This window comes from Papaver somniferum, chromosome 7, assembly GCF_003573695.1.
Source record: "Papaver somniferum cultivar HN1 chromosome 7, ASM357369v1, whole genome shotgun sequence".
NCBI lineage: Eukaryota > Viridiplantae > Streptophyta > Magnoliopsida > Ranunculales > Papaveraceae > Papaver > Papaver somniferum.
The window spans coordinates 24,861,405-24,933,493 of NC_039364.1; the positions used below are offsets into that span (position 1 = coordinate 24,861,405).

The following is a 72,089-nucleotide window of genomic DNA, read 5'->3' on the forward strand; positions in this document are numbered from 1 at the left end:
AAAAACTCATAGACTCTATAGCAGAGAGTAGAGCTGAGAATTGAGCAGCTGCTGATAAAAATCACACCATAATGATGTAGAGTAATGAGAATATACCTAAACTGGTGAATGCCTTCGATGAAAGAGTTTCTCTTGAGCATAACTTCATGGGTTCTTATTCAAGGAAGCAATAGAAGTCACCAGAAGTAATAGATCTACCTGATCAAAACATTGAGAGAGCTGAATCTAACTTCAACAAGAATCCAGAGTTAGATTTCCCCATATTTGATGGAGAAATCCCAGAGGATGGATCCGGAAGTGTGAACATTATTTCCAGATCCACAACACAGATGAGACTCAGAAGGTGAGTATTGCATCTTTATATCTAGAAGGTAAAGTTGATTCTTGGTTTTTAGATTACATCAGTTGGAGAGAGTTAATAGAGGAAGTTTGTTTACGTTTTGAGGATCTTGCAAATAACGATTATGTGGGATGTATCAATTGTCTATTTCAAATCACCGCAGTAGAAGAGTATTATTCAGAGTTTGAAACATTAAAAGATTTATTTCTCAGTAAGAATCAGTATATGAATGAGGATTCCTTTATTCTTAGCTTCATTAGTGGACTCAAATCATAAATCAAGAGTGGCATACAAATGCTCAAACCTACCATACTCTCACAAGCTTTTTATCTATCCAAAATGCAAGAGCATACAGTGGGTACTCAACAAAGAAAATTAAAAACACAATCTCAAAATTAACCCAACAACCTCATACCCTTCCAGATCTATCACCACACCCTCAAACCCAATATCACCAAGAAATCTTGCATCAAATTTCAGTACCCAAAATCCCACTTTCACTGCTAGACCAAATCCTTCAACTTCAAATTTCAGGAGTCCAAATTACCCCATATTAAAATACTTACACCATAACAAATGGACCGGAGGCGTGTTAAGGGACTCTGCTACAACTGTGATGACCAGTACAAGCCTGGACATAGATGCAAAACTCAGCAATTTTTCATGTTGATAGATGATGATATGGGGGAGGAATAGACAAATGAGGAAGAGACAGAGGAAGACTTAACAAATGAAGAAGAGACATCAAGTCTTGTGGAGTCAGATATGGAAATATCACCACATGCTCTAACAGGAGGAGAAAATGGCGACACAATAAGGATTTCAGGGCTTTTGGAGAAACGGTCCATAACACAAATCGTTAATACTGGAATCACTCACAGGTTCACTGATAGTGATCTAGCACAGAGGATGTCATGCATAGCACAACCCACAACCCATCTCTTGGTGCCAGTAGCTAATGAAAAAAATAATAAGCATTGGAGCGTGCACCACCTTCAAATGGGAAATGCAGGTGTTTTGGGGCAAAAACTGATTCTGCTGGAATTGGTAAATTTGGGTGACGCCGAAAAACGAATCTAAACCCTAAACAAATGCATTGCACATGAGTACTTTAGATTCGAGAGATCAATCTGTACAAATCTGTCCTAAACCAAGAAATGGCCGTTCCAGTCTTGCTTCGGTCACAAAATGAAGGAGAAGGGTTAATCTTAGGGAGGGAAGCGAAGAAGGTGTTGAGATCAGAATGGTTAACTCTGAAGGTGTGGCTGTTTATGACTTGTATCAGAACGTGGAACTTGCTTGCGGAATGTAAGCTATAAGTTATTGGTGTTTTCTGGATACTTGTGTTGATAACATTTGTCGGCTGAAATAGGTTGAAAACCTATTTATATAAGTCATAGTTGAACGTACCCTGATCTCATAGGAAGTGGAAGTAGTTGAGTGATGAAGAAGTCGGGATCGTGTAAAAATGTTGAAAACCACGTCTTACTATGAGGGAAGACGGGTCGGTTACACCCACTACTTCTCTGTTGTAACTAACTGTCCGCCTTAGTGTTGCACGCCGCACGCTGTAAACCGCCAGACCAATACCCTGATGAACGTCCCCCAGTTTGTGACATGTTTGATGTCTCGAGTATTTTCGTGGAAAATATATAACAAGTTGCCGAGTGGGTCTTGCTTGCAACATTGTAGATGGAGGATTTTCGACAAAGGCTAAAATCGTAAACCCATAATTATATGAACTCCTGATCCAGTAATCAGATGTGAGTATTGAGTCTCTCATCAAATCTATGACTGAGAATACTTTCTCTCATAGTACATGCGGATATGTAATCTCTCGGCTGGACAACGACATATCTCAATGAATACTGAACACTTCAGTAACTATTTCTATATAGAATCACGAGATTGACGGCTCCTAGACAGCTTGTTCTGCTAGTGTAGAGCGGTAACATCTTCAGGATACAAACAACAAGTTTTCCCTGACTATATAAAGGATATGAAGCTCTAGCAAGCTCATGTCTGAATAATTAATGCTCCTAGACAGCTTGCTCTGCTAGTATAGAGCCATCAGTTAATTATTCTTAAATTCTTGGATTCATCCACTGAATTTCCGAAAATATTCAAATATTTTCGCAATATTTCATTATTTTAATCTATGGTTCTTCTCAGCATAATTCCATGGGTTAGTAATAAATATTCAACGCACGGGCATCTGAACTACCTCTGAGTAAGCCCCGGCTCAAAAGGTGCAAGTGTACTCAACGATGATACACTAACAATCACCGCACGAACGAATATTTCAAAATACGACGAAACGATGAACCTATGCAAAATAGGAAAGAAAATAATAAATAATTAAAATATTGACCAAGGCGCCAAGGGATTGGGCTCACCGACAGGCCGTCCGTGTCGTGGCCAATCCCAAGCCAGTTTTATATTTTATCATATTTTTTGTTATTTTCTTTGATCTTATGAAAATCCTTTCATTTGAACAAATATCCTTCGTTTTAAGGAAACTCCTCAGTTTCATGGTGTTCCCTTCGCACCAAGGAAATAATATAAAATTGGGAAAAACATTGTGGGGCGATGATTATTGGTCAACCGTCCATGCCTTGATCCCGACCGGCCCCACACCTCATGGTTCCTCATTACTTTATTATTATTTTCCTAATCTCATGAAAACTCCTTAATCTCATGGTATTTTCACAAAACCATGAAAATATATTATAAAATTAGGGAAACTCGTGGGACCAGGCCCAGCCGTCCGGCCATGCCTCAGCCGGTCCCACACGCCTCTTATTTTATTATTATTATTTTAAGGTTTCCTTGATCCCATGAAATTCCTTGATTTCATGGTATTTCTTTCAAATTATGAAAATTCCTTCAAATCATGGAAAATAATACACAAAAATTACATAAAATTAGGGAAACTTGTGGGACCGGGCCCAAGCCTCCCGGCCATGCCCTAGCCGGCCCCACACGCCCTTATTTTATTATTTTAATATTATTTGCTTCCTTGATCCCATGGAAACTCTTTCACTTCAAGGAAACTCGTTAATTTCAACAAAATTCCTTGATTTCAAGCTATTTTCATAAAATCATGAAAAATATTATAAAATTAGGAAAAGGCACCATGGGACCGTGGTCACTGGACGTCCGTCCATGCCTTGGCTCCAGCGGTACACGCCTCATATTCCTTCATTTTATAATTATTTTCCTTCATCTCATGAAGTTTCCTCAGTTTCAGCAAAAATCCTGATTTTGTCATATTTTCTCAAATGGTTGCTCAAACGCATGCCTGAAAATATCAAAATTCTCAGGACTGAGACACAGACGTGTTTACGACGTGAGAATCTTACCTTGACCGACCAGGGTTGGCTCTTTGGATCGTAATGATCCAGTCCCGCATATTTTCATGATTTGACCTAATTTGCGCAATTGCACATATTAGGTTCAAAACTCTTCCAAATAATTTTGGAATTTCATGAAGTGATCATCATTAGATCCCACGACCATCCAGTGTCGGTTTCATGACCCCTTGGTTGGTCTCTCACTTCTCCATAATTAATTAGGTTTTATCACCTAAGGCTCGGACAAGCATTTTTCGAATAAATGATTAAACCAGCATTTAATCATTCTTTCATCAACAAATCACCAATTGTTCAAGAGATCTTGGTATTTTGCCCACGCGGGCATATGGACGCTACATAATCGACCCACAGTCTCATGTAGCCGGTCCTCCTTCATTCCGTGGTTAATTCTCAAATAAACCATCAATTGGTCATCAATTGATCAAATTAGGGTTTCTGAGTCCAAGGATCATAATTCTTGACTCAAACACTAATAACTTTACGACGATCTCATGATCACTATTCTTATTTATTATGCTCGGTTCAACTACCAGTATACTAATTAATGTTTTACTTTGGTCATGTTATCAATAATTCATCAGACGAGCAACACTTGCTCAGATGAGCAATATTTGCTCAAACCAAAGAATATTGGTTCAACTATCAATATTCAACAATTCATCAGATGAGAAATACTTGCTCACCTCAACGTGAGAATTATACCTCTGTCTCAACAGGTACGTTCAATTCATGAGTCTCAGAACATTTTACAGAATCATATTCAACTTAGCAAATACATGGACTCATCGTCCCATAAAGTCATGAAGTCAACAACTGACTAATTAACCACGAGATATCAATTGTGTCACATGGGGGATATTAACTAGGGTTTTGGTTTGGCGGTCTACGACACCTGTGTTCATACACACGATGAAATGTTAGCAAGTCGTGCAATCAGTTGAAGGAGTTAACAAAGTAGTGGATGGAAAATCGACCAAGTCTCCGCACGATGAGCAACTGGTTTAAAACACGATTTCCACCTCCCCACTCTTTGATTCCATCAACTGTCACACTTCATGGGATCATGGTGTCTACAATTCCAGCAATATAAATAAATCTCTGAAATCATGATTGAAGATACACGAACAACGATCTCACGTCTCACAGACAACACGAGATTAACTCAACATCTGAGTAATTACTCTCAACAGAGATTCAATCATTCAGAACTTATCTTATTCATAATTCACAACACACCCACAATCTTTGATTACCATTGATTCCACACATTTCTCAGCTTCCCTCCTACAGATCAACCCATCCTCGCTTGTGACCGAATTTACTCTGGAACGACCATTGTCTTGGTTTAGGCCGTAGTACTACAGATTGATCTCTCGAATTCAAAGAACTCCCTTCTTGCAGTGCATCTGTGTGAGGTTGAACATTTCACTCGGTTTAAGGAGTCTCCTCCATACGGTCAAAACCAGCAAATCGTTTTGCCCCATCTACAAAGACCTAATTATTTTGACCAATCACGCGCAAGCTAGGCGGCGGGCGGTCATATGTTACAGGTAAAGCTATGAGACTTGACGCAAAAAATAGCATGTAATGCTTCTTAGGTCAAATAATTAAATTATTTGTGAAATAGATATTTATAAAACATCGTTTGTAATCGATGCATATAAAACATCGCTTTTAAGCAAGCAGCTCAAAATAATTGATGTTCATAAAGCATCGTTGTATAAAGCTTGTTTAAATTACTGGCGGAGCTTAATGTCTTAAAAGGGGCATGACCGGCCATTTTCCGGAAGCCGCCAGAGCTAATCCTGCGCGCCAAAGATGAGCTGGTCGGTCTTTGTAGGAGAGTGATGGCTGGTAGACATTTTGACATCCTATTGGTCGGACCAAGTTAGATCTAGACCGGTTAAATCGGCTAGCCAAATTAAGTGGCTGAGATGATTTGCGGCAGTTGTTGGCTGTCGTTGAATTTATTTAAGACCCTTGTAGGCAGCGCGACTAGCCGCGTTTGGGCAGCCGTTCAGGTAGGCTGTGGCTTGGCCGATCGGTCCTCATGAAAGAGGGACGACCGGTAATCACGACGACATCTTATTGGTCGCCTAAAATTAGATCTAAGCCGATCGATTCGGCTAGCGAAGTTGGACGACCGAGATCGTTTTACGACAATAATGTGATGTCGTTGGCCGTAATAAGGCTGTTATGGCCGTGTGGCCAACCTCTTTTGAGCTAACGGTTTTAGGTGTTAGCTACGGGATGGGGGAAAAGCGACCGGTCAGAGCTACAGCCGGCTCGCTGGTGAGCACATACGTACCTCGCCTGATGATTAAAATTGAATCTAGGCTGGTCAATGCGGCCGACGAAGTTGGATGGACACGATTGATTTAAGACCGCCATTTGCGGTCTTAATTCCTTTGAAGCCTTTTTTTATCCGCGCGGCTGGCCTACTTTTGGATTAGTTTTAGGGTTGTTGCCGGCGTGCTATAAGGAGTGGGCCCGCCAGTGAGTATCATGGATGTTGTCTGGCCGCGCTGGGAGAAGGCCAGGCTCGTCGAATTGGATGGCCAAAACGTATGGTCTTGGTCGTTTTGAGACTGACATGGGCAACCTATGTTCAATTCCTTAAGGAATTAAGTGTGTCGACCAACCCATTTCCACTTTTAATCAAAAGTGTGTGCTGCACATATAAAGTGATCTGATTGGTTGATGAGAAAGATAGGCCAACAGGCAGTAATATGGGTCGTGGAAGGTCGGCCATGGGCAGCGCCGTTAAGACAAACTGGTCGGCCAAGTGATGTGTCCACGCCTCCTTTTGATGTTGCCTTATTTTCCGCAGTTTCTCTTTGTTTCTTGTTTTCTACTTTTGGTAGGATTTTGCTCCTACTAGTCCATGGCGGATCAATTTCCTAGCTTGCCTAGGTTTAGTTTCGACCAATGGGGTTCGAGATATTGCGCAGGACGCAAAAGACCTAATTTTTGTAAATTAATAAAATTAGGTTAAAAAGATTAAATTTTGTGAGCTGACACAAAATCAGTCAATTTCTGGTGAATTTTATGTGTTCATACAAAATCACTAATTATGTTTCAGAGAGCAGCATAATTTTGCGTGCTTCTGATTGAGTACTTCTGTGCACATCTTAATCCTGACACTTCGAGAAATTCATGCTACTCAGTTGAGAGCGAACATTAATTATCATGTCATGTCAACATTAAGAGTTCTGCTGGGGAATATGGCGTAGAATAAGTACTCGACAGGCCATGCAATAGTGAGTAATGCAGGCAAGAGATAAAATTTATATAATATTTGGGATTGTTGCTGCATGCACCATTCTGGATAAATTTTATATATAAATATACTGAACTTCTCAATACATAGTTGCGAGCGAACATTAATTATCATGTCATGTCAACATTAAGAGTTCTGCTGGGGAACATGGCGTAGAATAAGTACTCGACAAGCCATGCATTAGTGAGTAATGCAGGCAGGAGATAAAATTTATAGAATATTTGGGATTGTTGTTGCATACACCATTCTGGTAAATTCTATATATAAATATACTGAACTGCTCAATACATATATGAGTAAAGAGGTTTATGCACTCATTACTTTTAAATGGCTATGTTTCTTTGCATAACGATGGCACATTAAATACAGGGTTTCACAATTTTATCCCTGAACTAAAAACCACCATCAATAGCAGGGACATACATTTGTAGAAGATTTGAGGTTACTACCTCTTGGAAGATGTTATACGGTGTTGGGAGCTGACTAGATCATGAAATTGGGACATGTGATGTTTAACTTACCAAAGCTTAGTATAACATTCAAGGATATAAAGAGGAAAACCACTCTAACTGGAAACTCAGAAAAGGCTACACTGATGCCGATGAGTTCCAATACAGTGAAGAAATTCTTTAAGAAAATACTCATGGGGATAGTGGGGCACTTATTCTCTGTTTCATCTACCCAATCCATTACCACTAACATACCAGCAAATATTCAAACTATAGTAACCACCTTTGTTGATGTATTCAAGGAACCAACTAAACTACCCTCTACCAAAGTTTTGGACCATAAAGTACCTTCTAAACCCAACTTTCAGTCCACAAATAAAAGACCCTATAAGTACCCCTACATATAAAAAGATGTAGTGGAGAAACTAATACAAGAAAGGCCGATAAATGGTGTCATACAACCAAGTCATAGCCTTTTGCATCTCCAATACTATTAGTAAAGAAGAATGATGGGTCCTGGAGGTTTTGTGTGGACTATAAACAACTAAATGAGCTTACGATCAACGATAAATATCATACTCCAGTCATTGATGAACTACTTGATGAGCTACATGGAGCTAAGGTGTTCACTAAGATTGATCTTAGGTCAGGTTACCATCAGATCAATGTCTTTGAGAAAGACATATTCAAAACTGCTTTTAGAACACCTCAAGGGCACTTTGATTTCAGGGTCATGCCTTTTGGACTCACACATTCACTAGCAACTTTCCAGGCCTTGATGAATTGAGTATTTAGACCTTATCTAAGGCAGATAATATTGGCCTCTGATAATATTCTGGTATACATCCCAAGCCATAAAGAACATGAGAAGCACTTGCAGATACTTCTAAAGTTAATGAGGCATCACAAACTGTTTCCTAAGCAATCAAAGTGTTGCTTTGCTCAAGAAAAATTGGAGTACATAGGACACTTGATCACTTCTCAAGGTGTAGCTACATATCCTAACAAGATTACTAGCATGAAGAATTGTCCTACACCTAAGATTATCAAAGAACTGAGAGGATTTTTGGGTTTCACTGGCTACTATAGGTAGCTTGTGAAGGGTTATGGGAACATCAACAAGCCACTGACAGAGTTATTGAAGAAGAATAACTTCAAATGGTCAATAGCTGCAACATGAACTTTTTGTGCTCTCAAAGAAGCGATGTACAATACCCCAGTTTAGGCTTACCCGATTTCAACAAAACCTTCATCCTAAAGATTGATGCTCGTGCAACAGGGATTGGGGCAGTATTGATGCAAGAAGATATACCTATATCTTTCTATAACAAAGCATTGGGTCCTAAGTCCTTAGGATTTTCCACCTATGAAAATGAGTTGTTATCCATAGTCTCAACTGTTACTAGATGGGGGGATATCTAGCTGACACAAGTTTATTATTCACACTAATCAACAAAGTATAAAGTACTCCATCGAGCATATAATTACTACAGTTCATCAACATAGATGGCTTATGAAACTACTTGGATTAGATTAAGAAATCAAATATAAAAAGGGAATGGAAAATAAAGTCACGGATGCAATTTCTAGGGTACCTGTTATATCCACTTATAGTACCATTTCTGTGACACAACCAACATGGGCTCAAGACTTGATAAGTAGCTACAAGGAAGATAAGGTGGATGAGGAGATCATTCCAAAATTGATGACGACCTCAAATGTTGTACAAAATTATACTTATGAAGAAATGGTTTTAAGGTACAAGAACGTGTTATATGTTGGAAGTGGGAATAATATGAGAAGCACTATCATGGACTCAATACGCTCATTAGCAATATGAGGGAATTTTGGTATGCAAGTGAGCTATGCTAGAGCCAAAAACTACTTCTACTGGAAAGGTATGAAGAAGGATATTGCACTATTTGTGGTTGCTTGTGATGTATGCCAAAGAAACAAAGGGGAACACACTCATCCAGATGGGTTACTACAACCACTACCCAGAGCATGCTTGGCGGAATATCACCATGGATTTTGTTGAAGAATTACCAAATCTGACAGAAAGAATGTGATTCTAGTGGTGGTTGATAGACTCACTAAGTACAACCATTTTGTAGCTCTCAGTCACCCCTATACTACAACATCAGTAGCAAAAACTTTTCTCAACAATGTCTACATGTTACATGGGCTGCCCACATCAATCATTTCTGACATAAACAAGGTATTTGTGAGCAACTTCTGGCAAGACTTATTCAAGAGTTTGGGTACCTCTCTCTACTTGAGCATAATCTATCACCCCCAAACAGATGGCCAGACTGAAAGACTCAACAGTTGTCTAAAAAATTATCTAAGATGCACGATAGGACATAATCCAAAAGGAAGGAGTCAGTGGCTACTATTAGCAGAGTGGTGGTATGATACCAATCATCATACTAGCCTGAAGATGTCTCCTTTCAAAACCCTGTATGGCTATATACCCCCACATCTTGATTTTCCGATTGAAATCACTACTTCAATTGGAGTTGTGGAAAAATATTTGACTCGTAGGAATGACATGTTAGCTGTACTCAAAGAATCTCTATGCAAGGCTCAGGAGGGGATGAAAAAGGACAAACAGGTCTTTCAAAGTGGGAGACCATGTATATCTCAAGCTCCAACCCTAGTGAAGAGGGGCCACACCAGTAACATCTAGACAAGTGTCGCGGCCTTTATCCCAATTACAAACTAAAATTTCTATCGGCCTCAAAGCACTTCCATTACTAGAGGCAAAACACAAAGCCCTTCGTTCCTTTCTGGAACCGCGACCCGAAAGCATATATTAGCTTTGTATCCCGAACTAAATCATGACGAAACTTGAACTCCGCATCATGTGCACAATACAGTGCATGATCACCATAAATGTCAAGTTCCTTGTCGCAGCTAGAAACATTGGATACCCTCTTCATATAAGGGGATACCCAATCCGTAACACAAAACACAAAATGCCCTGTTTTTAGATTTAGCCCATCGATAGGAATGGTTAAGAGGCAATCTTGAGCATGTCTCAATTTGTTGCATTGCCGCAAAGCCGCATCACGGTCAGACATTAGGTATTTATTAGGCAACTCTTTTGCAACCGCGTCAAAGTATTTTTCTGCCAAGAAATTCACGAGATAGGGGCAGAGTTGTTGATGCCTAGCGAAGAAGAATCAATACCACATACCTGACCAAATAGATCCACGGCGTGTTGCTAACATGGTCTACAAAGTTGCAATGCCTGAATTTGGCCTACACAATTATATATTGTACTGCAAAATGACCACAAAACTCAAATGAAGTTTTTGTTTTATTAAATTTGTGGATGCAGTTGCCGTATTCCATATCTCGTACAGTTCTCATCAAATCTGCTGAAATTGGAATTTATGAATGAGTTCGTGCGGTTCAAATTCTTTGACACGTTGATCAAATGTGCAATTTTTCCAGGAAAACTATGTGTAATTCAAAATGCAAGATTCATTCTGCATAATAAGAGAACATAGTCTGGTAACCATGTAAGGCTTACTAAAACTAACGGCGACTGAAACTGCACTCGGAACCCTATCATAGGACTGAATCGAGCAAAATAAATTCCAAACATGTTCTTTAGGTATATCATACACGTCATATTCATTCTATCATGTTATTTTGTTTTTTCACCTTAATTTGCTTGGTAGAGTGACTGGACCGGAGTAAGTTGCTCTTTGTCAAGTTTGGGTCCAGGTCTATTATCGGACGATTTTAGTACCTTATTAGGCAAAATGTCTATTCGTGTTTGTACGACGGCTTCTACCTTACAAGAATATAACTTGTTCTTTTCATCACACGTGAAATTTGATACTGTTTAAATGGACGAAAATGTAAAAATTGTCAGGATGTAAACAGTTTTAATTCACAACAGGATGCATCTAGTTTCATCCTCGCTATTTTTTAAGTTTAAGTCAGGATGAATCCAATTTCATTCTTGCTATTTTTTTGGTGTCCATTTCACCCATACTAATTTTTACTCGTCCATTAGAACCATGTTTTAAATATATTCAGGCAATTGACCCATTTTCCGATAATTATATGAGGTCTTGGACATTCTATAAACTTGAAGCGTAAATTGAATGCATATTTTCCATGTGAACGTTACTTAACTAGCAACCATGCATATCGATCGGGTTTATAGGTACATTTCTACCGTTACATTCGTATCTAAGTAGGCGACCCGGTGTTCGAAATTACGGTTTAACCATTTTTACTGGTTTTCTTCTTGGAAAAGATATGCTGGTACGAGATGATTTGCCCGGGCACTCTTCCAGTGATACTCCTATACATTTTGAATAATAATGGAGTATATCCTAAGCTGATTTGGCTAAAACTTCACGTCACCTTGGTTTATAGCCGCTCAATTAATTAAAGTTTAACGTGAACATTTCTTAATTAGATGACATAATCAATTTCAAAGTAGATTATCGGTTCCAATTAAAATGGGGTGATATGTCATTCCTACAGATGGTTGGACCACCATTGTCTTGCAAATTGACTTGCGCCAGCATCAGAATAGTAGCATGCTTAATCAACTCATGGTGGCATGATAATGTCGATGTTATCGTTAAAGTCTTGGTTTTCCAATTATCCTTGAAGGCGTATTTTTTTCTTTTTTGGTGATTATGTCATCTAAAGCTGGTATAATTTTATTGTGACAGATCATTGAGTGATTAATGGTTTGGAAAATATCAACCTCTTATTAAACCTTTAATTTGGCCTACGCAATTATTGTGTACTATAAAAATTACCACAAAACTCAAATGAAATAATTCACAAAATTGATCAATTAACCCAATAACGACAATATCCGGTGAAAAAGACATGTAAAATATTGATACTGTTCAAATTGACGAGAATGTAAAAATAACAAGGATGTAAACAGTTTCATCCTACCCCTTTTCAAATACTTTTTTTTATTTTTAATTTACATACATCAGGATGCATCCAGTTTCATCCTCGCTCTTTTTTAAGTTTAAGACAGGATGAATCCGATTTCATTCTTGCTATGTTTTTTGTGCCAATTTCAACCATACTAATTTTTACTCGTCCATTAGAACCATGTTTAAAAATATTTAGACAAATGACCAATTTTTCGAATGAAATTTTTATTTTATTAAATTTGTGGACACAGTTACTGCATTCCACACCAGTAGGCAGCAGCATATTGCATCTTGTAGTGGGAAAATGATGCATCATCCAATTTCCTAACTTTGGGGAGAAGATAGGGGAGTGATGTTGTTAATGGTGCTGCTGATGTCGGGCACTAAAAGCTTATTCTTTAAGATTTTGTCCGGTTTACAAAAGCCAGCCAGAATCTTGTCCGTGACCATGATGTTGGAGAATTTTTCCAACTATTCCTTTAATAGATATTGCACTACAATACTACATACATAGTTTGACAATCCATGGAATCCAGTGGTTCAATTCACTATACCTTATCACCATTTTTCTTAAATTCTTTTCTTGTTAGCATAGGAATTATTATTATTCTTGGGTAAGCCTAATTAAATTCCCCTCCTTCTTGTAGAGGGAAATTTCATTTGGTGGCTAGGAATCTGAAAATCCACTAGTGATTGAGAATCTACCGAATTTTTTATCCTCTTTTTTGTGTGTTAATGGATTACTTTGATAGCCAAATGGAATTCGGAAAGCATCATATAATTCGTAACTAATTAAGGAAAAATTCGTATCTCAATTGATTGATTCATGGTCGAGGAAAATGATTCATTTCATGTTGGGCATAAAGATTATAATACTAGAAGATTGATTGTCGAATACGGCGGTGGCCACCTTGAAATCTAACCTCAGTAGAACCAACTTATTAGATATCCAGTCAGCTGAACATTTCACCAACTCTGTCGTATACCACAAGTACAGAATACCTAATGCAGGCAGGGGGACATATTAGAAACACAAAATTGGTTAAAAAGATCAAAATCAACAATTCCTAGGTGAAATGGACAGTTAGATTTTGATACTGTTTAAATGGACAAAAATGTAAAAATATGCAGGATGTAACCAGTTTCATCGTGCCCATTTTCAAATATTTTTTCTTATTTTTAATTTACACAGGATGTATCCAGTTTCATCCTTGCTATTTTTTAAATTTAAGCTATGATGAAACCATTTTCATCCTTACTATTATTTTTTTTGGGCATTTCACCCAAACTATTTTTTACTCGTCCATTTGAATCGTGATTTAAAAATATTTGGACAAATGACCCATTTTCCGTATTAAAAAAACACAAGTTAATCACTAATCCAAATTAATAATACGCCACTAGAATAAAGAACTTCTATAATTTTTCTGATGGATAATCACATGGTGTGGTACACGTCGTCTGAGAGGTGATTAAATTAGTGGTGTCCTATTTAACAAACATCCACATCATCCGTATCAGCATATCATCATTCCTACGGAGGGTTTTGGGGACTGGTATAGTAGTATATAAGGAAATCCCAAGCTCTTTTTCGTTTCATTTTCATTGTATCCTAAAACCAATCTCTTAAGAATTGGTGAGAACTTCCATCTCCAAAACCAGCAAAGAGCCTTTCATCTCTCACTTTGTCTTTCATCAGTAATGACGCTTCAAAGAGCTTTAACTCACCGTCGTTTATTCCCCACCACCACCGCCAACAAAGTCTCCACCCTCTCGTTTCGTAACCCATTTTCATCCTCATTTTTAGAGGGAACTTTCATCCCGCTCGAGTCATCCAAAACAACGTTTGATCGTCAATATGTCTCATTACCGGATTCAACTGATCACGGATTTTTCAGAAAGTTTCTTCAGAAGAGAACTTTTTATCAGTCAGAGGTTCAGTCATTACCAAACGGAGAAAAATTTATGGAGAAGTTAAAATCTATGGGTATTAAAAGAGATCGTATTCGACTAGAAGGATTAACCCCTCCGATGCTTCCTCCATTGGAGAAGAGGAATTCTCCATCAAGGACATCACGAACTACTGTTGCTACTACCCTAGATGGAATTGTAATCTCAGTTAATGATGCCAAGAAATTACTTAAGCTATCTCAGCTGGAAACGTTGAAATCTACTCTTGGAAGAATTCCTCAGGATTCCATTACTTACCCGGAGTTTCTCAAGATGTGTGTTGATTCTGCGGGATCTAACCAAGGTTCAGAGCTCGCCAAAATATTAGATGAATCTGGCTCGGTTATTGTTCTAGGAAACATTGTTTTCCTCCGTCCCGAACAGGTAATTTTTAAATCCTCGATAACTAAATTCTCAATCGTGTCCAAAAATTATGAAGGGAGTTGGCGTAATTATTCAAAGTACCCGTTAAGTCGACTTATTTTAGTGTTTTCTTTGTGTTTTGTGCAGTTGACAAAGGCAATACAGAGTGTAATCCCTTTACCAATATGCGATAAAAATGACGCAAGAAAGACTGAATTCGAAAACATGGAAAAAGAGAAAGAAATAATTGATGCAAAAGCAGAAGTATTGGTGAAGAGAGAATTGTGGAGTGGATTAGGACTGTTAGTTCTACAAACAGCCGGATTCATGAGATTAACATTTTGGGAGTTATCATGGGATGTGATGGAACCCATTTGTTTCTTTGTCACATCCGTGTATTTCATGACTGGTTATGCATTTTTCCTAAAGACGTCCAAAGATCCATCTTTCGAAGGGTTTTTTCAAAATCGATTTGGCGCCAAACAGAAGAAACTAATGAAGTCTTCTAATTTTAATGTGGAGAGGTATAATGAATTGAAGCGAGCTTATTATCCATCTCCAGCGGCATCAAAAGCAGTTTCATCGTCATCATTTGGTCATACTAATGCACCGTCGTCCACTTATGCTCTCCCTTACATATAAATGAAAAATATATATACAGACATATATTTATTGGATAACCATGAGTGGTACACGTCTTAGAGCTGATTAATTTAGCGGTAGCCAAACTAACATCCACATCATCATATTTATATAACAAAAAAAAAAAAAAAAAAAAAAAAAAAAAAAGAAAAAAAAAAAAAAACATATCATCATATGTATCATCCAAATTATATTTCATTATCAATTGAAGGTTACGGTGACGACTTGTGCCACCGATTTAACAATGATGCAAGTTTATTCGTGAATTTAGTAGTTATATAATGAAAGAACGGAAATATCTTACTATAATAAAGAAACAATCATGTTAAAGGGGCGGCATGATTCATTAGAGGGAACGGCAACCTAATAAGACAAAAAGGTCATTACATGGTAATTCATGCCATTTCTTATCAAAAAAATATGAAAACGACCAATTAACCCTTATCATTAATAATCAAGATTAGTGATGATAATCAAAATTAGTGTTGATAATCAAAATTAGTGTTGATAATTAATTTTCACTTATAATAACTCTAAAATCAGATTTTTAGAGTTGAGAAAAAAAAGTTGTGAGGAGAAGAAAAAAGACATTTTTGTGAAACCCTAGATTTTGATTCACTCAACCAAAATGAGTGATTCCAGTGACAAATTTGAGATGGGTGAATTTCTAAATTAGTTCCCATTAGCTTTTTGTCGCTCAAAATTATCTAAAGTACGTAAAAAAATTGAAACTTTTAAAATTTCAGAAGAACTGACGGTTGGAATTTAGCTCGTTACCAACTATAAATCTCAGTTACGGTTCCAAAAGTATCGAATACCAACCGTAACTGGTTCAATTTGGTGAAAACCCAATCGTAATACCAGTTACGGTTGGTAGAATGACAACATATAGCAACTGTAACAAATTACGGTTGTTAACTAATGAATCGAGATCAACCGTAATTAACCTACGGTTGGTAAGGTTATTTGAGTTAAAAGTCGTAACTCAAATACGGTTGGTAACAGTGATGCAATTACAAACCGTACGTAAAAAGAAAATGAAACATCCAGGACAACTTACGGTTCGTAACTTAAATAACGAGACCAACCGTAAGTAATTTACGGTTGGAAAAAAAATTCGTAACTGAATATTTTATTTCAAAATGAAGAACTTACTGTTGGCATTTGAGTTAAATGAACCGTAACATCAACCAAATCTATAGTTACGGTTCCAATTGGAGTTATTACCAACCGTAACTCACATGCAACACAGAAATTTCAATTTTGATTCAAAACCCTAATTTTTGATACAAAACTAACTTAAATCAAACACAATAAACAAAACCCTAACTGAGTCTTTTGGAAATATATTTTTCAATCAACGATTATCAATTTTTCAAATCACTGATTAATCGAGGACGATGAAATTTTCAATTTCAATGGAGGAGGAGAAGAGAAGAGAAGATGAAAAAAAATCAAAAAAAACTGTTTTGATTTTTCTGATTCCATTAGGTCAAAAATAGGAGTAGGGTAATCTGTTCAATTTACACCGCCTATAAGATATCCCCTAACCAATAAGAGGGACATTGTTATCACCCTTACCGCCCCTCCAATGGAACATGCCGCCCCTTTAACAGGATTGTAAAGAAAAGGGGGACTTTTCAAGCGTGGCCCCCCTTTTTTTATTAAACTATCCTTATTACATCTGTATATTTACTCAACCAACCTAACATTCATACTATCTTTAAAATCTGAAAATCCGTCCATTTTTAGATCAAATCTCACGAATCACGATCATATTTACTCGAGTTGTCGTGGCGATGAATCGACGGTGGTGGTTGTCAGAAAGAGTAAGATTAACTTGGAGATCAGAGATTGGTGGTGCTAGGTATCCTATCAATTCGATCCTATAACAATTCAATCAATTTAATCTTTCTTCTCAAGATTAAAACCGCCGACAAAAATCCCATTTTGCTGTAAATGGCGATTCCAATGTTTATCAATACTTACCAAAGGGAAGAAAACCAGTAGAACATGAGTTAACTGTGAGAGTTCAGCAAAATTAGAACTAGGTTCTAATAGATATTCAAAAATGAGAAATTTGGAGAATGGTTAAGTGGTTCTCCTTCTCCATTGGAACATCATAATCGACGGTGATAAAAAAGAAAAGAAAAGAAATTGGTCGGTTAGACGATGGAACCAATTTAGTGACACGCATATTTTAAAGAGTGAGCGAGTAGCGTGACAGGTGTTAGATATTGCAACCATCACTAACCAGGTGGAAAAACCTTGCTTCAAACAAATGTGAATGCGTTAATTAACCATATATATATATATATGGGTTTTTGTTAACACAAATTTGGTTAAAAAGACCAAAATCAACAGTTTCTGGGTGGAAAAGACTTGTGCATTTTGATACTGTTTAAATGGACAAAAATTAAAAAGATATTGTTCAAATGGACAAAAATATAAAAATAGTCAGGATATAACCAGTTTCATCCTACTCATTTTCAAATATTTTTTCTTATTTTTAATTTATATCAGGATGCATCCACTTTCATCCTTGCTATTTTTTAAGTTTAAGCCGCGATGAATCCAGTTTCATCCTTGCTATTTTCTTTGTGTCAATTTCACCCATACTAATTTTTACTCGTCCATTTGAATCATGTTTTAAAATTATTTGAACAAATAACCTATTTTTCGTTTTGTTAACTTATACTCTATATGCCCGTCAAAAAAAAAAGTTAATCTACATGGGTTAAAGATTAACGACCATTTTATTTTTGCGAACTGTTTGGGCTAGACAAATTTTTTTTTTATGTGAGTAGCTTCTGTGCGCAATTGATAACGAGCTTCAGATTCTTCGTTTAAAGAATTCTTTTGCTATTCAATGAGAATCAATTAATTGACTTTACCAACGTTATTGGTTTGTAATGACTTAACACCATTATTTATCTTACGATTGAGGCATTTCTCTTTAGCGTAGTCAAACTCTAAAGAGAGTTCCTTTACTATGGTATGCGTCAATCTTTGAGGCTTAAATATAAAGTTCCCACTGGTGCAGTTTTGGTCAAGGGTCGGGCTCTCCATATTGCACCCAATCATGCATTTAATTATTTTATCTTATAAGGTGTAACATAATCTTACCCAAAGGTTCGATTAATTTGAGAACAAAACGGCAGGCGCATCGCGAATGCGACTAAACTAGTGATAAATAATTTGGATTAGGCATCAGGCATCTGGAGTTGGTTCCATTAGCACGAAAGAAAATGGTATGATACTATTTCGAACTCCCTTTAGTTAGGGCCGAATACATGATTGCTCGATGATGATTTTGACATCTGAATTTAATTTGACCACAAACAAAATCAACATGGGTTGGAATCTTCTTAGACTACCTATGGGCTAGATTGAACTGCTAGATTAGCAGTTAAGTGTTGCAGTTCAAAAAAAAAGTGTTGTCTATTTGTTAACACTAGTTCTTTCTCCTAGCATTTGCTCGCAATCGAACTAGCAGCGAGATTAAAACCCTGTTCAGTTCAGTGCTGAAAAAATCACATTTTCACTAAATGGTTCAGCGCTGGAAGAATATTCCAGGGTATATGCGCTGAACTATTCAACGCCAAAAGTTTGTGTTGTTCAGTTCAGCCCTGCTCTGTGGCGCTGAACTAAACAACGCTTGACCTTTTTTTCACGTACACCCCTTTACACCACCAACGACTATTCTTTTTCAAATCTCAAATTTTGAAATGTTCATTTTTTTCCTACACTTAGTTTACACCACCAACGATTATGTTTTCAAATATTTATTTATGAAATGTTTGACAATTCGTTTCAATAGTGGTTTGTTTCAAAATTTGAAAATTTACGAAACTAAGGAACTCTTTCATTACATTGCAAAACAAGGTTACAATGTTTTTTGAAGAAATTAAAATTCTACTTCTAAAAAATTAAAAAAGTACATTGAAATTGAAATTCTACTTCTAAAAATTAAAAAAGTGCATTGAAATTAAAATTATACTTAGGATAGGTGGTAATCCATTACTGACCAAAATCTCGTTCTTCCATAGTTTGTAGAGCGGTTTCTCCCAATCCTCTACCTCATTCATGTTTTGGCGTAGGATCTTCAAGTCGGCTTCTCTTTGTTGTGTTTGTACCAAGATTGTAGAGTTTTCCATGTGCTTCTTAAGGTACTCTTCATCTGTTTCATACTTGGCAACCCTTTGTACTTGCGATTTTTCAATAAGTTCGATGAACTTATCCATTTTGTCTTCTGCTCTCTGCGATGCTTTAGCGTTACCAGCCCTTTTCTTTGAATTATCTCTCCCTGCACTTCTAACATCATCTGTTTGTCCAAAATAACGTCTTCTGCGAGATATGTCTGAGGTTTTAAAAATTTTGAGTAGATGATGAGCTACCAAACATTTCTGTATCCTCCAAATCTTCATCCATAGTTATTGGAGCGGAAGTATCAGCTTCATTGTCTTGAGTATGTTGAGTTTGTTGAGTAGGTTGGGCGGAAGTACCAGCTCCATCATCATTATTAACCTCTGGATTGTAGTCGGGTTGATAGGTCTTCAGGAGCTGGAAAACCGATTCATGTTTCCAAAGTCTCTTAAAACTATAAGCACCACATGAGTGTGGTTGTGGGTGCGAATCGTGCCATACACAATACACATTGGAGCGTGCCATGTAGTGTTGTACAAAATAAAATAAAATAAAATAAAATAAGTGTGCCGTTTTATATACTGTCAGCAAATTATATATGACGTGTTGCTGCTTTAAAAATGACCATGATGAGACTGTGCATAAATACTTATTTTATGTTTTTCAAAATAAAAATTTCTCATATATTTGTATAATGAACCAAAATTTCAAAGATAATTATATAAATCTAGCAAATTAACTAAAAACTTGGATAACCATAAATTGATAAATAGATTTGGAGACAATGTTATAACCCTTGTTTGTCATAATGAAGATTCTTCCTCCTTTTTTCATCAACCTCCTTGCTACTTTCTTCTTTGCCAATTGACTTGTGACCAGTTTATTCTTCATTAATTTCTTCTTCATTAGGTATATCAGAATCAGATTCATCTTGTGGTGGCATCTCCACTTGAGGTCGTGGTTTATTAATGCGGATTCCTTTGGAATTACTCGCTCAACCCCTACGATGTTTAACATCCAAGTTTTTACCGCTCTTTCGACGAGTTTCCAAATTCTAAGGAAAAGCAAGATCATGTTTCTTCTTATTTGGATTTCCTTTGTTTTTCCTTGTTGTCCCTGGAGAGTATGGGGATAAACGTTAAACAACAATCAGATCAAAGTAATTCCAAGTATAGAATCGGTTTACTCGATACACACACAAAGACCGATTCCTAACATGGCACAAAAATAACCGATTCATATACGTGCTCATGTAATCTGATTCTATGTTAAAAAGTATATAGAAAAACTAGATATTGTTTCCACCAAGAAATGGTCTATGTGGACACTTACATAAACCGATTATGGGCTTAACAACTAAGATATCGAAGACTATATAATTGGCTTATGTAGACGTTCTTGTAATCCGATTTTAACAAAAAAAACATACAGAAAAACAGTTTTCTCTTCCATATATGCCAGAATCGGGCAATGTGAGCAGGAAGATGGACTGATTCTGGTTAAATATTCTTTAACCAGATAACATATCGAGGACAATCGGTTATTATAGGAAAGAACAAAGACCATTTCTTAAGGAAATCGGTTCACAAGTACATTGACGTAGACCTTCTGGTATACGTAGAAAATTTTGACTTCAAAAATTCAAATTTTGAGTGATTGCATGTTGCTAAAACCTAATGTAGAGGATTGAGTTGATAGAAAAGTGTCTGATTCGAGCCATTTCCACTGCTTGTATTGCGTTAATATTTTGATCGTCTTCCGTAACCGTTCGCGAGGATGATTTTTTATTTCGAGTCGCTCTCCCAGTTCCTGGATTTTCCGAACTAGGATAAGTAATCTAGTGACTTGTTTCATTCGTGGCTGATTAGTAATTTTATATAAGAAGAAAAAATCGTTTTTTTCGAGGGAGAAGAAGAGAATAAGAATTTGTTGATGGAGGAGTAGAGATGAAATGGAAATGAAAAGATTAGAGTTTTACGTTTTATTATAGGATTTAATGGGGATAAATTGGTAGTATTAATATTTAATGAAGGGTAAAATGGTAATTTCATCAAATTTAGAACCCCTTATCCTTCTTCTAGTTGGGAACAAAATTTGTGTAGGCCTCAGATAGGCCTCAAACTAGCCAGGTTTTTAATACCTAAGCGACTTTGTTTTTTTGGTTTGCAAAAACACTCCACGTGAGAAATATAAATTTCGTCAACCTTGTTTCACATCTCATAAAAAGTCTCTCATAACTTTTACAAGCTTATTTGAGAAAGATTTTGGGATATCAAAAAGAGACATGTAATTGAAAAGACGAGGGTACCCAAATATACTTCAATCTAAAACTTTTCCACCTATAAGTCCTTTCTCCGAAAGTGATTGTCTATGGACTGAGTCAAGACAATACAACTAATCGGTTCACACTCCGTGTGATCGTCTATGGATACGAGATTGAGACAATACGACAACAAGATAACTTGTGTGATTGACTATGGATACAAGATCGAGAGAATACAACAACGAAGTATGATTACTTGATAATAGGTTCGGACTTAACCAAACACAATAGGATTGCTATCAAGTAACTAGGAATTAATGTTTGTGTATTTTACTTCTAATTATAATAAAAACAATTATAATTGCAGAAATAGAAAAGTAAAAGACACAACAAGATTTTGTTAACGAGGAAACCGCAAATGCAGAAAAACCCTGGGACCTTGTACAGAATTGAATACTCTCAAGATTAATCCGTTATACAAAATGTAAACCAACTTCGTATAGTTGAGACCAGGCAACTAAACCTATAGTTCACCTAGTTCCGTTTGTATCCCTGCGCCTCCAACTTGCAATAAGGCACGCACTTGGAACAATTCCTTTGGTTCGTATTCCAAAGTGTAAAGGAACACCAAATCTGTTCGGTAATAACTCCTTTCAAACAAGTGATATGAGTTGGTGAAAGGCTCTTCTGTTTATCCCAATAAACTCCTTTGTCAAGTTCTTAGATCTATTTAAAAATACAACTACCAAAGTAGTTGGGTCTAGATTTTGCAATCAATACTCTTAATCACAAAGACAGTATATTGATGCCGATCTACTCAACTAATCAATCAAGGTTATCACAAAGATAAACCGATTATAGTTGGATCCCCAACCGATCAAGTTTTTTGCACACCAAAGATTATGAACTTAAACAAGCAATCTTCTTTGTCTTCAAATCTTCTTAGATCTTCAATAAACACCTGCACACAATCAACTTGAATCTCTTGTGATCAATCACACACAGAACGAAGTCTGCTAACAATGGATTATCACAAGACGTCTTCAGATCTACAAATAGTCTAAAGATCCCCGTCGAAACTTCGATCTAGTTTGAGTGAATCTTATACCAGAAGAGAAGATTCTCAAGCATAAACAAACTAGGCGCAATCAAATTTCAACAACCGTTAGTCAATCGAAAACTAATAATAAACTGCAATTATCTAGTTTCCCACCAACGATACTCGTAGATCTTCCCAATCCCAAAGAAGTATTTAAAACGAGCGGTCGTAAGGGATTTCTCCTAATTAGGGTACTTTCCTCTCCGAATACACGACTCCACCAATAATAACACAACTAGGTAGTTTTGCTGGCTCTGAGGATTAGTTTGCTCGAAATGTTGACTTCAAAATTTATAGACCAAGGAAGTTCAGACACCAAGGAATTTCCAAAATCGAAAATATTCTCAAGATATGCAATATATTTCCAAATTCGGTTTCATAATTCCTGGAAATGCTATATCCAAATATTGACCGAAATCTCAGTAGAAAATCTCCAATTAGTGAATGCACATTACCAATTTTTATTTTCTAAAGATCTGCATTTTAATTGCTGAAAATTAAAAGCATATAAAACTAAAAACCTTAATTAAAAGATTCTCATTTTATTTTGATCCGGGATTCTCCTTTAGTTATTAAGGAATATCTTTGAACAATAAAAGATAAGAATTAATGCACGTGTTTAAAGTATGTCGACATCTTTACTTGGTAAATCCTTTTTCATATTTACCATCTTGGAACCGATTTGCCACACTTCCAAACGAGTTTAGAATTGGTTCATCTGATTTCCAAGAACTATGTGATTGATCAAAAACATTCAATCACCATTCATGGGTTTAACAGTTCTACCAAAACAAATTTCGGTTCTACCTCCAAGTGGCTACTAGGATCGGTCACATTAGTTTCCACAACATTGTTAACTAAGTACCAGGATCGGTTACCACTTATTTATGGTACTTACTTGTGATCGGTTGCACAAGTTATAGAATCGGTTACACCAATTACTAAAACTTGTTAACCTACTACAAGGACTGACTACACATCTTGTGATTAGTCCCAACCAAGTTCTAGGATCGGTTACCCAATGACTAGGAATGGTCACCAATTACAAATATCGATCATACCATCTCAGGTGATTACTTAAGATTGGTTTCACTAATTAAAGTCATTCCAATACAAAAGTCAGGCATTGTGAATAATTTTACCAACATACATAAACAAGTTATGAGTGGTTATACTAAACACACATATTGGTAATCCAATTGCAATGAATAACAATACCAATAAGCCTAGAGATTTCCCTTTCGATTCATAAAATAAGTTTATGAATTGTACTTCCTTTAAACGAATGTAAAAAATTGTTTCCTAGGACGACATCTTCACCCATACACATACATAATCACAATAGCATTCATACGATTATGTCGATGTCTTATATACGAAGTTCAAAAGATAGACGTTATACTTCGTATTGTAATTCCTTAATACTATGTCTAACTAGAGTATAATCATTCACAGCTTCGCAGTTATGTTTTCAATATGCACGACTTCAAAGATACGTTAGGAATGAAACAGTTCAAGTCAAATATTACTAACCTCAAGAGGAAGGATGATGTCGTCGTTGTAGCTCTTTACTTCTTCACATTCTTCAAGTCTTCACGTAATACTTGTAAGTCTCATATCCTAGTAACTTTCTAGATAACCTATACGAAGTTGACTCTAGTAAATAATCAAGAGACTCTTTAAATGAGTTTTGATTCACTAAAACATGACAACCAAACTTGACATACCAACGCTTGGTGGGTTCAACCCAGCTATGCTCCAACAGTAATAAATTGCTAAAATTAATTACCTTATTCTATTTGGAAACCTTTTTGGCTTATATCCTAAAGGGAGACCAAAGTAATTAGTAGGAAGAACATTGTTATAACATCCAATAATATAAGAAAACCCATTCAAATCTCCTTTATAAGGAATGAATAATTGGAGGATATTTTACTGTAGCTGCCGGCACGGAAAAAACTTGGAAAACATGCCGATTTGAACTGTCGGCATTAAAAAACCATGCCGACAGCTACAGTAAAATATCCCTCAATTAATTCGTGTATTCCCCAATTGCTCGTTCTTTATAAGCGACACCATAAGTATAAATCTTGGAAAAATTGATCTTCAAACTTATTCAAAGTTCCAAACATAAAAGTTTAAGCATCAAGGGTTTAACCTACTCAACATCATTGCCAAAAAAAAAATCATAATATCATCTATAAATTGAATACGAGTAATTAGGGTTCCAGTTGACGAAACATAAAACCACTTAATAAAATAATTGTTGAGCAATGTTTATCATGTTAGTTAATACTTCATATAATATTAGAAACAAAATGGAGATTGAATGATCTCCTTGAAGAAACTGAATATGTAACATGTTCAATGCAGCATTATATCCATCTTCTCCAATTAACTCCAAAGTTCAATTTATTTAAAGCTTCCTAAAAAAATCTCAATTTGCATTATCAAAAGTTTTTTAAAATTAACTCATTCTACATAATAGACATGGTGTTCTATTTCTTCTTTCAGAATTATAAGCTCGTTTGTTCATTAACATTCAAACGTCGTTTAATCATATTCAATAGAAGGAGGGTTGTATTAAAGCTTTCAGCATGAACCTTTGATATTATTTTATAAGAACCTTTAATCAAGCTACGTGGTCTAAGATCTCTAATTTTTCCAACCTAATATATATATATATATATTAAATAAATTACCAAATTGAGTGTTATGATCGTTTTCTTTCCGGGCATTTTGGTGAAAAAATTGGGTGTTATGATCGTTTTACTTTATCCATTTCTCTTTAACATATTGACCCCAATATATTTTTTCAATAGAATACCAGGAACTTAACTCATTTTGTAAAAATTCGAGCCTATTTTCGGACTCTAAACTGTGTGATTTTCTATTTTCGGGTTCTATTTCATTAAGGATATTAGTGATAATATTTCTGAAAATATTACCAAATTCAGACTTGTTCCAGATTCTAAGATCACGTTTAGGATTTCCGAGTATTTATGTTATTGTTTTAACCTCTACATTTCTCTATATAATTTTCAATCATATTATTATAAGATTTGGGTTCCTTCCAACACCTCATGTATCTGTAAGGTCTGTTACTCATTTCTCCTATTGGTATAGTCTCTAACATTATAGGAGCATGGTTCGAAACTACTCTAGTTAGATGTTTAGTACTTGACCTTGGTAGATATTCTAACCACTTATGATTTACTAGACCACGGTCAATTCTCTCTTGAATGTGATGTTCTTCAGTTCTCTTATTCGTCCAAGAGAAAGGAAGACCAGTGAAATTTAAGTCTACGAGACTAAGATTTTGTATGCATCTATAAACATAAGAAAAGCTACTAGTCGATGGGTCATTACCTCCCTCCTTATCATCCTTATGCATAATAAAGTTCATGTCCCCTATAATAGCCCAAGGACTTGAAATGCTACTAATAGACTCTACATGTATTATCCTTTCCATCTTATTTGTTATCATAAACATTGAACTCAACCTGATGGAAAACATAATAGCCTAGCATAGAGAATAAATGCTCCATGTGCTACCAAATCTGTTGTTCATATGACATAAAATTGCTTACTTGTGGCTGAGATAAACGCGTCGCCATGTCTGTAAGTTGATATGAAGAAATAGTTTCCAGTAGCACTTCTTAATAGAGATGAATTGACCTGATTTGGTCCCAGCTGAGCATCAACTCCAAACCATATTCCCCTGAAACACAAGGAAATTAAACAACTTATAATAACCATGTAGGTTATTAGAGAGAACATGATAAAGGAAATTAAAGAGAAATAGAGGAATAAGAGCAATTTTTAATATCAATTAAACAAGAGAGAAAAACATAGAGAAAAATAAAATTAGGGTATAAAAAAACGATATTCAGTTTAGGGCAACAAAGAAAATAAAATTAGATCTGATAAGATAAATTTATGGATTTAAAAAGACAAAACAATCGATATTGGAAAAAGAAGAAGACATGAGAAGATTGATGATTAATACCGAGCTTAGAACATGGGTTTTGATCATTACAACATTCATCAGTCCAGGACAAGTTAACCTTTGGAGGATGAATGCTTGTTTTAGTCACAATTTCAAGGGCGGAGGCTTTTTCTTTAGTTGTGAGTTGCTCATGATCAAAGATCTGTAACTTCCCAACCAGAGTACTTTTGGAAAGTGTATTAAGATCTCTTCATTCGATGATGACATGTTTCTTAGTCTCGCATCGAGCTGGTAAAGATCTCAGAATTTTCATCATAATATCATTTTCATGAATAATCTTTCCTAGTGAATAACAAACATTCACAATTTTCGATAATTTGTGATCAAAATCCTCAAACGAATGTTTATCAAACATACGAAGGTTTTCCATATCAAAAGTTAGGTTTTGAAGCCTGGATTCCTTCTCTGCGGAATTCCCTTCAAATACAGTTTCTAAGATATTCCAAGCATCATTTGATCTAGTGCACGTAGATACATGATGTTGAACATCTTGGCTTATGGCGTGAACTATGGCTTTTAATCCATCAGAGTTTCATTTAACATCTTTGATTTCAACATCGTCATATGCTTCTATGCCTTTAGGAAAAACATCAGCTCATTCTCCAACCATTAGAGTATTATATCCTCTTACAATAAATACTTATGTCTAAAAGTCACCAGCTTGTAAGAAGGAACGCATATAAGTTTTCCACCATAAGTAATTTGTGCCATTGAAAGCTGGAGGTACGTTGATTGAGATTGCACTCTTGTCCATAATACATATCGCTTCAAACAAATATTTATTAGGTCAACAGTTTTTGCCTACTATGATACCAATTGAAAACGCAGGGGTTACCAAATATACACAACTTTTTCGTTCGGCAACCTGTATAGACAAAACTTAATACAATTGCAAGTAGACCAACTCAATGATCCTTGACAATATGTATATAGAGTTAATATATCAACCTCTACTCAATCAGTATGTATATAGACACAAGGTCTGTGAACCTATTTGTTAAGAAGAGTACTTGGACGATCTCAAAAATCAATATCCAAGATCAATCTAGGCGTATCTAAATAATTCATTTGGAATTCTTCCAAGTGATTAAACTTGTTATCTATCTTTCAAGATACAAATTCTACAAGAAACTAATCTGGTAATCGATTACAATTAAACGGATGTATCTACTTAGATTGAACAGGTACAAACTTGTGTAACTCCAATTATAAAGATAAACACTATAATACGGAAAAGGAAAAACACAAGACACCAGAAATTTTGTTACAAGGAAACCACAATAGCATAAAAACCCCAGGACCTCGTTTAGATTGAACACCACAATGTATTAAGCCATACTTCGGACTGGAATGTAGTTGAGACTGAATCCACCCACCAAGAGATTCAGTTACAATCGCGCTCCTTATGTCTCTTGAACCTCGTAAGGTTCTACGCACTTGATTCCATTAGATGACGTCCTTTATATCCTAATAGTTACTTTAGCCGAAGTGACGACTTTTGATACCAATCTGCCTCAAACAGATAAGCCTATTTGATTTCCGTTTAGATCAATGATCAAGGTAAAGACATATGTTTGCAATAGAAAGAAAGCAAACTTCACAAATATGGAACTTTCTACTCGCGAAGAGCAGCCTAGATTCTTAACCACCTCTCAAGAACAATCGTCGAAAGATCACCTAAGAACAATCTTTAGATATCTATATTGTGGAATCACAAAGTCTAAGACGAAGAGAACTTTGTAATTACTATATATCTTTCCTGAACGAGATTACAAAAACCTAGATAACAGAAAAGCAAGATGAGGATTCACGAACTATCAAGGTAAATATAATTGGACATGGCTTCACGAATCCCCAATCGAAGTCTTTTAGTCGTAGACCTAAAAGGTCAATAGAGGCGACTCTAGAATCAACTAGGACACAAAGTGTCAGGGATTGATCTTCCCAGTTGACAAAGATGCTCTATCTATAATTTTCAAAGACCAGGGTTAACTTAGAATTCAAGTTAAGATAACTTTAGAATCAAGCACACATAATAGATCTTCAAACTACAACAAAAGACTATACACATAGGTTCGGTTACTTAACCGTGTATAATGGATGTTCGGTTTGGAAAATTAGCCAAAATTCTACTTGATGTTCATTTAAGCACCTAAGAAATTAATCATGATTCAAAAACATAAGTGTTTAATAAATAAATGAAGCCTTAGAAGTGTTTAAGAGAGTTCTAGCAATGCTAAACATATCAAAATAGTAAGTCTTTGAGTATCTGCTAAACATTGTCGGGACAGTTGGTACAACGGTTCACCAACCGTAAGGATTATTCACGAGTCAGGGTACAACGGTTCCCCAACCCTACTAGACTACCAAACTCAGTTGACCTCGGTTCGTGAATCGGGTTTACCAATTGCTAGCCAAATGATCCAACTTATAAAATCCAGTTTACCCTGGTTCGCCAACCGGGTTCGTGAACAGTTCCCAAAAGAACTTGTGGCTTGCGAACTGGTTCGTCAACTTTCCTATATTTCCGAGTCTCAGATATTTATGGTTTACAAACTGAGTTCACTAACTTAGCTTGAGTAAAAATTAAGTAAGTTCATATTTCTCTCTTTTGATGTTTGAAACATTCCCAAGTGATATAATCATTTGCATGGGAAATTTTAAATTGACCCAAAAATTAATTCATAAAACTAATATTTTTAAGGACCGTTGAACATCCAATTGCTAAATTATATTCTGAGATTTTTCACAAGACAAGCTTGACTCAAAACATCTTCTTTGTTAATCTACTATAATTCATGCGACATAGTCTCAATAGATAGAATGATGGTATAATGAGTATAATAGAATGGTTCAGTCTTCACATACCTGAAACAGAAGTTGTCCAAATGTCTTCGTCAATCTCCAGTCTTCAAGGGTGATCTCTGATACTCAACTACAATTCTGACATATCCGAAGCTTGACTTATTAGACTGGAAATCAAGATATAGTTTTGATCACCTAACATCAACAACAAGCTTGAGATAGCAAAACTTGTAGGTTCAACCGAGCAGTGCTCTAACATTGTAGAATAGATAAAATAGAAAGACTAAATATGATAACAATAGAGTAGAAGAAAGAGAGAAACTATGCTACTTTTTTTTATGTGTTTACAAAGGAGGAAGTTACTCTTTGTTGTGTGTTTACAAAGGAGGAAGCGATCTTTTATATAAGCATTGTACCATTATGGAAATAACTACACCATTACATCACCAACAACACCAAGAATGAGGGGTTAGAAGAGTTAATTAACAACCATATAATGAGTACAATAAATGCTTATTTAATATGAAGCAATAGGGTGATGGTTATCTCCGTGATAACTACTACCTCCGTCAATATTATATATGCAGAGTTTTAGTTTTTGGTTGTCCATCTATATAGGCATAATTCTAATTCCTATATAGTTTTTTTTTAATATATATACCCTTATTAATGTTTCTAGTTTTCATCAAAAAATTAGTGATAATAAAGGAAAAATGATAGATATTTATGAAATCCATTTAAAATCTAAAATATTTGACTTCTCTTCCTATATAACTTGGACAGAGGGAGTATTCACAACATATTAGGATTATTTTCACTTTTCTTAATTAAATACATGGCTCGGCTAGGCTTGAGTCATATATGGATGAGCTAATAATGAGCGCTACATCACCAATAATATGGACCCTTAGATACACGAAAAATGACGGTTGTGATGATTTTATTTTTTTTCTTTTGTCGACCCTTTTGTTCGTTGATCAGTTCCGCAAATAAAACATTTCAGTAATAATTGAAAGACCTATAAATCAATGTCTAATAAAATAATTCCACCTAAATAAAAATGTACTCTGATTGAAAAAACCCTTTAAAATGTCTAAACTAAAAACAGAAGAGATAAAACTCAATATGGTCTTTAAACATTTATAAATAATTATGGGACAAAATGGGTTTTTTATACTTGATTTGGTGATCAAATAATCATAACACTTCCATGAATAAACCGAACCAAAATTTTCTCTATGTGCTAGTTTTCCATTTACATTATAAAACACTAGCTAATCTTTATACACTGCGAAATGTCCAAGAAAAGAAAAAAAATGGGAGATGTAGAGATTTTCCATCACAATATCATTGACCCATTCAGCCGTAACAATATCATCCTCGTCAAGTCGTCGTGAAATAGCAAATTTATTCCGTACTTATTACTAACTTCTAATATTAGCTCACTTTATTTTATTATCTTATTTAGATTTAAGATACACCTCAAAATTTTCGATAGATGATTATGTGGCGACATGTCGTCTTTTTTCTTCTTTTCCTTAATTGATGTCATTCATGTTCAAATCCTTTGAACCGAAATCTAGATCTTCGTAGCCGCTTCCCTTATTTCTCTACGAGGTACATAATACCTTCTCCTATAATATGTTTCCCTTTGTAAACTTTAGTTTATGTTATATAATTTTCAAAATCAAAATTGAAATTCCCGAGACACAATTTAAACCATTTATGAATTAAAAAAACAAAATGAATTACAACCTATATTATTAGCATGCAGTTTTTAAATTAAAATATGAGTGATCAAAATATTTACATTGTGATTGTAAGTTCATTAAAAAAGATTATGGTTCAGAAAGAGAGACACTATCTTTATTACGAAATATGGCCTAGTATAATGAACTAAAACTCTAACTTAATTAACTAGAGTCAGTGTAGTGATAGAATAAGACATCTCTTGAGAGAGACTCTTGTAAGGTTAACTGAACCAAAAGAGAAACTATTTAAGTTGTTTGAAACTGATTTTGTTTCTATATGTACAAATGGCATTGCTCATATAGATCATCTGGCAATATGCATATCGATCATGTGGCAGCTGCAACAGAGTTCTCGTTCCATCTCATTCAACCACCCTACCAAGATTTACAAGCCAAGTACCGAATTAAATTACTCATTTATTTCTCAAATTAGAGAAGAATTAAAATTAAAAGATGATTAAGTTAATGAATCTATTAACAAAGTTAAAACTATTTTGAGGACTATATTTTGAATAATCAGTTGATAAACAGATAAGTAATAATTAAATACTAACGTGTCACCTCATCTTAGTATAACAACTGACTAAACATCTCTAATTTATGAAAATTTCTTTCTTAATGCTAATTATTATATTGCAACTAATTGCACTATCACTTCGTCGTGTATTTAATGTCATTCCTATCTTGTACTTTTACCCATCTTTATCCATTTTTACCAGAATCAGTTAAATTTTGATTATCATATCAACCATCAAAAGATCTACGGTTTTAAAGGAAGTAACATGTGGATAAACTACAATTTTAGGTACATAATGTCATAAACAGAGCAACACGTGTTTGGAAATTCTTGTATCAGTTATGTTACCAGGCTCTAGGTAGTGGCAGTTTGTCTTTTGCAATGAGCGGCTTTCCAACAGAACATTACTTTTCTGACACGATAAATTAGGTGATTACATATTTTCAAATTCTCGAGGTGTCCGAGATATTGAATTTCATAATTACGATACTGGAATATGTAAAAATAATCAATTTAAAGTTATCTTTGCTTAAGAAGATTGCGTCTTTAATTTTAATAATGCAGAGATTGTATTAGGTAATTTATTGATTGTTGTCTTTATTTTAAAATATTCTTTTGAATTGTAATTTGAAAAATCATATATGGAATTGTAGGTTAGTAATACTACTAAATTTATTTCCTCTATTATTATAGTAAATTCTTTTTGATGATAAATTTATCGGTATATGGTTTTGATATCCCTATCCTTATGTTATAAAACAAAAACTGACAATTTAGTCAGGATAAAGAGTGGTCAAGATTTATCCTGAGAGATAATTTAGATAATGTAGAGATTGTACTGGATAATTTAATAATTACATCTTTATTTTAAAAGTTTCTCATGCATTGTAATTTAAAAAAATATATATGGAATTGTAGATTAGTAATATTAATAAATTGATGTCTTTTATTGTTATACTAAGTTCTCGTTGGTGATAAATTTATCGGTATATGTTATTGATATATCCCCTTGTCATAGAGATTAACGACTTAGTTAAGATAAAGGGTAGTCTAGATTTGTCTCAAGAGATAAATCCATGATTGTGGTTGGAGTGTGGTCATCTTTAGAAAGATAAATATCGGTTTTGATTTAACCTCACGAAAGAATCCAAAACGGTCTCAATTTGTTTAATCCAAGCTTAGTTTATAAATGTCGGTCATGATTAAATATTATAAATACATCCAACGGTCGAAGTTTTCTTACAATGTCATTAGTGTCCAATTAATTTCACTACCCAATTAATATCTCATAATAAATATTTTATTAACTTCTCATATTTAATATATTTTCGTTAATAAATAATTAATTTATTACTAATTATATCGTAGGACATTGATGGTGGTTGTGGTGGTGAAGTAAATAAGGTAGAGGTGGGAGTAGAATTTAAAAGTTTTATTTACTTGTTTAGCTTACTTAATTTGTAATCTTAATATATCACGATATATAAAAGAAAATCATTTTACCTTTTCATTTTATCACCCTTGAAAGTAGTATATAAGGAAACCCCAAACTCTTCCCCATTTCGTTGTAACCTAAAATAAATCCCTCAAAAATTGGAGAGAACTTCATCTCAAAAAAAAAAAAAAAAAAAAACTACCACCTCGACTTCTCTCACTTTGACTTTCATCAACTATGGCGCTTCAGAGAGCATTAACTCACCGTCGTTTATTCCCCACCACCACCGCCAAGAAAATCTCCACCCTTTCACTGCGTAACCCATTTCCATCTTCATTTCTAGAGAAAACCTTAGTCTCACCATATTCCTCAAGAACAACTTTTAATCGGGAATATGTCTCAGTTCCAGATTCAACCGACCAAGGTTTTTTCAGAAAGTTTCTTCAGAAAAGAACTTTTTATCAGTCAGATGTTCAGACATTACCAAATGGAGAAAATTTTATGGACAAATTAAAATATATGGATATTAATAGAGATCGTATTCAATTAGGCACATTGAACCCTCCAATTCATTCATTGGAAACGAAAAGTTCTCCATTGTCATGGTCATCACGAACTGTTGTTGCTACTACTCTAGATGGAATTGTAATCTCAGTTGATGATACCAAGAAGTTACTCAAGCTATCCCAGTTAGAAACATTGAAATCTACTCTTAGAAAAATTCCTCAGGATTCCATTACTTACCCTGAGTTTCTCCAGATTTGTATTGATTCTACGAGAATTAACCAAGGTTCTGAGATCGCCAAAGCATTAGATGAATCTGGCTCGGTTATTGTTCTAGGTAACATTGTTTTCCTCCGTCCCGAACAGGTAATTTTTCAATCCCCAATAACTAGATTTTGTTTTTGTTTAATTTTTAAGATTTAAATGAAAACAGAGATCTGATAATATATTTTATATTTCTATTTTTGGTTCTCCCCAATTTTGTCTCTTTTAAAGGAAAATAACTCTCAAAAAGGAAATTACCGAAAATATCCTTAAATGAAAAATACTAATTACCCATTTTTAGTCGTGTGCAAAGATTATAGAAGGAGTGGTAACTATTTGTATTTTTTCGACTCACTTTCTCGCAAGCTTTCGATTTCAAAAGATATTTTGAAAACACCCTCCACAATTCACGACCTCAACCACACCACCTTCATTCATTTAAAGTTGAATCCTAGAAATACCGGCTTATTCAGTGACTACGCATGTGGGATTAACCATGTTACGTGATTTTTTTTTGACAAGTTGGATTTTGATTTGACCAAATCAACGATCCTTTCTATTTACATTGATTGTAAGTTATACATATGTTTTCCTCTAAGTTCGCTGACTAAGAACCACTTGATAATTAGATATTTTTTAAATTGTTTTTGGTTTTCGAAAATATGAGTTTACTATTCGACGTAATCCACCATTTAAATTGACTTAATTTGTGTTTATTTTATTTTTTTTGTTTTGTGCAGTTGACGAAAGCAATAAAGAGTATAATTCCTTTACCAATATGCGATAAAAATGACCCAAGAAAAACTGAGTTCGAAAACATGGAAAACGAGAAAGAAATAATTGATGCAAAAGCAGAAGTATTGGTGAAAAGAGAATTATGGAGTGGATTAGGACTACTAGTTCTACAAACAGCGGGATTTATGAGATTAACATTTTGGGAATTATCATGGGATGTGATGGAACCTATTTGTTTCTTTGTCACGTCAGTGTATTTTATGGCTGGTTATGCGTTCTTCTTAAGAACGTCTAAAGATCCATCTTTCGAAGGGTTTTTTCAAACCCGGTTCGGTGCCAAACAGAAGAAGCTTATGGTGTATTATAATTTTGATGTGGATAGGTATAATGAGTTGAAGCGAGCTTATCATTTGTCCGCATCTGCATCAACATCGGTATCAAAAGCATCTTCATCGTCGCCATTTATCCATACTGATCCTCCGACGTCGTTGACTTGTGTTCTTCCTTAAAAATAAATGACAAAAACATATGATCCCATAAACGTAAGTAGTTTTTGCTAGGTGTTCTAGGAAAAAGTAGTGTTAATCTAGGTGAAAGCAAGTTAAGATGGTGTTATCTTATGTTTGTTCCTTTTCTCTTTCAGGCTAATATTCCTGATATATATCAGGAATTTTTACTGGTTGCTTCAATAACATACAAGTCTTCTGTTTCCACCAAAGTTTTCTATATCTTTTAAGGACACATTAGTTTTTCTTTTTAACTCGATTTTTAGGCAATTACAAAACCTATAATCGGCATGACCATGAAGGTAAACTAGCCTGCATTAAATTTTATGGGTAAAACTATGCTTTTATTTCTTTTGAAATGGTGATAAACTTTACACCGGCTACGTTGACCTAAATTTATGTATTTGTCAAAATCTCATGAATATTGCATGAAGGAAATTTTAAATACGTACTTAACAAACAAATAGTAATCAGATGGGGAACTACGTTAGTCTGATTATGGTTGTTCACCATAACAACATTACGACTTAGTAACGATACTGATAACTGAATAATTATTTTGGACTAAAAACTATCGCCTGGCTAAAAAAGGATAGCATGAAGAAAAAAACGTATCAATTTATGTATGGGTTTGTCAAAAACTACGTAGATTCTCCTTAAAGATTGAACATGAAAATCATGCAAGACTCGGTGACCGTTATGACAATGAAAGTGACATTCCATTGTACATGATAACGGTAATCAGTACTTACCAAATAAATGTGGTAACTGTTCTAAGCCAGAACAACAATATGTATGGTAATTAGAAAGGACTATATTGTCTATTAATATTAATAAACAAATAGGGAAATCGTGTCAGGACGGTTATTAACTGTAACCGTATTTGTACAATTCGAAAGCGACAATATACGAATAATAGTCATTGTAAACTGAAAGATCACCACCGCTTAGCAAAAAATGTAAAATAACGGAAAAACATCCAGTGTATATTTTCTCTTCACAGCTGAGCTTGTGAAAATGTATATATTCATTAAAAAAATAGAAAATAAAATATATAAATGATTGGTTGACTGTTGTAATGGCGGTAATGACATTCCTGTATAGTTTCTAACGACAATCAATATTTAACAGATAAAGGGGGCATCTACGTTACACCAGGACAACAATATATGAAAATTAAAAGAATCAATATCTAATGAATAAATGAGAAACTGTACCAGGCTGGTTTTACTTTTCAACTAACAATAGAACGTAATGTTCGAAAACAACAATTATACCAGTAGTAATTATTGTGAAACGAACTTTTTTGTTATCTACCGTACAAAACGACTTATGGTTTTCAATGATTACTTAGATTCTATTTAAAGGTGCAACATAAAATTTAGGCAAGATTTTATGGCCGTTATGACAACAAGAATAACATTCTTACGTATTGTATGTAGTAGAAGTAATCAGTATTCAATAAATAAATGTGGTTATTGTATTAAGCCAGTACAAGAATATATATATGAAAATTTAAAAGAATCATTGTTTAATTAATAGACAAATGGAGCAACTGTGTCAGGTCGGTTACTCACTGTAGTAGTATTTCGTGTTTTTCAAAAGTGACAATAATACTGGTAATAGTTATTATGAAGTAAAAATATCACCACCACTTAATAACAAGTGTAAAATAATGACAAAACGTTCGGAGCGTATTTTTCTTGTTACAGTTGATCTTGTGATAATTTACGCATTCTTTTCAAAAGATGAAAAAGAAAAATTATTGATGGCTAGATGACCATTAGAACGGAGGTGTGACATTCCTTTTGGTTGTTAACGACAATCAATATTTAATAGACCAATTAGATACTTGTGTTAGGCCCGGACAACATATATTAAGATTAAAAAAATTAGTATCTAAAAAACAAATGAGAAATGCGGCAGACTGGTTTTAGTTGTCAATTATAAAAATATTATATAATATTCAAAAACGACAATTATACCGGTATAATCATTGTGGATTAAAAAACTTCTTCGCTATCTACCATATAAAAAATGGTCTTATGAAAGATTAAGTAGATTTTATTCAGTGATGAAGTTTACAAATTTTACAGGATCCAGTGACAGTTATGGCAACAACGTAAATAATGTTCTTTTATATGTAACTAGATATCATTCTGGGCTCCGGCTAGGGCTCAACCTTTCTATGATAGCTGGAAGTTAGGGTTAACCCGGGTCTATTCCCTGGCCTGGCTTGGTTAAGTTAAAGTTATCTTTTCTTGAGTCGCAACTTAATCTCTACCGTCGAATGTAAAGAAAATCTCAGACGTCGATGAATAAAGGAATAACCCTCTTAATGGATCTCCTACAATTTCTTCAAATAATTTTGAAACAAAAAGAAAGTTTGATCGTTTTTCTTCTTCAATAGAACTATGTATTACAAGGTGATCATTGATTTGGATGCTCCAAGAATCAGTACATAATATAAAGCCAATGAGGCTAAGAATGTTAATAATGGTAATACATCTTGGTCTAGTTGCACTTGTAGTTGAAAATATTAGAATGAAAATATTGCATACTAAGTGATTGAGGATTATCATAATATTTCTAAGCTCAGAACTATCAACTCAGATAAATAGACTTGAATTTGGCTTTGAAAGCTCGTACTCTTGTCCTATCATGGGAGACGCGGCTGGCTGTAGACTTTATATAAATTTCTCTTATGCATCTTTGGTTTGGGACTCTATTTTCTTATAATTAGTTTTATTAGCTTTTTTGTTTTTCTTTTGATTTCTTGTTAAGCTTATTCACTAGGATTTAAGATCTTTGTATTTTGTATTCTCCTCTTTCCATATAGTTTTCCTTCTGATCAAAAAGAAAAAGAAAAAAAAGCTATCATAATTTTCTAAGCTCCTTATTCAAGCTATCATAATATTCAAATGTGTAGTTGTACAAACCAAGTCACTACATTAAAGTCTTCGTGCATCCAACTCAAAACCAATTGGAAATGAGTGGAGTGTCCCTACCATATTATATTCCAAGTTCATTATGCAGAAACTAGCGATGTGGGATTATTTTCCTTTCACACGCCCCCTCGCGTGTAAGTCTTGTCATTCGGCTTAACACGTGGACTTACATACGAGTGACCAGTCAATCGGTCACTGTTGCACAAGTGACCAGTTATTCGGTCATGATGGCCAATAATTAGGCCTACACCTCGCATAAAGTTCAGGTCCTGGCTCTGATACCATTTTTAAGTCTTTGGGAATCCAACTCAAAACCAATTGGAAATGAGTGGAGTGGCCCTTCCATATTATGTTCTAAGTTCATTATCCGGAAACTAGCGATGTGAGACTATTGTCCTTTCACACACTACTTGAGTAAGGATACCCCAAACTGAATTTCTGCAACTAAGATATGCCACATACCTAATAATCAGAAAAAGTTTCATATTCATATACATAGCAACAACTAATCAATAGAAGGAATACACAATTAGTTCAATAGGACTGAATAGGTATCTTTTGATAGTTGATCGTTTCAGGAAAACCTAAAGCTAAATAGGCCGAGCTAGAATTATAGTTAGTCATGGACGCAGTTACCTGCATAAGAGGGGAGTGTCTAACAGGATGATCATAAGAAATCATGTATCAATTTTTCACGCGCAACCCTTAAGATTCCCACAGGCGATCACCTATTTAACAACTCGAAATTGAGGTTTAATATCGAATGACATGTAAGACGGTTAATTCTGGAATAGAGGTAAAAAATTATCTTCCAACCCTTTGCACCGGTTTCCATTATAAATCTCATAACGCTATGACATGCCAAAAAAAGATACATAATTAATAGCATTTTCTTACTTATTAGTCAATCAGACATTTTTAGCAGACATTTCTAGAATTAACCGGGGCCACTTGACTTCATACCAACCTACAATTTATTTGTGCCAATGGTTTGGACCACGACATAACCTTTACCGTTCAAAATTTCGGATAATCTCAACCGCTCTTTGACCCACATACATATACACCACCTTTTCTTAGACTATAGATAGATAACAACAATAAGTATTCAATAAACAAATTAATATGGTAATTGTATTAAGCCAGTATAAAAAGATATATATGTTATAGGGCATGTGGCCCATGGATGTGCGGTCCATTAGATAACTAGGTTTTTCCTTTCCTATATATAGAGAACATTGTATGTATGTAACTCCTGATGCCTCTTTATCAATAAGAATTTTTTCGTTCTCCATCTCTATCTCCCAGTTAATATTACAAGACGTTATCATGCACGCTTCTCTATCTCCCAGTTAATATTACAAGACGTTATCATGCACGAAGCTACCGTAGAGCTAGATTGAATCGGGCGTTTTTTTTACATGGACGATTTAGATCACGCAATTATGGAATCATCATTAAGCTATGTGTTCCTCTTCTTTTTCGATTTGATTTAATGAAGGAAATGAAATCTGTTGATTTGGTTTGAATTGTACTCATACGATTGATTTTTTCCAAGACTTGGATCCATCATAATCTGGATTCGGTACTTCCGTCTTGTTTTTGTTCTCTCAATCGTACGCTGAGAAGGTATACCTAAAACTCGTCCTTTATTTCATTTTTATGTTTGCAATTGTGATGTGCCAAAGAATGTGTGCCATGCCTTGATGTGGGAACTTGTTTTTTTTTTTTGTTTATGTTCACAAATCGTGTTTCTTTGTTTATTGTGACATATGCTTATTTTATCTATTATTTTTATCTTATCAAAAATAATTTCCTGGTCATGATCACGTGTTTTAGTTGAGTTTTTATGGTTTATGTACATAGATTTTGTCTATGATTGAATTTCATTTGTCTATTCTTGCTAAAAGCTAATCATATGATCTGTCCCGTATAGTTTGTCCTATGCGATTTTTTTTCTAGAAATTTTGCTCTGAGTTTAATGGAAATGATAAAAAATGTTGAAGTGGTGCGATTTTATCACGATGATTATTTGTAGTTACTTGAATTCTCATGAGATTCTGATCAACTATCACACAAATATTTGTTGTGTTCTTTTTTATCACATGCCTTTGTCTATTTTCTTAAACTCTTGGTAATGGTGGAGATTGTGACGTAAGCTTTGTTGTTTGTACCGTATTATGAAAAAAAAAGAGTTACTGTTTGTCATTGTTTCTGATATCATGCTACCATTGTTTATTTTATATTCTCGGTCTTTCTACTTTACTCTTTCACGAAAAGTCATAGGATGATTAGTGATTGAAATTGCACTCAGTTCTTTCTTTTGCTTTTATCTTCTTCCGTTACATTTTTTTTTACTGTTCATCTTTTACGTTTATAATTTTTCGTCACATGCGTCTGCGTATTTTGTCGTTATAATTTTTTTGCGTGATTCTTTCCCATGTGAATTTTTGGAACGTTTGTACTTTTATAGTGGGTAATGAATATGATACTAAGCACTATCAGATTTATGATCATTTGATTGATTTGACTGTGCATGTACTATTCCGTCCACGGGAAAATCTGTTGGAGTCTGAACACGCAAAGAAAAAAAAGTTCATCTTGGTCTGTCCCTGTTCCGACCCCGCTCTAGATTCCAGTTCCGTTCCGTTCTAGTTTCTTCCTGGGTTGTGCGCGACCAAGTCTATTTCGGTCTTGTGTATATAGAGCGGGAAGAAATATATAGGTATGTGATTAATGTACTGTTTTTTTTTTTACATTGCATGCCTGCTGGACTTATTTATTTATTTATTAGAACATGCTTAGTTCTATTTTTTTCTTCTTAATATAAGTTCATAAACGGTCAATTTGAAGTACGAGTGTTGATCTCGATCATTAAGAATTTTGGTCTTAATGTTATTTTGTTCTCTTGAATATGATATCGGCTACAGTTGAATGGTGTTTTTTTTTTTGGTTCAAATTGGTTGCACCAACTGGATTCAAATTTATTTATTTGAGGTTCAGAAGTACTTGGACCATTATTGTGTACTTGATATTGTCTCCCAAATTTGAAATGTTATGTGGGATGCAATCCACTGGCTCGACTATTAAGAGTCTGTATTTTTTAAAAGATACATTGCAAATAAAATCACATGTATTCCAATTTGTGAAAGAACTCACAAAAGGTGATATGAGTCAGAAAATTTCCATTTCTCTACTTCATCGATGATATTAACAAAACTGTATATGTTGAAGTATGACAACAAGAGAACTACCTTTTCTACTCAACCTAAAGTAAGTGGTTGACATGTGTAGTGAGATTCTCTTGGCCTACTGAGATAAAGAAATTTCTCAAATTAAGCTAAATGTAGCAAAATTGAAAATGGAAAGAACCTCAAAGTAATAAGGGTTAGACGTAATGACTCATATAAAGCATGAGAAAGGGGACATATATATCATGGGATGAAGCTAAAATCTAATTTTAGATTCCATCATAAATGAAAGAGTTGGAAATGCACCTGGTCATAGGTATTGGTATATACAATGTAATGTGTGTATCATAGTAGAAACCAATTTTCACATTAACTTTAATGGCAACAAGAACTTTGTCGGGCCAATCGACTATCTTATTGAGTTGAACGAGATCCAATGTCTGCACTTATGGAATGAAAACACGAGACATAAATTCTCTAAAGCACTTGAGATATGTTTGGTGACACGTAATATATATTCACTCTAAAGTACTTGAGTTGAATCCCACTTTTATTACGTAATAAGGCCACACCACTTATTAAAACTCTCAAGACCCAAGTGTCTAACTCATAGTTGTTTTTCTTCCACTAGCTTAAGGAATTTAAACTAGTTATTGAACTATTTCCTTATACTTTGACTACGAGGATTGGATCATCGAGCGCAGCATTGCTCAAAATTTGTTTTCAAGATAGAACAAAGACGTCACAAAATCTCTACATGTACCGAGAGATAATCACACCTTGTTAAATTCCAAAGTAACCCATGCAAATGCATATCATGTGGAACCTCACGATGATGAGAATGTAATTGATTGCATCTTTTATAGTTTCTAATATATTTGGAAGGAAATATTTTTAGAGAAACTAATGAGTCAATCTAGTGGAATGTAAATCACTATAGTATTTAGATTATTGAATCCATATTGACTCTGATGATGAAATGTTGAGAATTGACTCATTTAGGCTTTGACATAACCATAAAGGCACTTTGGTTGTGACTTGATGTTTCATTTTGAAAGGAACCATACGTACATCACTGTGTTTGAGTGAACAAGAAAATGCGAAAAAAGATTGACAGAATGCGAAGTAACGGTATATCTCTCAATAAGTGTTCTCTAAAGTACTAGATGCACAACCCCCCTTCCCATTATGCTTTTAGGTAAGAAAGCATATCACTCATTTTTACAAAGTCTTCAGCAAAACAAGATTGAGACCATCCTAAGATGCAAATAGTAAAAATTCCATATTACATAGAAAACAAGGTGAAATTTAGAAAAATATTCATGCAGAATGCGGACCATTAAAGTGACTGATGGATCTGGTGAATATTTTGACATTTTGGACTAGTTATAGTTCCCAAGAAATTTGCGTTTGAAAACTCCTAGCATATATTACACAATGCAAATTGCAAAGGCTAATCACCCTTGTTAATACTAGAGAATTTACATCAAAAGGACTTGATGAATATTGCATGTTTAATAGGATTAATATAGAGCATCTTATACCCAATGGTCTCGCAGAAGCTAGCATCAAAGGTTACAGATGGTGTCTAAGGAATAGGTTATGCGTACCAACCTACCTTTTATTGCTTTTGGGGATATGCAATATTACACGCATCTTTACTTAATTCGTTTTAGAACCCAATATTAGTCAACCTTTTCTGCGTACTAGTTGGTTACTGGATTTAAGCCTGACATTCGTATATTTATGCATTTTTGGTTGCACTATTTATGCGCCATTGCGACTCCACATCGTACTATGATGGGTCTTCAAAACTGTTAAGTAGTTATGTTGGAAATGTGTTCCCAACAATTATCCGCATTTTTAAAACCTTTGGCAGGAGATTTTTTTACCGCTAGATTTGCGGGTTGTCATTTTAATGAGACAGTCTTCCCGTCGTTAGGGGGAGATAAGAAAACATATTTTCTAAGGGAACGACAGGAATTGTCGTGGTGTGTTCCCACTGTGTCTCATATTGATTCTTGTACTCCACAATGTATATATGAAGTGACAAAGAATAATCGATTTTCAGAATGTACACTGATGTCGCTAAAGTGACAAGATCACACATACCAGCTGCAAATATTCCTGCAAGGTTATAAATCCTCAGTATGGGGTACACCATAGACTAATGTGTTGCAACTACACTTGGTGGAAGTGTAGTTGAGGCCGTGGCTCCATAAAGGAAGATGGAGAGACCACCAGGTTCGATCAATGCTCACCTAGAAAGGAAGTAGATGAGTAAGGCACAACCTAATTTGTATTATTAATGAAATCATATCATTTGATTGTCTCTGACTATGTCCATGAATCAATACTGGAGGACGCTCCGAAGTTCTAAATGATTCTAGAGAACAATGAAATACTGACGGATTATGAGAATGCACATGAGTCAATGGAAGGATCATGCGTGCACAGTGATGATATAATACGTAAATAGTTGCTCCAGAAGCAAAGCACAATGAGATCGAACCATGCTTTATTTTGATTAATTTCAAATAAACAACATATTTTGCCTACACAATCCAGGTAGAACTTAGTTCTTTGGCAAATATACGGGTATTTGGTGTGGTAGTGCTAACCAACCAAGTGTAAAGCCTATTGGACATACATAATTAATTTGTCATAAAACATAATGAGATTAAAGTAGTCTTAAAGTACAAAGACTCGCCTTGTGGCGCGAGGTTTCTCACAAAGCCCTGGAATTGTTCTCTTGTAATGAACGTTATAGAGTTCCGCCACTTAGTTAGCTTAGTAATTTCAAAAGGACTTGAAATGCAGCATAAGTATGTGGTTGTTACGTATCTCTGAAAGAATCAAGAGGTAGAAGATATTTACAAAAGTACTTGATAAACTTTTGTTTCCAAAATCAAGTAACTCTAAACCAAAGAGTGTGTTTACAATTAGATAGAACGTTCACTTATAGATTGAAGAAATCAGGCGGAAGTGGTATACCCGTCTAAGTGGCTATTTGATTTGGAGGGGATAGACAAATAAGTTATTTTTCTTGCGTATTCACAAGAAAGTTCCTAATTTGGAATTGTCGCTATTTATGTCGACGGTACAGACACGATGGGTACTCTTGATGTAATAAGATACCTTAAAAGCTATTTAAAAAATCCGAATTTGAGATGAAAAATCCTGGGAAAGCTCGACCGAGTATTGAGCTTGTGGGATATTATTCCACCAGTTTGCATATGTCTAAAATTGTCAGGAAATTTAACAAAGACATGCATCCTGATAGCACTCCCATGATTAGTCGAGGTTCAAATGTAAGTAAGTGATCATTTCGTCTAAAGGAAAATGACGAATATGTGTTGGGAGATGAACTTCCCATATCTAAGTACAATAGACGCATTATTGTACTTAGTATAATAATGTACTCGATTAAATTTTACATCCTCAGTGAACTTGTTAACTAGATATAGCTCAGCGCCAATGCAACATCAATGGAATGGTATAGTGAATGTAATCATGTACTTAAAAGTAACCATTGGCATAAATTTGTATTATCCATACAAAGACATTAAAAGGAGTGCTAATGAAAGTGCAATCCAAAAGTTGTTGATATGAAGGAACAATAATCTTTCCTCCAACGAAAGTAATCAGAGGGAGATATGGTAGATTATTTTATAGATTATTACCGATATTCAGTTTCGAAAAGTACATGACTAAGGGAACTGTGTGGAACAACTATGAAAGTAACCAGGGGGAGATTCCGACATCAGGGGGAGGATCTAAGGCTATGATGTCGACATATTTTACTTCGAAATTGAAGTCGTGTTGTACTCTTTTTCCCTTCGATAGAGAATAGTTTTTCCGAAAGGGTTTTGTTACTCGACAAGGTTTTTAGCGACACAACACTAAAAACATCAAGAATGTTGAACTTTGAAGACATAAAGATCGTCGTTGATATTACTGAAAATACCTGAATCAAAGAAATGAAACGCGATAGTCTGTTAAGCAATGTAACTTCCAGAATCAACAACACGATCTTATAAACATTGAAGTCACCAAAATAAAATGTAATAAACTCCTTTTGACTGCATTAGACTAATGAAAATTGTCTGCCATCAGGGGGAGCATCTAATGGTTTGTTGAACTATTTTCCTTCACCGAGGTTGCTTTCTCCCACATGGTTTTATTAATCGACAAGGTTTTTAATGAGACAACAAGAAATACAGGGAATGTAATTTCCCATCTAAGGCTATTGTCTTTCCCACGAGGATTTTCTGCCTTAAGAGTTGTGAAGCAACTAGTCAATTTCAATGGAGCAAAGTGATCATCTGTAACGGATCACCTTTACTGGCATATGTTACGTTGTACTCTTTTCCCTTCGTCAAGATTTTATCCCACTGGGTTTTCCTTGTCAAGGTTTTAATGAGGCAACATATTCGAGTCCAACTATGTTCTAAGTTTGATTAATATTGTACTCTTTTTCTTTAGTTCAAGATTTGTCCCTCTGGGTTTCCCTGGCGAAGTTTTAACGAGGCAATTAACTTAAACTCGTCGATCTTTGAAAATCGTATTGCATGTGATGAACTACATGTAAAGTACGTGACAACATGTTAAGTACTATATGTGAAGTTTTACCAAGGTTTTATCCCACTGGGTTTTTCCTTGTCAAAGTTTTAATGAGGCGATTGATTTAGTCACAAGTCATCAAGAAGAGGACGAAATTTGAAGAATTAAATTCAAAGAACTATATGTGAAGTACTATGTATAAAGATCTGTTATTGAACCGCACAAGGGGGAGTGTTATAGGGCCTGTGGCCCATGGATGTGCGGTCCATTATATAACTAGGTTTTCCCTTTCCTATATATAGAGAACATTGTATGTATGTAACTCCTGATGCCTCTTTATCAATAAGAAGTTTTTCGTTCTCCATCTTTATCTCCCAGTTAATACTACAAAAATATATATATATATATACACCATAATCAAAAAGAGTTATTATTTAATGAACAAACAAATGGGGAATCTATATTATACCGATATTCTCCATTAGGTATTTTACCTTGTCCGAAAACAACAATAGTACTGGTAATAATTGATCATTGTGAAATAAAAAGAGTACTGCTACTTAGCAACAAATTTGGAATAACCGGAAAATATTTAAAGCATATATGTATTGTTTACAATTGAGCTTATGAAAAAATACAAGTTCTTTTCAAATGGTAAAATGTTGATGCTGATAACATTCCTCTATGGCCGTTAAGGACAATCAACATTTAACAGACAGATGGGATACCTGTTTTAGGCTAGGACAACAATACATGAAAATTAAAAAGAGTCAGTATTTCACCAACAAATGATACCATTATATCATATTGATTTTAGTTGTTCACTATGAAGGTATTACGTAATGTTCGCAAACGACAATTATACAGGTAATAATCACTGTGTGCTAAAAAAATCTTTACTATTTACCATATAAAAGGAAAATAAAGAGAATATCCAAAATACCCGACTGTCGAAACTTCAAAGATACAGATTATTATCACATTATTTACCATAAAAAAACTCCACATATTATTTTCAAAGAAACGAATTCATATTATAAACAATTAATTGATAATCGTCATGGTGAGTGCAGCCGTCCACCTTACACCATCTCAAGTTTGTTTCTGATTTATAAGTTAAGAGGTTAGTAACATGGTTAAATCTTTTCTCCTATTTATATATATTTGTAAACATAAAACGAAAGTCCAAAAATGGAACTATGAGAGGTATATTGATTTTAAAACTTGAATTTTGGTGTTTTTGACAATTATTCTTAAATTTTTTTCGCTAGCCATTATTCAATAATTTGTATTAACTTTTGGTATAATTTATATGAACATTTTTATGAATTTTCAAAAGAATCTAATGATAGAAATTAAACCAAACTATTTTCGTTAATTTTGGATGATATATTCGGCTGTAAACCTATTTCTGAAAACAATAAAGAGATAAGTTTTGTTCCGTCATATCAGAACTAAGAGACTTAATTAGTGAACAAGAAGTAGAGAGTAAAAGTGAATCCTCATTGTTATGTGTTTAAAATTGAAGTTTTTTTCTCCGCTTGATTTATCTTGGAGACGTTGTGAATAAGAAAACCGTTTGTACAAAACTTATGACTGAGCTACAAAAAATATATATATTTCTCTTTTATATAAAAGAATAAAGAATCACAAAGTTACATTACCTAACACCATAATAACCTAAGGTGGAGGTAAAGTTAAAGTTTAAACAACAATGCGATTATCTACAGACTAGTTCTTCTCATTTGAAAACTAACATCTCGAATATAATGTTGTAGAAGGCCTTGGAGATAGAGACCAATTCAGAATATTTGCCTTAATATCTAATATGATTTTATTGGTGTCTTTCTCTGTTTCCTCTGCGACAAACATGCATTGATTCTGTTTTTTCTAGATGTTCCAACAAATAGCATGAGGAAGGATATTTCAAATAAAATTTCAAGCAGTTGTAATATATGTACTATCCCTTTCTTTGAGACATCCTTTATGTCATATCATGGACCATCACAAAATGTCTATACTACAAAACAATATAAGTTTTTGAGATACTTATGGCAAGATAACATTTTGAGAGAAAAATGGATGATCCAACCAATATCATATTCTCATCCTAACAATAGACATCTCACGGCGGTGGTGTTTGTAACCTCTTTCACTATGAATTAATGGATCACCTCATAGCATCTATTAAGGTTACAAACACAGTAAAAATATCCTTTAAGATTGGACCAAACACAACTTGGCGGTTAGAATACCTAACCATACACTTACTCAATCTGTCCACGGTTCAAAGTATTAAACATTGTAATAAAAATTGGATTTAGTGGTGGAAAGGTGAATCTGGTGGAAAGTGATATAAATGAATACACTGTTACTTACATAATATGGTTGTTGGATTTTTGGTGATATTATGCATGGACATTATTTTGGCTTAAAACAAAGAGGACTCTCATTAGAATTAAATGATTTAAGGCCATAAAAAATTACATCAACCTTAGTTCAGATTGAAGTAGTGCAATCACTGTACAAATTATTTCTAATATATTATTACATAGCAGAACCTGGTGTCAAATTTTGAAAACCAATGCTTGATCCCCAAAAAGCCAATTTCATTAAGGGGGAAAACATGAACAACCAATCGGTAAAAAATAGAATTCCAAATGCCGCATTTGCTATACGGTACACACACGAGGACCCGTCTAAAACAACTTAACAATAGTTGTATAATATTCATTTTGAAACAAATCTCTCCCCTCTCTCACTCCCTCCTCTTCTTCAACAAAACCATCACCAATAATCAATAACCCTTTTCTGCTCAGATATGGTCCATTTTGGACCGGATCTGACCAGATTTCTTCACTATTTATTATCTACACCATTATGGTGGTTTTATATACTCTTTGAGGTTTATCTTCGCTTTAATGGAAATTGTTGGTTATTAGGATGGATTTGAAGCTCAACGACGGAATCTTCATCTTTGTTGTCTCCGACGACTAAATCTTCATCATTAAATTATCCTGCGACGAAATCTTCATCACTGATTTCTTTGACGACGGAAGCTTCATCCCTGGTTACAAGAGATTCGAACAAATCACTCCTATTTTGGGAGCATATCTTTCTAAAGAAGAAAAACAAACTAGATGGTTGGATTTTGATTCCGAGAAAAACCATTTTTCTTCCGATTTTATCGGATCTTATCATATTTGTATTTGTCTTACTTCCATAATCGTTCTCTTTTTCTTGTTAGATTTCTCGGTATTGCACTTTTACGATATGTTTTTGTTACTTTGTATTCTCTTATTTTCGATCTTAAGCTCATTATAACCTCGAATTTCCATTAATGAAAAGGTTTCTTATTTATCAGTGAAAATAAAAGAACTAGTGATAAAAAACCATGGTGACCATATTGGATATACAAAAACTCCAACCATATGTTGAGATCTATGAAACACCATATTCCCTAAAAGTGATACAAAAATCCCAAATTTTAAAAAAAATCCAAAATACATCCATTTCATATAATGAAAGCACATGTCTTACCCTTCTTCATTATACGAGATCTAATTTTCCTATCTCTTCATACTCTCGCACAACCGCCAAACTCACTGTAATATTATGATTTTACATCAACTACCTCTGCCTCCACCGCCTTCTCCCCCATCATTAAATCTACTACTACCATTTCCTGATCCTCCGCCAAACCACCTCCATCTCCTCTTTCTCCTAAGCACCACCACCAGTACCTCATATTCCTACCCAACACACCACCGCCAAATAGAAATCACGATTTAATTAAGGTTGTGTATGAAAGAGAAATTAGGGATTTGTATCAGTTTCTTACTAATTAGGACCTCCATCTCCTATAAGGAAATAATTAGGTAAACTCATTATATGTCCAGATCTGCCACCAACAACGCCATCTCAGCCTCCTTTTATCCTATAAAAACACCACCAACACCTCCAGATCATCATCGTCGAAAATCATCATCAAAAAGTAATGATACATCATTATTGTCAAAACTAGGGTTTTATGTTGGTGAAATGTCAGAAAAATGACGAAACCAAATTTGGTTTCATCAATTTTTACAAAAACAAAACAACGTTGAAACCAATTTTTGTGTTGGTGATTTCATCAAATTTTACAAAAACTACAACGTTGAAACCAGATTTTTTGTCAATAAGATTTGTTGAAACCAAATCTGGTTTCATCTGATTTTTGCCTATTTTTTTTAATCATGAAACCAAAGTTTTAATGGTGAAACAATACGTTTATGTTGAAACCAAATTTGGTTTCATCTAAATTATTCCTAGTTTATTCAATTTGGTGCATTTGGTTTCTTCGTTGAAGTTGTGTTGGTGAAATGAAAATTTTGTGATGATACCAAATTTGGTTTCATCATTTTTCTGCCTAATTAAATGGGGTATTTTAGACAGATTAAATCAAATGGGTTTTTGGTGCACAATTTGTTTTGCTGGAGTTTTTGTATATAGATAGTCACACCTTTGGGTTATAAATCACAGCCTGATAAAAGAATAAATAAATAATTATATAATATCAGACGTGGTGCAAGCTAAGTTGTGTATATCGCTGACTCCACGTCAGGATGACAGCTGAAGTACCGAAGCTGCTACATTTCCTCCACTCCTTTCTCCCACTCCTTCTCTCATTAGGTGGCAGCGATCTTAGTCCTTAATCCAAGAGTTAACAGGGGCCCTTTTGTGTGCCATCAAACCACTATCTATTTGTCACCTAATGGGAGAAGGGGATGGGGGAAAGGAGTGTGGGAAGACTAGCATTTTCGCTGAAGTACCCTTCTTATACCAACCAACAACAAGAACTAGTTCCTGTCTCATCATCAGTGGATAGACGATGATGAGTGTGTCCTTAGCACCCACACTAAGCGTGTCCCAAGAAAAACTTTACAATATTGTTGGACCGAGCAATGGACGGCTCTTATGTCCTAAGTTGACATCATCACCAAGATGGTGATGCAGATTTGGTTGATCAATGATTAGGGATCTAATCAAGTTGAAGTTGGTGGATATTGTTATCAAAATTTAGAGTCTTCAACGATTAAAAATAACGTTGAATCTTATCAAGCGGAGAAGAAAGCCAAACTATGTGTATATGACATTACTCTTGCTTCTTTGTTTAAAATTTCGTCTCGTAAGTTATAAGCCTGCTGCTAGCCTTTGGTGACATAAACTCTATGTCTTAAAAGGCGCTGGGCGAGGCGAGGAGCCAAGACCATCACCTGGCCTGATCTAGGGCTTAAGCGCTCCCTAGGCGCCAAAAAAAAAAAAAATTGGTCATCTCGCCTCGCCTTGGCACCCTTTTTGGCTAGGCGCTGGTCTTGTGCCTAATGGGCCTTTGGGGCTTAAGCGCCAAAGGCGCACCCTTTTACAACATAGCATAAACCAGTAACTTTTTAGATACAAACTAATATTCCTTGTAAAGAACACGAACTCTTTTTCTTTTTACTCAGATAATCACTTGACGAGGCGCGATTCCGGCTGCTACGAGTGAATTTCTATCTTATTCTTCGACACAAACAAATATAGAAAAGAAAGAGATTTTTTTGGGTCAACAATATACTCCGAGGTAAAGTGTCTAATCATGGAAATGGGCCGATTTAGGTTTTTGAAGATATTTTGGGCTTAGTGATTTATGATAAAGATGAAATAGATGCCACATAGGGGTGTGCAACGGACAGACGGTTGCGGATTAGGGATCACCCGCAACCAAACCGCCAAAGTTGCGGATTTGGAAAATCAAACCGTGACCGGCCCAGTCATCCGCGGATTTCATATCCGCGGAATCCGCGGATTGTACGGACCGGTTGCAGATTAACCGCGGATTTGGTAAAAAAAAAAGAAAAAAAAAGATTAGCTAGACTGCTAGAGCCGAATTCACAGCCGTAATTGTTGTCTTGAAGAATATAAATTTCCCAGCAATTATGTCTTCCGTGTGTTGATTCTGTAAGGCGGCCTGATACTAGTGCTGTAAATGCTGCGAAGGCCCAAGGGATATATTGTTCTCATCCAAGGATCCGGTGAAGTAATTCCTGAACTATGTGCTTTATAAGTGTAGCACTTATGTAAGGCGGCCTGATACTAGTGCTGTAAATGCTGCGAAGGCCCAAGGGATATATTGTTCTCATCCAAGGATCCGGTGAAGTAATTCCTGAACTATGTGCTTTATAAGTGTAGCACTTACAGATATTCCAAAACAGACGAGGCCCATTAAGAAAGTCCGAGAATATTATAAGCCTCAAAGGTTCTTGGTTGCAATATGCTGTGCTTGTAAGTACTGAAAACAATGCTACTAGCATGAATTTGAACTTGACGGTTCATTGCAAGCATTCAAATAGATAGATAAGTAGGTTGCCCTGCGGTGCGGATAATCCGCGGTTTTTAAAGCCCACCCGTAACCGTAACCGCACCGCATGCGGATTTGAAAATGCATCCATGTCCGGTCCACAACTCTTGCGGATTGGTTTTTACCCGCAATTTTACGGACGGATCCGGATAAAATCCTCGGTTACGGATTTTTTGCTCACCCCTAATGCCACATTCAAAAAAGAGGTTTGTGTAACACAGCTTCTTGATCTAAAAGGTTTGTGCAGAGAAAAAACAAGTCCCTTGTTGCATTGGTTTACCGCTCACCAAAACAAAACCCCAGACAAAATAAGACTAATTTCAAGAAATGCTAGAAAACAATACTGCGATTACGATTAGATGCAAGGTGATAATTATCACTTGGTTTCCCTTATATAAGCATAAAGCATGCATGGCCTTGCCTTGCAATTTTCTTGACTCGCAACACAATTAATATTCCCGTACATAATTAAAAAACCTTCCAAGGGTTACTATTTAAGATTTTAAGGTCTAGTATTTTAGTTCACACATATCATTGTTTTAAGTAAAGACTTTTTTACGCCTCAAAAACATACTAGTTCATTTTCAAGCTCCAAAAGAAAGAAAATAGAGGGACATTTGAATAATGTTCCCACAAGAAAACCTTAATTCAGCCATTCAGGTGCTTCAGTAAACAACACTAGAAAAGGAACACATACAAAATTATCAACTGTTTAACAGAAAGAACACGCACAGCTTAAGAAATGGTCCCATATCTGTTTCAAATGTTCTTGAAGCATTTCAGTGACAGGGCCAGGTTCGAAATTCTTACCCTGCAAACAGTATATGAGAAATAAAGGTAAAGTCGAGATCAGTAGAACAACACTGATTCTCGTCACGTATATTTGAGAGGAGATAGTAAGAACTCACCCGTATAAGCTCAGCAATTCCTGTCATCTTAAGAGATACTTGTTTGGTAACATCTCTATTTAAAGTCCAGTAATCATACCGGTCATAATCACTTAGTTTCATCAACGTCAATGAATTCTTGAAATATTTACATTTGGTGTACGCCGTTGCAATAACACTGTATCTACCTCCACAATACTTGATTCCCAGGGGCCATCTCAAGTTCCCTAAAACAGTTTGGTCTATAACTGCTGACTTTATCATATTTGTAATATCAAGCTTCTCATTATCCTGATAAACAATCAAAACAAGAAAGGAAAACAAACGAAATTTACATTTTAGATTCATTACTGATGATATACGCCATTTCCCTGTAAATCGAACAATACCTATAAGAAAATAAACATAACTGATATTCTGTGAATCCATTATAGGTTCATTAAGAACTTAGTTTAAAAGCCGCAAAGTTCACAGCACTGAAAGCAGAAAACTTACAGTAAGTCCTGCCAAGATCCTCCTAGTTGCCAGCATAAACCTCAAGTCGACATCGTTTTCCAAGCACGCTATGTCCCATACCAGGTGCCGCAGTTGGTTCAATTCAATCTAAGATGCAATATATGTTCCGGTTGTTCAATTTTTCTTTCTAATATGGTGAACAGTCAAAGTAGATACTGACCTTATGAAGTTCAAGTTTTCCACCAATTCCCGCAGTGCATTTGCAAGAAAGAGTTTCACCAGGGCGGTCCTTGTCAAAAAGCTGCACGGTATATGTTGAATAATAAAACAGCAATTGGTGAATATCAAACCATTTTGAAGCTAGAAGGAAAAAAAATCCGGATATAGGATTTTTTTTTTTTTTTACCTTGACGTAGTAATACACTTTTTCTACTTCGGAATCAAAGCCAATTTCCGGAACAACAGAGCTGAGTATCAATTCTATAAAGGAACTAGGAATCATTGTATTAAATGTCCTCTTCACTGGATTCAATATAGCTTCAACATCTGAATTGCTGGACATAGTATCTATGCCAATTGACGGTTTCCTTCATCAAATAAATGAAACCAAATTATTAGACGGAATGTTATTTATGTTGAGATTAACCAAGAGCTGGAGAAAGGGAGGGAGGCAGGCAGGCATGCATGCAGGAAGGGAGAAATTCAAGTATCTCTGAAGCAATTTGCACAACTAAATATCAGAATGCATGGCTCTTTTTAGCAAATTGTTGTATTTTCTGAGCAACAACACATGCCAAAATTGATACCTGGCAACATTTTATGCTGGGCAAGAAAAGTATATTGCTTACTAGAGCAAATTACCCGTGAAAGAGAATCGTCCCAAATCGAGCAACAAATGAAAGCTTTCCGTTTTTATACTCATCAAAGGCCATTTCCTGATCTCTTACATACTGGAAACGTTTGAGGTCTGACAGAATCATATCTGACATAGCCACAATCGGGTTCTTTCCTCTGCTCATCATTTTATTCACATCTGGTAAATGAAACATAAATATCACTTGCTAAACATCTTATCAAAGTGGGTAATTAACAAAATAATTGTTTACAAACACAAACTCAAAACCTGACACATACCTTTTGTTTCACTGCAGGTACACACCAAGATGCATGGCTTTTCTGTAAAATGTTTTGTTCTCAAAAAAATGGAGTCCTCAGATAAGGGCTGCAACCGGATAGACCGATGGTGATCATGATCGTCACTTGTCGAACCGGCAAGACAAAACCTAAAAATCGAGTGTACAGCAAATCTAAATCTTCCACCTTTAACAGCTTTTGTTTCATTTTTCCTCTCTAATGACCCATAACTTTCAGAGCTGCTGCTGCTACAGTTTTGCACTCTCTGAGCAGTTTGCAAATGTGGAATTACCGTCTCCTCTTCAACAGCAACTTTCAAATTTCTCTTATGTGGAGGAACATACTTCGCCATCCTATAAACTAATTAACCTGCAACTTGGAATCAAAATTTTGGAACCATTTTGTCAAGGAAAAGCCTAGAATTTATAAAGAGGGAAAATGAAGAGTTTATAGGTTTTTTTATTGGCCTGGCCGATTAATATTCATATTAGTCGCAGGAAATGAGTTTGCATTTAGAGCATGGGGAAGCGAGAATGTGACTAATGTCATATGCATGCATTCTCTCTAGATAAAGTGAGAGTGCTCTCCGGAAACGAAGCCAAATTTTTTATGGCGGGCGCATCTAAGGGGAGTCTTAAAAACTTCTGGGGAGGGAGCGTTTTTTAACCAACCTATACGGGTTAAAGGATAACCCAATAACATTTAAGTGCCCGTAACCCAATAACATAAGAACTTCTCGGCACTCTTAAATCCGGAAGGGTTTCCGAATTTTAGTTCGAAGTTCTAGAAAACTTCTGTGTTGGCTGTAACTTATGCAGACCTTTCCAAATTTTAATGGGTTTCTTTTTACTGGAAAACTTGGGAATCAAGTTTCGCATACTTATAAATACGCATTCTTTCTATGGTATTCACACACTAAAGTCTATACAATAAACTAGACTTTCTCAATTATCTCCATCTCAATCACAACTTCTCTCATTCTTCTTTGTTAACAATGGCAGCAGCATCAGTTCAGAATGGTGTGTCTAGTAGTGTTTCTCTTGATGACAAGGTTCAGAATGGTGTTTCTCTCGACGATGGTGCCAAAACCAGTTGGGGTGATGAGGTGAGCAGCAATAGTAGTACTAATGGTGGTAGTGCTCCTGTTAAGAACACAGGCATCAAAGTAGGTGATAAGTCTAAGTCTACACGTCATACCTACACTGTGTATTACTACGGGGAAAAAATCGACACCACCGTAACCCACACAGCATTTGTGGTCGATCAATGGCTTGATCATCTCTTCTATGATTTCGGAAGTAGGTTGAATAATCTTGTTGTGGGTCTTGATATCGAATGGAGCCGATTAAGTAGAAACAAAGGCGATGCACGAAAAAAGGTTGTTGTGTTACAATTGTGTGTGGATAATCATTGTATCATATTCCAGTTGTCGTGATGTGATCAAGTTCCCGAGAAACTCAAGAATTTTCTTGCTGATACCGATCTTATCTTTGTTGGTGCTGGAATCGATGGCGATGCCTACAAGCTTATGGTGGATTATGGTTTGAAGGTTGCTAGAACTGAAGAACTTGGCAGTTTTGCTGCTTTTAAGACTGGAGACAGCCGACTTTACAAAGCTGGGTTGAAGAAATTGTTGAGCGAGGTTCTCAAACAAGATTTACCAAAGAGCAGATACGACCAGTCAAGCGACTGGGAGCGTAGTCTTTTATATAATAAACAGATTGAATATGCTTGTTTAGATGTTGTTGCTTCGTTTAAGTTAGGTGTCCAATTGATGAGTCTACCCAATCCAAAACACACTTATCGGAACAACAACGACCGCCAGACAAGGAATCAAAACAACAACGACCGCCAGACAATGAAGCGGGAGGTTCCTCCCAGGTTGAGGAAGTCTAATGGAGGCAAGACCAACGGAACCAACAACGAACGCACTAATTGAGTGCGTTCTTAGGAATCAGAGTTTTGATCTTTAGTTCCTTACATTCTGTGATCTTTCAATTCCTTATATTTTGTGATCTTTCAATGACTATTATATTAAGATTTTATTATTTTTCAATGACTATTAATATTTTATTATTTTTCAATAATACTCCCTCCGTTCTTAAATAATATTTTCAATATTACACATGAAACCAACCTATTATTTAAGAACAGAGTGAGTAATGTTAACATTCCAAACTTAAGAAATAATTCCAAATTAATCTCACGATCTTAATTGAAGTTATCGACACAGTAGCACAGCACAGCACGCGGCACAGATAAGCACGTGGCCCAGTCCAGCACAACACGTTAAGAAAGCACGTCATAGCATGCACAAATACATAATATTACAAGTTATAATACATCACATTTTGTGTATATTTAACAAAAGAGACACTATTTTAACTAGTTTTTAACATTTTATACCGACTTATTTTTATAAAAACACATATAATACCTAAAAATTTGGAAAATATATTTCAATATCGTTGTTATAATGTCATTACCTATATATACTTGACTAAAACATTAATTCACATGACAATGATCGAATTTTATATTTTGTGCGCTATTTCTTTTTATTGAATAAACTTGCTGATTTTACTTGAAATAGATTCTGAAATAATTTCAAATTATATGTTGTCTACTTAGATATCGTGATAATGTTCGACTTAATGTATACCATTAAGAGAAAGTCTTATGGTGGAATCCAACCTATTCCAAGTGTGGAAAAATCATGAAATGTCAAGTCTAGTGGCTTCCAAGTTGGGGCTTTCCACAAAAAAATCCAAAGAGGGTTCCATGGTTTGGTGGAAAGGTTCGTGGAATCCATCTAAACGCCAATAAGAATAGCGCTAAATGCAAATAAGATTGGCGCTAAAAAAACGCCATTAAGAATTGCGTTTTTTTTTTATCTGTAGATTTAAAATGAGTTGTAGAAATCTAACGGCTGAAAAAAAGCTCCATTCTTAATTGCGTTTTTTTTATCTCCATTCTTAATTGCGTTTTTTTTTAGCTCCATTAAGATTAGCGTTTCTACTATTCCACCATTACACTTGCGCTTCCATCCACAGTTCCAAGTGCTGAGGTGGCGTGGAAGATGGAAGATGGATGGATTCCACCATAAGACTTGCTCTAAGTGATCTCAAATTTTTTATAGCACGTGTGCCAGCATGACACAACACGGCACAACACGTTACGTGATGTGCCCGTGGGCTGTGTTGTGCCTAACTTTTGACTAGTAAGCACAACATGGCACAATGCGTTTAAATCGTTGGAACAGCCCAGCACGACACATGGCACGTGAAGCACGTGACTTCGTGTGCCGGGATGTGCCGGGCCGACACGTTTTACACCTCTACACGAGGTACTCTAAAAATTCCGTCTTAAAAAAACTAGGGTTATCTTGTTAAATTATTAATATAATTCTACTGTAGTACCACAAGGGTCCATAACTCAGTGGCAGAAAATTTGACAACAGATTAAGAGTCAAAAAAGAAAAAAGGTCACCAGTTCGAATTCGTATCCGGTTGGGACCTTTTTCCTTTTTTGATTTTTGTTTTTGATATTTGATGATCAAGGACGATACATTCACTTAATGGCCCTTTTTTCTTTTTTTTTTCTTTTTCTGTCATATTAACAGTATGTATCGTTGACCTACGAATCGAGGTTCAAATCTTATCCATGAAACAATACTTTACCAAATCTAGCCACAAAACATATCTTTCCTTTCTCAAACTCTTTGGAACTCCCTTCAACGCTCCTATTTTGAAAAGCAAGAAAGTTAGGAAATATATGTTCCGCGATCAATATCAACGGATTCTCTACCGATCTGCTCTGGGATAACTTACTCATTCCTCATGCTAAAAATATGGATCGATTGCAGAAGTTTAACCAACCCAGAACCATTAGCAAAGAGTAACCTGAGGATAATATATTAAAGTTTTTTTTCTTGATAAAAGGAAAATTTATTGCTTTTATATAAAAATGTTTTCTTGATCTTTTTACAGAAGATCACAAGCGACAACTGTGAAATTGTCTACTAATTCTATTCCATAAGCTGTTTCTCTTACTGTTTAAAGATGTGGTCAGCTACTTGGTTATTATCACGACTGGTGAAAGAAAAAATACAATGCGTAAAACTTAAAGCTAAGTGCTTAATCTCTTTAATTAGATTTTTGTTCTCCCATTGAATGAGTAACGAGATTCCATTTATTGATTGGATAACAAGCTTTGCATCAGCCTCACATGAACCCTTGAGCATTGTAATCGCTTTGCCCAGCTCATGCTTCTCGTATCGCCATTCGTTCTCCCATCTCATCATTTAATACCATTTGTGTATTCTCCCCTGACACCTTTGCATTGTCCTATATAATCACGTAAAACAACCCCAGTTCCAAGTTGGTTAGTATCATGATCATATGAAGCATCAACATTAAACTCGAAAACACCTTCTTCAGGTGGTGTCCATCTAGATGTGCAATTAGGTACTATAGGTGATATTCCTGAATTATGCAAATGAGAGGCAAGATGATAATTAATTTTATGTACATAAGAGTAATGGTTGAGAGAAACTCCCTGAAAATTTTTGTCACATCGATCCTTCCACAATACCCATATTCCTATCATAAGAGTGTAAAGAAACTTTTCATCATTGGCATGGTTCATATCAGAAAACCAACTTAAGACCCATTCTGAGACACTGTTGCAAGTACTTTGAACAGAATCAATATCAATATTAACACCGCTCCAGACTGATCTTGCATGAGAACGCTCAAATATTAAATGTTCCATTGTTTCTTCACTGAGTCCACAAATACCATATCTAGAATCAATGTTGTCATTATAATAAGATAGCTTATTCCTAGTAGAACTAAGCTCTCTTATGCAGTTCCTTGCAAAAAGCTTAATTCTATGAGCAGCATTACAACCCCATAATTTCATCCAGACTGAAGTGTTAATAGTATTCCCATTAATTTGAATCTGACTCTGGCACTTTGTAAGAATGTTATAAGTTCTCTTAACAGAGAAGACTCCGTTTTTAGCTGGCATCCATACCATCTCATCTTTCTTATTGAGACAATGTACAATCTTTGAATCATATTAAAAGTCTCATTATCAAATAATTGATTCATAAGATTGACATTCAATAGATTAGAGTAGGGAATGAGTAATTCAGAGACAAATTCATAAAATTTGTATAATTCACTATTTGGAGTTGGAAGTTCAGTCATACCTGGTATTGTTTGTCTAGCCATATCCTAGTTTTAGAACCATTATTAACTTCCATGAAGTTTTTCTGAACAATATGTAGGCCTTTAGTAATACCATTCCATGTATATGAGAAGCTTTTGGCTTCAATATACGGATGAAGGATATCTTCAATACTAAAGTACTTTCCACTAAGAACCTGAACCATTAAATGATTAGACTCAGTGCAGATTGTCCAGGCTAGCTTGGTGAGTAAAGCTAGATTAAGCTTTTTCAAGATCTCTGAAAGTTAGTCCCCATTGATCTTTAGGTTTGCACACTTTGTTCCAGCCAATTAGATTGACACCTATGCTAGTATTGTAGCCCCAGAAAAACTTCCTTTCTATAGAAGTAAGTTTATTGAGCAGGTTGGTAGGTAGCTTGAAGGTTCCCATTTGATTAAGTGGAAAAAAATTGAGAACATGCTTAATCATGGTAGATCTTCCATCTTGAGACAGTTAAGTAGAATTCCAAGTGGAGTACCTATGTTCAAAATTTTCATGTATAGCTTTGAATGATTCTTGCTTGGCGTGACCCAAAATGAGACGTGAACTAAGGTATATTTCTTCGGAGTTCATCTTTTCAACTCCATAATATGAGTTAAAGTTTCAGCCACACTAAGATTGATGTATTTGCTGGAATGAACAACAGACTTGTCAAAGTTGATAACTTGTCTAGATTGATAACTAAAGTTATGGAGTAACTCTAGTAGATTGTTCACAGAAGTGAGGTTTGCTTGAGTGAAATCAAGCAGTCATCTGCAAAAAGCAAATGATTAATGACAGGTGAATTGTTAGCTACTTTAATACCTTTGATATTGTTAACCTATTGAACAGCAATGGGATGCCTTGATAAGAATTCCATAGCAAGAATGAATAAGTAGGGTGAGAGTGGATCACCCTGCCTGAAACCTCTAGATGGATTGAAATCTTCACAAGAAGACCCATTTAACATGACTAATAGAGAGTTTGTGCTTATACACTAAATAACCAAGTCACAAAAGTCATCACTGAAGCTAAAATAATGAAGAACCTTAATCAATATTATTCATTTCAATATTTCAAAAGCCTTTGACATATCTAGCTTTAGAGCCAACCATCCTATCTGTTCTCTATTCTTCTTCATTGAATGTGTAATTTCCTAAGCAATTACTGTATTGTCACTAATTAATCTTCCAGAGACATAAGAAGTCTGAAATGGAAAAATAAATTTTTCCATTAATGGTTTAATTCTATTGACCAAAATCTTGGAAATAATATTATATGAAGTATTACATAGACCTATTGGTCTATAATCATCAACACATACAACTTTCTTCTTCTTAGGAATGAGGGAGATGTAAGTCTGATTGATTTGTTTGATAAGGTGCTTAGTTTGAAAAAATCTGGTAACCATTTAGCAAACATCCTCTCCTATAATTTCCCACTGACTCTTATAAAAACCTGCTTAAAATCCTTCAAGTCCAGGTGCACGCCAGTTTTCCATGCTTTTGAGAGTAGAATGAATTTTTTTCATGAGAAGGTATCCTTATAAGAATAACATTATCTTTAGCATTGATGATTGTAGGAATCACATTGTATAGATATTCATTCAGAGATGGAACCACATAAGTACTTATGGTCTTGAAATGATAAGTAAAATGCTGAGCAATTTCTTCTCTAGTTTGCAACCAGTTGTTAATCTGATCCTTGATTGAACCAATGTTGTTCCTGATCCTCCTCCTGTTGATTTTGGTGTGAAAATAGTTACTGTTGTTATCCACATCTTTAATGAAGTGATCTCTTGACTTTTACTGATAAAATTCACACTTGAACTTGTGATATTTACTTAACTCTTGATTTATGTTGATAATTTGAGAATGAGTGTTAAAGTCTTGCACCTGATTTTGAAGAGAATCCAACTCCTTTGAAGCTTGTCAACTTTCTGATTTATGTCGCCAAAATGTTCTCTATTCCAAATAGAAAGATTTCTTCTGGTATATTTGAGCTTATTAACCAGCTGGAAACTAGGTGAGCCATTCACACTATTCTTCCAGGCATTAGAAATCACAGTTGAAAAGCGGGGGTCTAACAACCACACCCAATATTTCGTTTGTATGGACTAACTTCAATATACTTCCAAGAGAATCAACTAGGCAGTCAGACTTAATCAAGGAAAATACATCCAAGAGTTATATCTCTGTTTCTTAATGTAATCAGCAAATCAAACAGATAAAAATCCGCGATCTTGATTATTATGAGAAACAACTTGAATGGTACCAAATACTAATTTTCAAGTGTCAATCAATTTATATCAACAACCAAAGGTTGTCTTATCTAATTGATTGAACTACGCACAACCTATGATATTTCAATTATATAAACAAATATAATGCGGAAAAGAAAAAATAACACAGACACCAGAAATTTTGTTAACGAGGAAACCCCAAATGCATAAAACCCCCGGGACCTAGTCCAGATTTGAGAACCACACTGTATTAAGACGTTATAGACTCTAGCCTACTACAAGTTAAATTCGGACTGGAATGTAGTTTAGCCCTAACCAATTGTCACACTGATTAAGATACAGTCGTGTTCCTTATGCCTCTGAATCCTAGCAGGACTTTACACACTTGATTCCCTTAGTTGATCTCACCCGCAACTAACAGTTGCTACTACCCAAAGTCGAAGACTTGATAAACAAATATGTCTCATACAAAAAAGTCTATTGAATAGATAAATGTGTCTCCCACAGAAATACCTACGAGTTTTTGTTCCGTATTTTGATAAATCAAAGTGAATATGAACCAATTGATACACCGGACTTATTGAAAAAGCGGGGGTCTAACAACACCACCCAATATTTCGCTTAGCAATCTGTATGGACTAACTCCGAAACACTTTATAGAGAATAACCTAGACAGTCAGACTCAATCTAGGTAAAAGTATCTCAAGGGGTTACTATCTCTCTCTTTTTTTGATTCACTCAAGATAATAGAAATCAGCGAGTCTATAATCAAACACAAGGAATAACTTGGACGGTACGAAAGACCAATGTCCAAGGATCAATCAATATCAATCAACAACCAAAGGTCGGATTTCCAATTGATTGATTCAAACGCACAACCTGTATTATTTCAATTATATAAACAAATATAATGGGAAAATAGAAATAACACAGACACCAGAATTTTGTTAACGAGGAAACCGTAAATGCAGAAAAACCCCGGGACCTAGTCCAGATTGAATGCACACTGTATTACGCCGCTACAGACACTAGCCTATTCCAAGCTAACTTCGAACTGGACTATAGTTGAACCCCAATGAGTCTCCCACTAATTCAAGGTACAGTTGTACTCCTACGCCTATGATCAGTTTGCTTAATATTGTACTCTTTTTCTTTAATTCAGGTTTTGTCCCTCTGGGTTTCCCTGGCGAAGTTTTAACGAGGCAATTAACTTAGACTCATCGATCTTTGAAAATCGTATTGCATGTGATGAACTACATGTAAAGTACGTGACAACATGTTAAGTACTATATGTGAAGAGTTTTACCAAGGTTTTATCCCACTGGGTTTTTCCTTGTCAAAGTTTTAATGAGGCGATTGATTTAGTCACAAGTCATCAAGAAGAGGACGACATTTGAAGAACTACATTCAAAGAACTATATGTGAAGTACTATGTATAAAGCTTTGTTATTGAACCGCACAAGGGGGAGTGTTATAGGGCCTATGTCCCATGGATGTGCGGTCCATTAGATAACTAGGTTTTCCCTTTTCTATATATAGAGAACATTGTATGTATGTAACTCCTGATGCCTCTTTATCAATAAGAAGTTTTTCGTTCTCCATCTCTATCTCCCAGTTAATACTACATATATGTATATATATATATATATATATATATATATATATATATATATATATATATATATATATACACACACACACCATAATCAAAAAGAGTTATTATTTAATTAACAAACAAATGGGGAATCTATATTAGACCGATATTCTCCATTAGGTATTTTACCTTGTCCGAAAACAACAATAGTACTGGTAATAATTGATCATTGTGAAATAAAAAGAGTACTGCTACTTAGCAACAAATTTGAAATAACCGGAAAATATTTAAAGCATATATGTATTGTTTACAATTGAGCTTATGAAAAACTACAAGTTATTTTCAAATGGTAAAATGTTGATGCTGATAACATTCCTCTATGGACGTTAAGGACAATCAACATTTAACAGACAGATGGGGTACCTGTTTTAGGCTAGGACAACAATACATGAAAATTAAAAAGAGTCAGTATTTCACCAACAAATGATACCATTATATCAGATTGATTTTAGTTGTTCACTATGAAGGTATTACGTAATGTTCGCAAACGACAATTATACAGGTAATAATCACTGTGTGCTAAAAAAATCTTTACTATTTACCATATTAAAGGAAAATAAAGAGAATATCCAAAATACTCAACTGTCGAAACTTCAAAGATACAGATTATTATCACATTATTTACCATAAAAAACTCCACATATTATTTTCAAAGAAACGAATTCATATTATAAACAATTAATTGATAATCGTCATGGTGAGTGCTGCCGTCCACCTTACACCATCTCAAGTTTGTTTCTGATTTATAAGTTAAGAGGTTAGTAACATGGTTAAATCTTTTCTCCTATTTATATATATTTGTAAACATAAAACGAAAGTCCAAAAATGAAACTATGAGAGGTATATTGATTTTAAAACTTGAATTTTGGTGTTTTTGACAATTATTCTTAAAAACATTTCGCTAGGCATTATTCAATAATTTGTATTAACTTTTGGTATAATTTATATGAACATTTTTATGAATTTTCAAAAGAATCTAATGATAGCAATTAAACCAAACTATTTTCGTTAATTTTGGATGATATATTCGGCTGTAAAACTATTTCTGAAAACAATAAAGAGATAAGTTTTGTTCCGTCATATCAGAACTAAGAGACTTAATTAGTGAACAAGAAGTAGAGCGTAAAAGTGAACCCTCATTGTTATGTGTTAAAATTGAAGTTTTTTTCTCCGCTTGATTTATCTTGGAGACGTTGGAAGAAGAAAACCGTTTGTACAAAACTTATGACTGAGCTACAAAAAATATATATATTTCTCTTTTATGTAAAAGAATAAAGAATCACAAAGTTACATTACCTAACACCATAATAACCTAAGGTGGAGGTAAAGTTAAAGTTTAAACAACAATGCGATTATCTACGGACTAGTTCTTCTCATTTGAAAACTAACATCTCGAATATAATGTTCTAGAAGGCCTTGGAGATAGAGACCAATTCAGAATATTTGCCTTAATATCTAATATGATTTTATTGGTGTCTTTCTCTGTTTCTTCTGCGACAAACATGCATTGATTCTGTTTTTTCTAGATGTTCCAACAAATAGCATGAGGAAGGATATTTCAAATAAAATTTCAAGTAGTTGTAATATATGTACTATCCCTATCTTTGAGACATCCTTTATGTCATATCATGGACCATCACAAAATGTCTATCTACAAAACAATATAGGTTTTTGAGTTACTTATGGCAAGATAACATTTTGAGAGACAAATGGATGATCCAACCAATATCATATTCTCATCCTGGCAATAGACATCTCACGGCGGTGGTGTCTGTAACATCTTTCATTATGAATTAATGGATCACCTCATAGCATCTATTAAGGTTACAAACACAGTAAAAATATCCTTTAAGATTGGACCAAACATAAACTGGCGGTTAGAATACCTAACCATACACTTACTCAATCTGTCCACGGTTCAAAGTATTAAATATTTTAATGAAAATTGGATTTAGTGGTGGAAAGGTGAATCTGGTGGAAAGTGATATAAATGAATACACTGTTACTTACATAATGTGGTTGTTGGATTTTTTGTGATATTGTGCATGGACATTATTTTGGCTTAAAAGAAAGAGGACTCTCCTTAGAATTAAATGATTTAAAGGTCATAAAAAATTACATCAGCCTTAGCTCAGATTGAAGCGTGCAATCACTGTACAAATTATTTCTAGTATATTATTACATAGCAGAACCTGGTGTCAAATTTTGAAAAACAATGCTTGATCCCCAAAACCCAATTTCATTAGGGGGGAAAACATGAACAACCAATCGGTAAAAAATAGAATTCCAAATGCCGCATTTGCTATACAGTACACACACACGAGGACCCATCTAAAACAACTTAACAATAGTTGTATAATATTCATTTTGAAACAAATCTCTCCTCTCTCTCACTCCCTCCACTTCTTCAACAAAACCATCACCAATAATCAATAACCCTTTTCTGCTCAGATATGGTCCATTTTGGACCGGATCTGAGAAGATTTCTTCACTATTCCTTATCTATACCATTATGGTGGTTTTATCTACTCTTTGAGGTTTATCTTCTCTTTAATGGTAATTCTTGGTTATTAGGATGGGTTTGAAGCTCAACGACGAAATCTTCATCTTTGTTGTCTCCGACGACTTTCTATTTGTCACCTAATGGGAGAAGGGGATGGGGGAAAGGAGTTTGAGAATACTAGCATTTTCGCTGAAGTACCCTTCTTATACCAGCCATTAACAAGAACTAGTTCCTGTCTCATCATTAGTGGATAGACGATGATGAGTGTGTCCTTAGCACCCACACTAAGCGTGTCCCAAGAAAAACTTTACAATATTGTTGGACCGAGCAATGGACGGCTCTTATGTCCCAAGTTGACATCATCACCAAGATGGTGATGCAGATTTGGTTGATCAATGATTAGGGATCTAATCAAGTTGAAGTTGGTGGATATTGTTATCAAAATTTAGAGTCTTCAACGATTAAAAATAACGTTGAATCTTATCAAGCGGAGAAGAAAGCCAAACTATGTGTATATGACATTACTCTTGCTTCTTTGTTTAAAATTTCGTATCATAAGTTATAAGCCTGCTGCTAGCCTTTGATGACATAAACTCTATGTCTTAAAAGGCGCTGGGCGAGGCGAGGAGCCAAGCCCATCACCTGGCCTGATCTAGGGCTTAAGCGCTCCCTAGGCGCCAAAAAAAAACAAGAAAAAAATTGGTCATCTCGCCTCGCCTTGGCACCCTTTTTGGCTAGTCGCTGGTCTTGCGCCTAGTGGGCCTTTGGGGCTTAAGCGCCAAAGGCGCACCCTTTTACAACATAGCATAAACTAGTAACTTTTTAGATACAAACTAATATTCCTTGTAAAGAACACGAACTCTTTTTCTTTTTACTCAGATAATCACTTGACGAGGCGCGATTCCGGCTGCTACGAGTGAATTTCTATCCTATTCTTCGACACAAACAAATATAGAAAAGAAAGAGATTTTTTTGGGTCAACAATATACTCCGAGGTAAAGTGTCTAATCATAGAAATGGGCCGATTTAGGTTTTTGAAGATATTTTGGGCTTAGTGATTTATGATAAAGATGAAATAGATGCCACATAGGGGTGTGCAACGGACAGACGGTTGCGGATTAGGGGTCACCCGCAACCAAACCGCCAAAGTTGCGGATTTGGAAAATCAAACCGTGACCGGCCCAATCATCCGCGGATTGTACGGACCGGTTGCAGATTAACCGCGGATTTGGTAAAAAAAAAAGAAAAAAAAAGATTAGCTAGACTGCTAGAGCCGAATTCACAGCCGTAATTGTTGTCTTGAAGAACATAAATTTCCCAACAATTATGTCTTCCGTGTGTTGATTCTGTAAGGCGGCCTGATACTAGTGCTGTAAATGCTGCGAAGGCCCAAGGGATATATTGTTCTCATCCAAGGATCCGGTGAAGTAATTCCAGAACTATGTGCTTTATAAGTGTAGCACTTACAGATATTCCAAAACAGACGAGGCCCATTAAGAAAGTCCGAGAATATTATAAGCCTCAAAGGTTCTTGGTTGCAATATGCTGCGCTTGTAAGTACTGAAAACAATGCTACTAGCATGAATTTGAACTTGACGGTTCATTGCAAGCATTCAAATAAATAGATAAGTAGGTTGCCCTGCGGTGCGGATAATCCACGGTTTTTAAAGCCCACCCGTAACCGTAACCGCACCGCATGCGGATTTGAAAATGCATCCATGTCCGGTCCATAACTCTTGCGGATTGGTTTTCACCCGCAATTTTACGGACGGATCCGGATAAAATCCTCAGTTACGGATTTTTTGCTCACCCCTAATGCCACATTCAAAAAAGAGGTTTGTGTAACACAGCTTCTTGATCTAAAAGGTTTGTGCAGAGAAAAAACAAGTCCCTTGTTGCATTGGTTTACCGCTCACCAAAACAAAACCCCAGACAAAATAAGACTAATTTCAAGAAATGCTAGAAAACAATACTGCGATTACGATTAGATGCAAGGTGATAATTATCACTTGGTTTCCCTTATATAAGCATAAAGCATGCATGGCCTTGCCTTGCAATTTTCTTGACTCGCAACACAATTAATATTCCCGTACATAATTAAAAAACCTTCCAAGGGTTACTATTTAAGATTTTAAGGTCTAGTATTTTAGTTCACACATATCATTGTTTTAAGTAAAGACTTTTTTACGCCTCAAAAACATACTAGTTCATTTTCAAGCTCCAAAAGAAAGAAAATAGAGGGACATTTGAATAATGTTCCCACAAGAAAACCTTAATTCAGCCATTCAGGTGCTTCAGTAAACAACACTAGAAAAGGAACACATACAAAATTATCAACTGTTTAACAGAAAGAACACGCACAGCTTAAGAAATGGTCCCATATCTGTTTCAAATGTTCTTGAAGCATTTCAGTGACAGGGCCAGGTTCGAAATTCTTACCCTGCAAACAGTATATGAGAAATAAAGGTAAAGTCGAGATCAGTAGAACAACACTGATTCTCGTCACGTATATTTGAGAGGAGATAGTAAGAACTCACCCGTATAAGCTCAGCAATTCCTGTCATCTTAAGAGATACTTGTTTGGTAACATCTCTATTTAAAGTCCAGTAATCATACCGGTCATAATCACTTAGTTTCATCAACGTCAATGAATTCTTGAAATATTTACATTTGGTGTACGCCGTTGCAATAACACTGTATCTACCTCCACAATACTTGATTCCCAGGGGCCATCTCAAGTTCCCTAAAACAGTTTGGTCTATAACTGCTGACTTTATCATATTTGTAATATCAAGCTTCTCATTATCCTGATAAACAATCAAAACAAGAAAGGAAAACAAACGAAATTTACATTTTAGATTCATTACTGATGATATACGCCATTTCCCTATAAGAAAATAAAATAACTAACCCTATAAGAAAATAAACATAACTGATATTCTGTGAATCCATTATAGGTTCATTAAGAACTTAGTTTAAAAGCCGCAAAGTTCACAGCACTGAAAGCAGAAAACTTACAGTAAGTCCTGCCAAGATCCTCCTAGTTGCCAGCATAAACCTCAAGTCGACATCGTTTTCCAAGCACGCTATGTCCCATACCAGGTGCCGCAGTTGGTTCAATTCAATCTAAGATGCAATATATGTTCCGGTTGTTCAATTTTTCTTTCTAATATGGTGAACAGTCAAAGTAGATACTGACCTTATGAAGTTCAAGTTTTCCACCAATTCCCGCAGTGCATTTGCAAGAAAGAGTTTCACCAGGGCGGTCCTTGTCAAAAAGCTGCACGGTATATGTTGAATAATAAAACAGCAATTGGTGAATATCAAACCATTTTGAAGCTAGAAGGAAAAAAAATCCGGATATAGGATTTTTTTTTTTTTTTACCTTGACGTAGTAATACACTTTTTCTACTTCGGAATCAAAGCCAATTTCCGGAACAACAGAGCTGAGTATCAATTCTATAAAGGAACTAGGAATCATTGTATTAAATGTCCTCTTCACTGGATTCAATATAGCTTCAACATCTGAATTGCTGGACATAGTATCTATGCCAATTGACGGTTTCCTTCATCAAATAAATGAAACCAAATTATTAGACGGAATGTTATTTATGTTGAGATTAACCAAGAGCTGGAGAAAGGGAGGGAGGCAGGCAGGCATGCATGCAGGAAGGGAGAAATTCAAGTATCTCTGAAGCAATTTGCACAACTAAATATCAGAATGCATGGCTCTTTTTAGCAAATTGTTGTATTTTCTGAGCAACAACACATGCCAAAATTGATACCTGGCAACATTTTATGCTGGGCAAGAAAAGTATATTGCTTACTAGAGCAAATTACCCGTGAAAGAGAATCGTCCCAAATCGAGCAACAAATGAAAGCTTTCCGTTTTTAACTCATCAAAGGCCATTTCCTGATCTCTTACATACTGGAAACGTTTGAGGTCTGACAGAATCATATCTGACATAGCCACAATCGGGTTCTTTCCTCTGCTCATCATTTTATTCACATCTGGTAAATGAAACATAAATATCACTTGCTAAACATCTTATCAAAGTGGGTAATTAACAAAATAATTGTTTACAAACACAAACTCAAAACCTGACACATACCTTTTGTTTCACTGCAGGTACACACCAAGATGCATGGCTTTTCTGTAAAATGTTTTGTTCTCAAAAAAATGGAGTCCTCAGATAAGGGCTGCAACCGGATAGACCGATGGTGATCATGATCGTCACTTGTCGAACCGGCAAGACAAAACCTAAAAATCGAGTGTACAGCAAATCTAAATCTTCCACCTTTAACAGCTTTTGTTTCATTTTTCCTCTCTAATGACCCATAACTTTCAGAGCTGCTGCTGCTACAGTTTTGCACTCTCTGAGCAGTTTGCAAATGTGGAATTACCGTCTCCTCTTCAACAGCAACTTTCAAATTTCTCTTATGTGGAGGAACATACTTCGCCATCCTATAAACTAATTAACCTGCAACTTGGAATCAAAATTTTGGAACCATTTTGTCAAGGAAAAGCCTAGAATTTATAAAGAGGGAAAATGAAGAGTTTATAGGTTTTTTTATTGGCCTGGCCGATTAATATTCATATTAGTCGCAGGAAATGAGTTTGCATTTAGAGCATGGGGAAGCGAGAATGTGACTAATGTCATATGCATGCATTCTCTCTAGATAAAGTGAGAGTGCTCTCCGGAAACGAAGCCAAATTTTTAATGGCGGGCGCATCTAAGGGGAGTCTTAAAAACTTCTGGGGAGGGAGCGTTTTTTAACCAACCTATACGGGTTAAAGGATAACCCAATAACATTTAAGTGCCCGTAACCCAATAACATAAGAACTTCTCGGCACTCTTAAATCCGGAAGGGTTTCCGAATTTTAGTTCGAAGTTCTAGAAAACTTCTGTGTTGGCTGTAACTTATGCAGACCTTTCCAAATTTTAATGGGTTTCTTTTTACTGGAAAACTTGGGAATCAAGTTTCGCATACTTATAAATACGCATTCTTTCTATGGTATTCACACACTAAAGTCTATACAATAAACTAGACTTTCTCAATTATCTCCATCTCAATCACAACTTCTCTCATTCTTCTTTGTTAACAATGGCAGCAGCATCAGTTCAGAATGGTGTGTCTAGTAGTGTTTCTCTTGATGACAAGGTTCAGAATGGTGTTTCTCTCGACGATGGTGCCAAAACCAGTTGGGGTGATGAGGTGAGCAGCAATAGTAGTACTAATGGTGGTAGTGCTCCTGTTAAGAACACAGGCATCAAAGTAGGTGATAAGTCTAAGTCTACACGTCATACCTACACTGTGTATTACTACGGGGAAGAAATCGACACCACCGTAACCCACACAGCATTTGTGGTCGATCAATGGCTTGATCATCTCTTCTATGATTTCGGAAGTAGGTTGAATAATCTTGTTGTGGGTCTTGATATCGAATGGAGCCGATTAAGTAGAAACAAAGGCGATGCACGAAAAAAGGTTGTTGTGTTACAATTGTGTGTGGATAATCATTGTATCATATTCCAGTTGTCGTGCTGTGATCAAGTTCCC

General features: G+C 35.2%; 2 protein-coding genes across 2 annotated transcripts; both read left to right on the plus strand.

The window, feature by feature from the left end:
- Positions 1–13,972: 13,972 nt before the first annotated feature.
- Positions 13,973–15,490, plus strand: LOC113296734 (calcium uniporter protein 2, mitochondrial-like). The gene is made up of 2 exons (XM_026545060.1): positions 13,973–14,702; positions 14,829–15,490. The coding sequence occupies exons 1-2, from the start codon at positions 14,070–14,072 to the stop codon at positions 15,321–15,323; spliced, it is 1,128 nt and encodes a 375-aa protein (XP_026400845.1). The 5' UTR covers positions 13,973–14,069; the 3' UTR covers positions 15,324–15,490.
- Positions 15,491–33,585: 18,095 nt separating this feature from the next.
- LOC113294385 (calcium uniporter protein 2, mitochondrial-like) lies at positions 33,586–35,490 on the plus strand. The gene is made up of 2 exons (XM_026542783.1): positions 33,586–34,218; positions 34,857–35,490. The coding sequence occupies exons 1-2, from the start codon at positions 33,586–33,588 to the stop codon at positions 35,358–35,360; spliced, it is 1,137 nt and encodes a 378-aa protein (XP_026398568.1). The 3' UTR covers positions 35,361–35,490.
- The last annotated feature ends 36,599 nt before the right edge of the window (positions 35,491–72,089 follow it).

Excerpts from the sequence above, each read along its gene's own strand:
- LOC113296734 (XM_026545060.1), top strand. The coding sequence starts at position 14,070 with ATGACGCTTCAAAGAGCTTTAACTCACCGTCGTTTATTCCCCACCACC. Across the intron at positions 14,703-14,828 it reads TTTTCCTCCGTCCCGAACAG|TTGACAAAGGCAATACAGAG; the intron begins GTAATTTTTAAA and ends TGTTTTGTGCAG.
- LOC113294385 (XM_026542783.1), top strand. The coding sequence starts at position 33,586 with ATGGCGCTTCAGAGAGCATTAACTCACCGTCGTTTATTCCCCACCACC. Across the intron at positions 34,219-34,856 it reads TTTTCCTCCGTCCCGAACAG|TTGACGAAAGCAATAAAGAG; the intron begins GTAATTTTTCAA and ends TGTTTTGTGCAG.